At 39.9% G+C, this 69,471-nt stretch overlaps 2 protein-coding genes and 1 long non-coding RNA gene across 3 annotated transcripts; all 3 read left to right on the top strand.

Annotated features, from left to right (window-relative positions):
* Positions 1 to 24,263: 24,263 nt before the first annotated feature.
* On the top strand, positions 24,264 to 34,042 carry LOC104233724 (mitogen-activated protein kinase kinase SIPKK). Its single transcript, XM_009787162.2, has 9 exons — positions 24,264 to 24,594; positions 24,708 to 24,792; positions 29,865 to 29,999; positions 30,093 to 30,317; positions 30,396 to 30,578; positions 30,754 to 30,977; positions 32,398 to 32,443; positions 32,527 to 32,626; positions 33,602 to 34,042. The coding sequence occupies exons 1-8, from the start codon at positions 24,518 to 24,520 to the stop codon at positions 32,614 to 32,616; spliced, it is 1,065 nt and encodes a 354-aa protein (XP_009785464.1). The 5' UTR covers positions 24,264 to 24,517; the 3' UTR covers positions 32,617 to 32,626; positions 33,602 to 34,042.
* Positions 34,043 to 35,428: 1,386 nt separating this feature from the next.
* On the top strand, positions 35,429 to 50,901 carry LOC104233726 (uncharacterized). Its single transcript, XM_009787165.2, has 15 exons — positions 35,429 to 35,581; positions 35,817 to 35,889; positions 37,124 to 37,659; positions 37,753 to 38,017; positions 42,841 to 43,136; positions 44,434 to 44,616; positions 44,810 to 45,544; positions 45,641 to 45,735; positions 45,823 to 45,882; positions 46,015 to 46,103; positions 47,176 to 47,778; positions 47,883 to 47,957; positions 48,699 to 48,769; positions 48,858 to 48,915; positions 49,692 to 50,901. The coding sequence occupies exons 3-15, from the start codon at positions 37,244 to 37,246 to the stop codon at positions 50,562 to 50,564; spliced, it is 3,819 nt and encodes a 1,272-aa protein (XP_009785467.1). The 5' UTR covers positions 35,429 to 35,581; positions 35,817 to 35,889; positions 37,124 to 37,243; the 3' UTR covers positions 50,565 to 50,901.
* Positions 50,902 to 51,456: 555 nt separating this feature from the next.
* Positions 51,457 to 55,155, top strand: LOC138872611 (uncharacterized). Its single transcript, XR_011401068.1, has 4 exons — positions 51,457 to 51,527; positions 51,747 to 51,969; positions 53,950 to 54,370; positions 54,700 to 55,155. It is a non-coding gene; the product is annotated as an uncharacterized lncRNA (long non-coding RNA).
* Positions 55,156 to 69,471: the final 14,316 nt, after the last annotated feature.

Here is a 69,471-nt window from a genome sequence, read left to right as displayed (position 1 = left end):
GATGCTACTGCTCAACCGATCTCCCTATTACATTGCTCTAAAAGGAAAAACAAGAAGTTAAGCTAGAGTATGAGGTCTCATCTATCTCCCACTTGTTCTTGTTGTCTTGCTTTCTTGTCGGCTAATGCTTTCCTCTGACGCCTGTATTTTGTGAACTTGGAGATGATGCTGATCCTTCGCTGACGTTTGAATGCCAGTTTTCGTCACTTTGCTTGACCCGCTGGGGATACGACTTTCTTCTTTAAATCTTTCAATGGTTTCCTCAGTGGTATGGCTTTTCATCAGAATTGTTATGTTGGGCATGCCATAGCGTTCCCAAACTGCTCTTTTGAGACGCGTTCCTTCTTCCCTTTGAATGTGCGCTTGCTTTTGCAGTTGTCTGCTTCTTGGTGCTGAGGATTTTATTGTTTCCCGTTTGGGGATCTCTGTCGTAACCTTCCGTCTTCAGGTGGGGTGACTGATTCCAAAATCTAGAGCTGAATGTATTCCCGCATTATACTGGTGGGCGACCTAGAACTTAAATGTATTCCCGCATTATACTGGTGGGCGACCTAGAAAAAGTATTCCCGCATTATACTGGTGGGCGACCTAGAACTTAAATGTATTCCCGCATTATACTGGTGGGCGACCTAGAACTTAAATGTATTCCCGCATTATACTGGTGGGCGACCTAGAACTTAAATGTATTCCCGCATTATACTGGTGGGCGACCTAGAACTTAAAAGTATTCCCGCATTATACTGGTGGGCGACCTAGAACTTAAAAGTATTCCCGCATTATACTGGTGGGCGACCTAGAACTTAAATGTATTCCCGCATTATACTGGTGGGCGACCTAGAACTTAAAAGTATTCCCGCATTATACTGGTGGGCGACCTAGAACTTAAAAGTATTCCCGCATTATACTGGTGGGCGACCTAGAACTTAAATGTATTCCCGCATTATACTGGTGGGCGACCTAGAACTTAAAAGTATTCCCGCATTATACTGGTGGGCGACCTAGAACTTAAATGTATTCCCGCATTATACTGGTGGGCGACCTAGAACTTAAAAGTATTCCCGCATTATACTGGTGGGCGACCTAGAACTTAAAAGTATTCCCGCATTATACTGGTGGGCGACCTAGAACTTAAATGTATTCCCGCATTATACTGGTGGGCGACCTAGAACTTAAAAGTATTCCCGCATTATACTGGTGGGCGACCTAGAACTTAAAAGTATTCCCGCATTATACTGGTGGGCGACCTAGAACTTAAAAGTATTCCCGCATTATACTGGTGGGCGACCTAGAACTTAAATGTATTCCCGCATTATACTGGTGGGCGACCTAGAACTTAAAAGTATTCCCGCATTATACTGGTGGGCGACCTAGAACTTAAAAGTATTCCCGCATTATACTGGTGGGCGACCTAGAACTTAAATGTATTCCCGCATTATACTGGTGGGCGACCTAGAACTTAAATGTATTCCCGCATTATACTGGTGGGCGACCTAGAACTTAAAAGTATTCCCGCATTATACTGGTGGGCGACCTAGAACTTAAAAGTATTCCCGCATTATACTGGTGGGCGACCTAGAACTTAAATGTATTCCCGCATTATACTGGTGGGCGACCTAGAACTTAAATGTATTCCCGCATTATACTGGTGGGCGACCTAGAACTTAAAAGTATTCCCGCATTATACTGGTGGGCGACCTAGAACTTAAATGTATTCCCGCATTATACTGGTGGGCGACCTAGAACTTAAATGTATTCCCGCATTATACTGGTGGGCGACCTAGAACTTAAAAGTATTCCCGCATTATACTGGTGGGCGACCTAGAACTTAAAAGTATTCCCGCATTATACTGGTGGGCGACCTAGAACTTAAAAGTATTCCCGCATTATACTGGTGGGCGACCTAGAACTTAAATGTATTCCCGCATTATACTGGTGGGCGACCTAGAACTTAAAAGTATTCCCGCATTATACTGGTGGGCGACCTAGAACTTAAATGTATTCCCGCATTATACTGGTGGGCGACCTAGAACTTAAAAGTATTCCCGCATTATACTGGTGGGCGACCTAGAACTTAAAAGTATTCCCGCATTATACTGGTGGGCGACCTAGAACTTAAATGTATTCCCGCATTATACTGGTGGGCGACCTAGAACTTAAAAGTATTCCCGCATTATACTGGTGGGCGACCTAGAACTTAAAAGTATTCCCGCATTATACTGGTGGGCGACCTAGAACTTAAAAGTATTCCCGCATTATACTGGTGGGCGACCTAGAACTTAAATGTATTCCCGCATTATACTGGTGGGCGACCTAGAACTTAAAAGTATTCCCGCATTATACTGGTGGGCGACCTAGAACTTAAAAGTATTCCCGCATTATACTGGTGGGCGACCTAGAACTTAAATGTATTCCCGCATTATACTGGTGGGCGACCTAGAACTTAAAAGTATTCCCGCATTATACTGGTGGGCGACCTAGAACTTAAAAGTATTCCCGCATTATACTGGTGGGCGACCTAGAACTTAAATGTATTCCCGCATTATACTGGTGGGCGACCTAGAACTTAAAAGTATTCCCGCATTATACTGGTGGGCGACCTAGAACTTAAATGTATTCCCGCATTATACTGGTGGGCGACCTAGAAAAAGTATTCCCGCATTATACTGGTGGGCGACCTAGAACTTAAATGTATTCCCGCATTATACTGGTGGGCGACCTAGAACTTAAAAGTATTCCCGCATTATACTGGTGGGCGACCTAGAACTTAAAAGTATTCCAATTGTTTCCCCGTTCTTCCGAGAAAATTTTCGACAATCGGCAGAAAATTTTCTGCCCCGGTTTTTGGTAACTTCCATGGCATTGCATCTTGTTGCCGTCATCAATTCTTTGCTCTCCTGCAAAAGACAAAAGGTTTTAGTCAGTTTTAATCGTGGGGGTAGAGGGTGCCTTTCTGGCGAGCCATTTTTCTCTCTCCCCTTTTCTTGCTCTTTGTCCCCATAATGGGTTGGCAGGCAAAGTTGCCTGTTGGGGATCTCTAGCCTGCTGGGGATATGGTTTTCAATTTATCCCCTTTTCTGCTTTCTTTTAAAACACATGATGTGGGAGTCTGCTTCTAACTCCCGAAACCACTCCCTTTGGAGCTTACTTCTTCCAACATTTCCGAGCACAGTCCCTGCATCGCCTGGGGCCGGCCTTTTAAGACTGTTTGTATTACCCTGCATTGGGTGAATTTCCCTTCGGTTTCTGGTAGTAAGCTTTGAAAAATCCTTTAAAGAACACTTTTTTAGGAAAAGAAAATAAAGATATGGAAAAGAGAAAATCTTTCTGAACCAATCTTTTGTGGGAGGAGACAATCAAAAGAACTTATCTGGATGACACAACTGGTCCCCGTGATCATGACATGCACCATAGATTCCCGACCCAGTCTATTTGTATCAATTGATTTGTCCGACGGGCTGACTTGCTGGGGATGATAAATGGATGTTCATCTTGTTGCGAATGTGGTAGGTTTCGCTGCTCTATCTTGTCGCCTCATAGTGCCCTTCGAGGGGTTTTCACTAATGAGACTCTCTCTTTTCTCTCATCTCCCGGCGCCTTATGGTGCCTGTGAAGGTTTTCACCAATAAGACTCTCTCATTTCATTTCCCTCATCTTACATCGCCTCTCGGTGCCTGTGAAGGTTTTCACCGATGAGACTCTCTCATTTTATTTCTTTTCGAGGAATCGGGGTGTTGTAGATATGATCCTCTCTTCTGGAGATTCTTTTGACTATCAACTCATTCCCAGTCTTACGATCCTTTTCTTTGCTGGGGATCGGTGTATCATTCTCGGCCTTATTTGCCGGATTTGGCATCTCTCGAACATTGATCGGGAGGTCTTTTGGATGTCGATGTTGGTTTTGGTGTGGGATTGAAGGAAGGCTACAACTTTTGGAAACAAAAAAAAAATGAAAACAACTTGGAGGGTGATGTGCTACAACTTTTGGAATCAAACCTTTGTTGGAACTTAAAACATAACTTCTGCCCCAGTTTTCTTGCTTGGGGAATTTATTTATTTTTTACTTTTATGTTGTGCTACGTGCATTACGCACGCTGTGTCTATTATGCATACTATGTACATTATGCATCCTATATTTATTATGATGCATACTATGACCGAGCCGTGAGGCGCCTACGTATCCTCTTTGAGGAATCAGGTCAAACGTAGTTCCCACGGTTTTGTATTTCTTTATGATTTCATCTTCTTTTTCTTCTTCTTTTTCTTTTTTTTTTTTTTTTTTTTTTCATGTCCTTTCCATTAGTGATTCCAAAAGAGGGGTATGAAAGGATTACTTAAGGCTCAAAGGGGGAAGCAAGGGTTAAACAGTGTTTGGATAGAAGAAAGAATTGCCTCCGTCATCTCATTATCCATCAAATGCCAAATACAAACAAATAAACCAAAAATTGCCATAATTAAAGAAATTACGCATAATATCTCTTGACTGCATCTGAATTGATAGCCATGTCGACACATCTACCTTCGATATCTGTCAAACACAGAGCGCCGTTGGACAATACTCTGGTCACGATATAAGGCCCTTGCCAATTTGGGGCGAATTTGCCTTTTGCTTCGACCTGATGTGGGAGGATCTTCTTTAACACCTGCTGCCCTACCTCAAACTTCCTGGGGCGCACCTTCTTGTTATATGCTCTTGCCATTCTCTTCTGATACAGTTGACCATGGCACACTGCTGCCAATCTTTTCTCATCTATCAGGCTCAACTGTTCCAATCGAGCTTTTACCCATTCATCATCATCAATCCCGGCTTCAGCGACAATTCGGAGGGATGGAATTTCGACCTCCGTTGGTATCACGGCCTCAGTTCCATACACCAACAAATAAGGAGTTGTGCCTATGGAGGTCCGGACGGTAGTGCGGTACCCCAACAAAGCAAAGGGTAATTTCTCGTGCCATTGTCTGGACCCTTCCACCATTTTTCGTAGTATCTTCTTGATATTCTTATTGGCTGCTTCGACTGCTCCATTCGCCTTGGGACGATATGGGGTGGAATTGCGGTGTGTAATCTTGAATTGTTGGCACACCTCTCTCATCAGGCTGCTATTAAGATTCGCGCCGTTATCCGTAATGATCACTTTTGGGATCCCAAATCTGCAGATGATATGGGAGTGAACAAAGTCCACCACCGCCTTCTTGGTTACCGATTTGAAGGTTTTAGCCTCCACCCATTTGGTGAAGTAATCAATGGTCACTAGAATGAACCTATGACCGTTGGACGCTGCTGGCTCGATGGGCCCAATGACATCCATGCCCCATGCTACAAACGGCCAGGGTGCTGACATCGTATGTAACTCTGTTGGCGGAGAATGAATCAAATCTCCATGTATCTGGCACTTATGGCATTTCCTTACGAAAGTGATACAGTCGTGTTCCATGGTTAGCCAATAACACCCTGTTCGAAGGATCTTTCTTGCCAATACATATCCGCTCATGTGTGGCCCACAAACTCCGGCATGTACTTCCGCCATAACCGTCGTTGCCTGCCCGGCATCTATGCATCTCAACAACCCCAAATCCGGGGTTCTTTTGTACAATACTCCTCCACTGAGGAAGAAACCATTCGACAAACGCCGAAGGGCTCTTTTTTGGTCTCCAGAGGCATGTTCTGGATATATCCCCATTTTGAGATATTCCTTGATATCATGAAACCAGGGTTCGCCATCTGCTTCTTCTTCTATGGTATTGCAGTAGGCGTGCTGATCACGGACTTGGATATGCAGAGGATCAACATACATTTTGTCAGGGTGGTGCAGCATTGATGCTAAGGTGGCTAAAGCATCTGCAACCTCATTGTGAACTCTCGGGATGTGTTTGAACTTCACCGATCGAAATTGCTTGCTCAGATCATGCAAGCATTGTCGGTATGGTATGAGCTTCAGATCTCGTGTTTCCCATTCACCCTGAATTTGATGTACCAAGAGGTCCGAGTCTCCCAAGACCAAGACGTCTTGGACATCCATGTCAGCAGCCAAGCGCAGACCCAGAATGCAAGCCTCATATTCGGCCATATTGTTAGTGCAATAGAAGCGCAGTTGGGCCGTAACAGGATAATGCCGTCCTGTTTCAGAGATGAGTACTGCCCCTATTCCCACCCCTTTTGCATTTGCCGCTCCATCAAAGAAAAGCTTCCAACCCGGTTCCTCGGGTAATTCCAACTCATTTGTATGCATCACCTCTTCGTCAGGAAAATACGTTCTTAAAGGCTCGTATTTTTCGTCAACGGGATTCTCTGCCAAATGGTCTGCTAGTGCCTGGGCTTTCATGGCCGTCCTTGTTACGTAGATGATATCAAACTCTGTGAGCAGAATTTGCCACTTTGCCAACCTTCCCGTGGGCATAGGTTTCTGAAAGATATACTTCAATGGGTCCAAGCGGGATATGAGATAAGTAGTATATGAGGACAGGTAGTGCTTCAACTTCTGAGCTACCCAAGTCAGGGCGCAGCATGTTTTCTCGAGTTGAGTGTACTTGACCTCATGCACTGTGAATTTCTTGCTAAGATAGTAGATGGCCTGCTCCTTCCTTCCTGTGTCATCATGTTGCCCCAGTACACAACCAAATGAATTTTCCAAGACTGTCAGGTAAAGGATTAGGGGTTTCCCGGGCTTAGGCGGGACCAACACGGGTGGATTAGACAGATACCCTTTGATTTGGTCGAAAGCCTCTTGACACTCTGTCGTCCAACCTTCTGCAGCATCCTTTCTCAGTAGCCGAAATATGGGCTCACAAGTTGCTGTGAGTTGAGCGATGAACCTGCTGATGTAATTGAGTCTACCCAGCAAACTCATTACCTCTGTTTTGTTCCTTGGCGGTGGCAAATCTCGGATGGATTCAATTTTGGATGGGTCTAACTCAATCCCCCGTCGACTGACGATGAATCCTAGCAACTTTCCTGATGGAACCCCGAATGCGCATTTGGCCGGGTTAAGCTTGATATCATACCTCCGGAGTCTTTGGAAAAATCTCCTTAGGTCTGCCACATGGTCCTCCTGACGCCAAGATTTGATGATCACATCATCGACGTACACCTCTATTTCTTTGTGTATCATGTCATGAAACACAGCAGTCATTGCTCGCATGTACGTTGCCCCAGCGTTCTTTAAACCGAACGGCATTACCCGATAGCAGTAGGTTCCCCATGGCGTAATAAATGCTGTCTTCTCAGCATCCTCCTCATCCATTAGGATCTGATGATAACCCGCATAGCAATCCACAAAGGATCCGATCTCGCGCCCAGCGCAATTATCGATCAGGATATGAATGTTGGGTAACGGGAAATTGTCCTTGGGACTTGCTTTGTTGAGGTTGCGGTAGTCGACGCACACCCTGATTTTTCCATCCTTCTTTGGGACTGGTACCACATTGGCCAACCATTCGGGATACCGAGTGACCCGAATGACCTTCGATTGTAATTGCTTGATCACTTCTTCTTTGATCTTTACACTCATTTCTGTTTTAAATTTCCTTAGTTTTTGCTTGACCGGAGGGCATGCCGGGTCAGTGGGCAATTTGTGAACCACTAAATTGGTGCTCAATCCAGGCATATCATCATATGACCATGCAAAAACATCTTTGAATTCCCTGAGAGTTTCGATCAATTCTGCTTTGACATTTGGCTCAATGTGGATGCTAATTTTGGTCTCTTGGATGATATCAGCGTCTCCTAGGTTCACAGCCTCAGTGTCATTTAGGTTAGGCTTGGGTTTCTCTTCAAATTGGCACAGTTCTCGATTTATTTCTTCGAAGGCTTCTCCTTCGTCACATTCGGATTCATTATCACAAACGACCTCTTGCATTGTTGAGTCAGATTCAGATTGATTTATTAGACTAGGTCGAAGATCCGCTGTGCATGCCATGTCATTAGGACCAGTAAAAAGAGAACTGTTCAGAAAGAAAAAGAACAAAACCAGAAATTAAAATGGGACAAAAGAAAAGAACTTTATTAAATTTGCAGGATAAAAAGGGTTCACACTTTTACAAAACGAAAGTAAAATTGGGATTACACCCTTGAATAATCCGATCAAACAAACAAACAAACAAAACATTAATCAAAGCCTACTACCAAGACTCCCCTCGGACAGGAAGAGGAGTAACCGTCCAATTGTTGGTCTTGGCCTCAGGCCCCACAAATTGTATCTCTGCCCTGCTGGAACCCTCTCCAGCTTCCACCACACTGACATCCGCGAATAGTCTCTCAAAACTCTGATTCAGGTCTTCATTTATGCCGATCAAAGGTCCTTGAATCTTTGGGATCGCTGACCCCTTGGCACTAGCTTTAACAAAAGACCTCGAGAGTCGTGGTACTGGTTTAGGCAGAAACCAGACCCTCTTCTTCATTTTTCGCGCTTGCTTCCTGTCTGCTGGGGTTGGTTTGAACCCCAACCCGAAAGTTTCCAGATTCTTAGGAAGGGAGACAGGTTGGACTATCCCTTGAAGTTCAACTCCCAGGCCTTTTCCCGGCACAAACCCATTACCCAGCATCTCCGATACCATCATGACTGTCGCGGCAGCTACCCTAGGGTGCGGGATGATTTCTCCTTCAGAGATTTTGTTGGCCGACCCTGTATCGAGAATCTGGTAGACCCAAGGACCCTTGTCATCAGTGGTCTCTATGAAAGGCACAATGGTTCCGCCCATGGTGCATGTTGTATCCTCACCGTGCAACACGACCTCTTGTCTTTCCCACTCGAACTTCACTGCCTGATGTAGGGTGGAAGGCACCGCTTTAGCTGCATGAATCCAAGGTCGTCCTAACAGCAAATTGTAAGATACCGTGGCGTCCAATACCTGGAATTCCATGGTAAACAGGACCGGGCCAATGGTTAGTTCAAGTACAACATCCCCCACAGTGGCTGTTCCGTTTCCGTCAAACCCTCGGACACAGATGCTATTCTCCCGGATTCTTCCATGGTCAATCTTTAACTGGTCCAGGGTGGATAATGGACAAATATTGGCGCTTGAGCCGTTATCCACTAATACTCGGGTTACCACCGAGTCTTCACATTTGACAGCTAGGTATAGAGCTTTGTTGTGCTCTGTACCTTCCACCGGCAGGTCATCATCTGAGAATGTCACTCTGTTCACCTCGAAAATCTTGCTGGCAATGGTTTCCAGGTGGTTTACAGAAATCTCACTGGGTACATGGGCCTCGTTCAATATTTTTAACAGGGCTCGGCGATGTTCCTCGGAATGGAGGAGTAATGACAATAGTGAGATCTGGGCAGGTGTTTTTCTCAGCTGCTCAACCACAGAATAGTCTTGCACTTTCATCTTCCTCAGGAAGTCTTCGGCCTCTTCTTCTGACACTGGCTTCTTGGTTGCCACTGGGTTGGTTTTCCTTAACTCCATCGGAGCAAAACATCGACCTGATCGAGTCAGCCCTTGCGCTTCACAACTGACTTCTTCCACCTGTTTTCCTTGGTACGTTACCACTGCTTTTTCATATTTCCAGGGGACAGCCCTGCTGTCAAGCATTGGCAGTTGGACCACCGGCTTTATGGTTACCCGTTCTCTACATACCCCTATCAACACGACCGCCGGTGTGGGCAGGATCCCTGGTATTACCAACTTGCTTGGCTCGGGTTTGCTTGCTATGACGGACGGGTTCTTCCCCCATAATACTACCGGCTTGACACCTTCTCCCTGCGACTGTGCATTTGTTCCTCCCCTGGTTAAGACTTCTTTTGGGGCAGCTTGGATCATCATCACTGTTTGTGAGGGTTTTCTTAATTCACCTCCCTCACATACCAACTCAATCATGTGAGCTTCGTGGTGCGCTGGCAGTGGATTTTGGTTGATGTTAGGAGTCTCCGGTGTCTGGACCTCGATCTTATTGGTGTCAATAAGATCCTGTATGGCATGCCTTAACTTCCAACACTTCTCGGTATCGTGCCCGAGCATCCCTGAACAGTATTCACAACTGATTGAACGATCCAAATTCTGAGGCGGGGGATTTGGTTCCCGAGTATGGACGGGACTAACCAAACCCAATTGCCGCAGCTTGTGGAACACAGCGGTGTAGGTTTCTCCCAGTTCGGTGAAGGTTCTTTGCTTCCGCAACCTGTCATTTCTGGCATCTGGATTTCCCCGGAAACCTGCCCCTGAAGGATTTCTATATGCCCTTGGTGGAGGGTAAGTGTTTTGTGGTGGTGCATATATGTTCTGGGGAGCCGGTGCGCGCCATTGTGGGCGAACCGGAGGCTGAGTGTATACCTGGGCTTGGTGTACGGAACAATGTGGTTCTCGAGGTGGATAGAAATTTTGTGGTGGGTTGTATGGATAGTTTGACCTGTGAGGCCTGGGTTGGTTGTAGTGTGGCCTGCCAGCCCTGGACCAACTGCCTGCCTCGATCGTGGCAACCTCTTCTTTCTTTCTTCTTAGCGCACCTCCCGTGCCGCTTTGAATAGCCTGGGTCGTGGCCTTAAGTGCCGAATAGTTTAAGATCTTGTCCGACCTCAAACCTTCTTCTATCATGACCCCTATTTTGACTACCTCGTTGAAAGATTTTCCAACCGTTGTCACCAAGTGACCAAAGTAGGTTGGATCCAATGTCTGCAAAAAGTAGTCTACCATTTCTCCCTCTCTCATGGGAGGATCGACCCTAGCTGCTTGTTCTCTCCAACGGAACCCGAACTCGCGAAAACTTTCCCCGGGTTTCTTCCCAGTCCTCAATAACGTGAGACGGTCAGGGACTATCTCTAGATTGTACTGGAAATGACCTGCAAAAGCCTGTGCCAGATCATCCCACGTGTACCACCTGCTGAAATCCTGCCTGGTATACCATTCCAGCGCAGATCCGCTCAGACTTTGGCCGAAGTAAGCTATCAAAAGCTCATCCTTGCCTCCTGCCCCTCTCATTTTGCTACAGAACCCCCGCAAATGTGCCATGGGATCACCGTGCCCTTCATATAAATCAAACTTGGGCATCTTGAACCCAGCCGGGAGTTGGACATCTGGGAAAGGGCACAGATCTTTGTATGCCACGCTGACTTGATTGCCCAGCCCGTGCAAGTTTCTGAAGGATTGCTCCAGGCTTTTGAACTTTCTTAACACTTCATCCTGTTCTGGGGCCTTAACAGGCTTCTCAACCTCTGCCGGTACTTCCAAATGGGGATTGTAAACCTGTGGTTCCGGTGCGTGGAATGTAGGCTCAGGGGGATAGTACTGTGTATCGTGAGCCTGAAACAATGGCTCACTGGTCGTTCGCTGCAAAGGGGCTGATGCAGGTCCCACAAAAATGGGAATATTGGATGTTGGGAGAGGTTGGTGGGGTGGTGGAGCTTGGGAATCATGAGGGCTTCTCTCTTGATGATAGAGGGGGTTTGGGCGGCTTGTGGAAGGGCCAGAGTGAGGGTACTCCGGTACGTGTCCCAGTGTCTCAGGGCTCTTTTGCGTTTTGGCCAGGGCTAGCTGCATGGCATGCATCTCCAGTCCCATCCTCTCAATCTTTTCCATTGCCTCTTTTAGCAACTGGCTCATCGGCCTTTCTTCCTCATTACTATTCTCAGAAGTGGTCATGCTTGTTGCTACCGGTCCTTTGGATCTGGTTTGGTATGAATGTGTTGCCAGAATTCTTTAACAACTAACTGTCTGGTATCAGACAACAACAAACTTTGTTAGTGTTAGAGCTTAACAGATTTGATCATAACACATAGAGGATGCAATGCACCTAGGCAGTTGACCGTTTCTACATGCTTTGCTTCAAACCACATGCGTCATCCCGGTTTGTTCATTCGTCTCTTTTTTAGAGTATTATGCGAAACCCCGCGTTTTTATTTTATTTACATTTTCTTTTCTTTATTTAAAAAGCGGTCGAATCTTATGGGGATTGCCTACGTATCACGTCCCCGCGTGAATCAGACCAGGCGTAGTTCTGCCTTAAAGTAAAGACACATAGAAATTCTTCCGGAGTCACTTAATTTCATTATCAAAATTTGCTATTACACATTGCTTCAAAGATGACCTACAAACTTGAAAATCAAACAACCCGCCTATTTTAATCAAAAGTTTTACAAACTTCAAAAACAGAATGGCCAACTTCCTTCTTCCATTTGCTAATGCAACCAGACGGTTATTTTTTGCAAATGTGGCCCCTTCCAAATTTCATATAAATTTTGAGGCCGGGGAGGATTATTTTATGACACTTTACAAATTTGTCCATTCTTTTACGAAAATAACCTTTCGACAACTGAAAGATACTCTAAGGCTATTTCGGCAAGAACGGTTTAAGACGCGGCCGAAGCTGGCTCGGCTTATTATGACAAAAGACGGTATTCACATGACCGCTGACTCTTTGATTTTTTTTTCTTTTAAAAATTACAATAAAAGACTTGGCGTTGTAAACACGGCCCTTCAGCGCCTCGGGGACGAAGATTTATAAGGCTGTGTGGGTCCATATCTCAAAATGACCCAAAGGTGGCTGTTTATGCCAAGTCAGCCTTCCGGCGTCCCTTTCGGGAACATTCGGCTCTTTATGACAAAACAGCATCACCTGACTTATTTATGACTCTTTTGTCGTTTTTCAAATTAGAAAACTCAATATTGCAAGCACGACCTTTCAACATCTCGGGGACGAAGATTTTTAAGGCTGTGTGGGCCAATTGGACCAAATCCAAAACATGACCTAAAAGGTGGCTGTTTACGCAAAGTCCGCCTTCCGGCGTCCCTTTCGGGAACATTCGGCTATGTCTTGATAAAACAGCGTCACCTGACTTCTTTATGATAAAAACTAAAATTTGACATGTATTTTTTGTTATTATTATTATTATTTGTTTTTTTTGGCTTTTTAGCAAAACGGTGGGGTTGGACCCGATGAGGGTTGCCTACGTATCTCACATCCGGTGAGAATCAAACCCGCGTAGTTCGGGCAAATAAGAATAAGTAGGCAAATAATAATAAGCAGATGAACTAACTCTTTTTTTGAATTTCCGTTTAAAAGAACTACTTTAAAAGAAGCAAGGAAATATTATTTTTTGATTGATTTTCTTTTTAAAAGAAAGACTAATATTTTTGGATTTTCGTTTTTTTTTTTTATTCTAAAGAAAAGAAGAAAATATTTTTGAATTTTGAATTTTCTAAAGAAGAATCAAAATATTTTCGGATTTTTATTTATCTATTTTATCTTTTTGAATTTTGAACTTTCTTTTGAATTTTTTTTTGGATTATATATATACTTATTTTTGGAACAAATAATAAAATCACATTCAACGCCGGACTCTTTTTATTTTTATTTCTGGCATTTTCATAGACAAGCGAAATAAAATAAAAATAAAACATTTTTTTTTAAAAAAAAACCAAACTCTTTTTCATTTTCATTTAATGGCAAAACAAACTATTTTCTTTAATATTTTTTAAAAAAACCAGACAGAACAATGATGACCTCTTTTTTTTTTTTTTTATTTTTCCTTTGCTTTCAATATAACAAACTAACAAGACATTTTTTATTTTCAAAATTTCGTCAGAGTTTCGACTCTACTAGGACTTCTATGCTGTTATTTTCTCCTTTTTTTCACGATTTTCTTATATGTGGAAAATGATGACAACATACAAAATCCTTTTTTGAATTTTCATGCTTTGTTTTTATTTGTAATTTTATTTTTTATATTTATTATTTCTTTCAAAAATGTGGCATGGGAGACATAACGATTTCCAAGACTTCTTGGATTCCGCAAATGCTCCCCATGCGCTTTTCCCAACCTATGAAGCGTGGGGGACATATGGGAATTCCAAGACTTCTTGGATTCCACAAATGTTCCCCATGTGCTTTCCCAAAAAGCAAGCGTGGGGGACATAGGGAATTCCAAGGCTTCTTGGATTCCACAAATGTTCCCCATGCTTTGATTAATATAATAGCATGCTTAATAAAAAATCGTGCAACTTTCTTATTTAACGTGATCAGCATGATAAGAAGTGTCATTTGTCCGCAAATATCATTTGTCCGCCAAATGACTCATTCACCCTTGAATAAATATAACATGTAGCACATAGGATGCCAAAGATGGTCTATTATTTTCAGGTTGCTTGTCCTAGACGGACCCAACCCCTGTGTTGAGTCCCCTAAGTCAAATGCACATGATGCAAATAAACGTTCCTACTAGGGATCCGGCATGTGGCTTTGTTATACTAGGTTCAAAAACCTGGGTCAGTGTTCTAGACAGTGTACCCGAGCGGACAACTCGAGTTGAGGAGGGGCAACTTACCGGGAACCAAAAGGCCGTCCGGCTTCGTAACTTATCCGTCCTCTTTCTTATTTCGGGTATTGACACTAACAGAATAGGGAGTCTCGACCAGCGAGCTTCTCCCCGGAGGTAAGAAGAGAAGGGTTTCGGCACAGTTTATATACAGTCCAAATAATATCAAAGCGGTAAAAGCAGCATTTAGCACATTAGGCTCAAACATGTAAAAATCAGATAATAAATAAAGCCAAATAATAACAATTATTTTAAGCTCGAATTCTTAACCCTGAACCAGTGGTTCTGGGCACCAAATCCCCAGCAGAGTCGCCAGAGCTGTCACACCTCCTTTTTACGCGCCCGCGGGGGCGCAGGGGAGTTTTTTCCAATTAAAGGACAATCGAAACGGGATTGGTTTAATTATTCAGAGTCGCCACTTGGGAGATTTAGGGTGTCCCAAGTCACCAATTTTAATCCCGAATCGAGGAAAAGAATGACTCTATATTATGGTCTGCGTACCAGAAATCCGGATAAGGAATTCTGTTAACCCGGGAGAAGGTGTTAGGCATTCCCGAGTTCCGTGGTTCTAGCACGGTCGCTCAACTGTTATATTCGGCTTGATTATCTGATTTTATACAAGTGTGAACTTATGTGCAAAATTTAACTTTTAACCGCTTTTATCATTTACTGTTTTTATCAAGAATTGCAACGTTGTGAAAATGTATCTCGAACCGCGTTACAATCAATGTACCCGTGGTCGTCGACACACTTTGACTCCGTTGAGATTTGGATTTGGGTCACATCAATGTGCACCCGAGTTTAAGGAAATTAAATTATTAAAGGCGCGCCTAAAGCGACTAGCGTATTTATTTTGGGTAGGACCGTGGAATTTTACTAAACGGTCCATCCCGAAGCCTAAACAATTTTTAAAGCAATATTTATTGAGGGCCCCGCAATTTGTATTTTTATTTGGCGAGGCTCACCTCGTTCTTTATTTCTAATGAATTTGCAACGTCATGGACATGCATCTCGAACCACGTCACAGTCAATGTACCCGTGATTAGAGAGGCATTTCGAATCCGTCGAGATTTGGATTTGGGTCACATAAATGTGCACCCGAGTTTAAGAAGGTAAAGTTTATTAAAGCGTATCCTAAAGAGACTAACGTGTTGTCATTTTAGGAAGGTTGTGAGATTTGCTAAACAACCCGTCCGGGAAACTAAATGCTTCAATGATTTACATTTAACAAGGGCCCCGCATCTGCGTGTTTTGTTTATTTTCATCGAGGCTCATCTCGTTCTTATTTTAAAAGGATATCCTATAGCAACTACGTTTCTTGTCGTGTTCGTCTCTATCAATTGAAAACGGTAGACAGTCCTAATTAATTACATGATTGCGAGTTTACTTATAACAGGATTTAAAATGCTTTTACAGAATAATAAAATGTGACTGCGATTATGGATAACTAGCCGAAAATTATGGGCCCAAACCTAGCTCATGCGAGATGGCCAGACTTAGGCCCCCTTTTTCGATATGGGCCTAACTGATTTGTTTCGATTTGGGCTCGGCCTTCATGAGATTGAGGCCTAGGACTGATTCTTTGTTCTGTGAAATGAGTTTATCAATTTATATGGGACAATCTGGCAAAAGGAGAAAGAATTTTAACTAAAGTGGATAGTTTTCCTATTTGGCTTACATTAGAGAATATATTACACCCTCAGACTAAGTCTAAAGGTACAACTTATTACACTGGGAATGTTTTTTTCACCTAACAGCACACATACATGACTAGCATGCATTAACCTGCATTGATACACTAAGCATGTAGGCTACTTCTATTATCCAAACAAAAATGTAACTACTATATACTACATGACATTTAACACAACAGTCCACGTGTATATAAACAATCTGCAGGTCCTCTCTTTTGCATTTATGTTCAAACTCTCAGTTACATTAGTGGTATCGATTGTGTACCTGGTAAGGAGGACAAAGAAGAAAGGAATGATCAGCTAAGCAATATGCAGTGAATACAGCAACAGCAGATAACACCAACAACACAGCAACAACAACCAGCCACAATGATGAAGCTCACAAGTGGTCGAGCAACAAACAAGCAGTCCCAGAAACAGAATGATGAACCAACAGAAAACCAGAGTATTCAATATAACAGCACCAGCAGTTCAACAATCACAAACAGCTCGGCAAATAACCAACAACAATTAGCAAAGACAGCTTGGCTAACTTGAACTCCTAAGCAGTTTTCAGACAGTGTTTTGTTACAATATTCTGAAATTTTCTTTTTGTTTTTTTTTTTCTTTCTCTCCAGACTCAAAAATGTCCAGCCTAAGACCCTTAAACTTCAGCCCCTGTTTTAGTTATCAAATGGCCTATTTATAGGCCAAATGCACCATTACAGCTGAGCTGCCCTGCCTGCCAATTGGCAGAATGCCCATACTCTTTTAAGCCCATGCTCAGCATGCTTGGTGTCAGCTCCCTTTATTCCCCACGCCTGGTTTTGTTTAATCCAGAATTATGGGCTCATTTGTTTATTCATTTTGAGCCCCCATACCCTTGTGTCTTGTTCCCCCATTGGTATTAGTTTAATCCTAAGTTAGTACCCTTTTTGTCAGCTCACTTAAACTAATTACTTCTGTTCTTTTTAAACACCCCAGAATACCCCCGTTAACCTTGATTATTACTGCCCCTGCCTATTGCAGCATTAGGGCATTTTTGCACTGATGAAAACTCGAACTCAGGACTGCCTAGACTGAACCCTTTTAGTCATTTTTATAATGCCAACAGACCATTTCAAACATTACTAGGTCATCCAGCCAGTGTCCGAGTTTAATTAGTTATGTGAAACTCCTAGCTCCTTCGATCCATTAGTTATAGAAAACTAATCGACGACATTTATCGAGTCGACTATACTAATTATAGCAGGTAATAATCAGTCGCTCATATAAACAACACGTTCGGGGACCTAAAGGGTATCAGACAACTTTTATTAAATTACTGGGCCTATATGAATTAGTTCCTTTGACGATTAATCTAACTGACGATCATGTTTATCACAGAGTGTATTCAGAACAAACAGAAGACAATCGACCAAATAAAGGGTCTTTAACAGAGATGAAAGAAATCTGGAAGAAGTAACAAAATAACAAACAACACAAAGAGATATGCTGACAACTTATTTGGAAATAAAACAAAAGAACGGAAAACTTACCAAAATGTTTAAACCAAACAGACCCAAATCAAACTCGACTTCGAACCTTTGAGGCCGAACAAACCTTAATCAGGGTGTTCTCACATGAGAACACCTTGGTTAAGGTCTATTAGACCTCAAACCTATGTCAAAACTGGCCGGGTTCCCCAGGTGCATGTGCTTCAGAAGTCTGGATTTCCAGATCTGGATTTTTGGGAGTTGTGGGTGGATTCGGACCAAACCAAGCTTGGTTTGGTCACGAGGAAGGTCAGGAGAGTGTCTAGCATGAAGATGGGGTGGTTTGGCATAGGTCCAGGTTCGACTCAAATCTTCAAACGAAGATTCGAGACGAACGGAAGTGATTCGAGGCTTGTGGTTAGTGGATTCGTGTTCAGGATGGTCGGGTGCATCGGGGGTGTTATTTTGGTGGTCATCGGAACTGTGGTTGCCAGGCTTATGGTGGGAAACCTAGGCTGCTAGGGTTTGAGAGGAAAGGGAGCCTGGGGAAGATGGTGAATAGTGGCCGAGGGGGGGGTGTGGCTTGGGGCGTGGGGTAAGGGGGTTAGGTTTATATATGTATTGAGGGTTTAGATCCTGGCCATTGGATCAATTGAGATCAAGGGCCAGGATCTAACCATTGAGGAGGGACGACGTCGTTCGGGAGATGATAGTGGGTTATGACCGGGTAGGGGATTGGATCGGGTCATGTTGACGGGTTTAGAGGAAGGCCTGGATCCGTTGGATCAATGGGAATGAACGGCCCAGATTAACTTGCCTGAAACGACGTCGTTTCGACTTAGCAGGGGCTGTATTGGACCGTTTGATTGCCATGAATCAACGGCTCAGATTGAGGCGCTGATACGACGTCGTTTGGGACGTGTCCGGGCAGCCTGTGTTTGGACTGGATCTGTGTCCTGGTCTTGGGCCTATTTTGTTTCATTTCTTGGCCCAAACCGATTTTCCCTACTCTTTTGCTTTTGTTTTCTTTCTTATTATTTTTTCTTTTCTTTTAAACAAAATAAAAATAACAAATAATAAGGTAACGGAATTAAACAACAATGCAACATTTTAACACAATTATCACAAAAATATTTACGTAGGTTAGCTAAGAGCCTAGGGCGAACGGTGCACATATTTTTTGAATTTTCTTTTACTGACCGAATTATGGTTTAACCATCCTAATACATATATTTTGTATTTTGTTTGTTAATGATTAAATGCAAAAAAAAAAAAAAAGAATGGACAGATCCACAAGTGACTAACAACACATGAAAACTCGAACAATTGTACAACGAAGCCATTTGTCACTATTTTTATTTTCTTTTGGAGCGAATGTCCGTAAAGCAAAAATCACGTGCTTACAAGACTAAGGCAACAACTTTTCACTCGGCGTCATCACCGCCATTCCCCCCATCGTTATCTCTAAGAAATTCCTTCTCAACATCAGCATCCTCGCCGGCCTCCGGTGATCCCACACGAGCCTTTCGTGCCTTCGTCCGGGCTTCTTCATAAGCGGCCTCAGAAATATTGTCCGCCTCCCACAAACTCTTGTATATGTCACGTTGGGCCTCGGCATGAAACCAGAGCTCGTGCAAGTGGCGAGGAACAACAGTAAAGGCAAATTCAACTTAGGCCAATAATTGTACTTTTTCGGCCTTAAGTACGGCGACCCGATCTCCCAAGTTTGAAGCTTCCCGGTCAACTTCACCAATGCGCTCTTCAAGCCTCGCCTCCCTTAGCGTGGCCATTTCCCTCTCGGGTTCCTGCTCGGATTGAAAGACGCGGATAGTGTCCTCCAATGCCACCGCCCTTGATGAAGCCTACGCCCGATCACTCTCGGCGCTCTCCAACTCGGACTCTTTCCTCTCCAGCTCGGCTAATTTCCCCATCCACTCCGCACTCAAAGCCTCAACTCTGACAGTATTTTGATCTAGCTCGAACTGCAATGACAACTCCTTTGCCTAAAGATGCTCACACTCTACGGCGACCCTTTTTCCCAACTAGAGTTCCTCGTCCTTTACACGAAATAGCTCCTCAAGCTCACTGTTCCTGCGAATGGACTACATTAGCTCCTAATACTTTTTCTCCAGCTCCTCCCCAAGATATTAGTTACTGGCGCTCGCCCTGAGCCGCTCATGCATCTCGCGGCACTTGTTACAGTAACGCAGATAATTTTCCAACATAATCAGAAAAAATCTTTGCCCGAGTGTCGGCCCTGCGAGCACTTTCGATCTCTAGCATGTAAGACTGAAAGCAAAAAAGATAGAGACAAAAGAGTCGGTAAAGGCCAAGGCCGCCAAAGACAAAAGGAACACAAAAAAGAAACAAAGAGGAGAAACTTTCCCTCAGGCCCATAGCGGCCACTTCATGCATCAATTCAACGTCACTGTGTCCCGAAGAGTCTTACACTCTGCGGTAGAGAATAAAAGGTCAAACTGCGGTACCAAACTTTCCGTGTCCCACAGAAGGTTAAGCTCTGATGCAATATCAAGTATACGAGAGGGACCTCCCGCTCTTACCACAGTGCGAGCAAATCCCTCCTCGAACATCCTGACATCATCAGGATCGAGGTCGGAGTCAGATTCATAGTCGTCGACCACGACACCCTTTCCCCTCTCTACGGCCGAAGAAGAAGCTCGATTCGGTCCGGAAGACGAAGTCCTGCCCAAAGCAGCAACAGCGGCATCGGGACCCCAACTTCCCATCGCCGTAGCCTGTTGATGGATCACCACAGGCGAAGCCCATGCTGTCGAGTTGGCCACATCCACTTGGTTTGCCTCTTCGGCTGGGTTAGTATCACCGCCAATTTCAGACACTGTCAAGGGAATGTCGCCCCCGAAGGTATTGCGGCTGAAGGAGCCATTTTAGACTTCACACACCGCCTCTACGACGGACCCTCCCCATCATCAGTATGGGAAAATTCACCTATTGTGTGGGCAGTAGGAGCCGGAGTCTCAGCATGAGGAATAATTTCCATGCACATGGCCCCGCCCGTAAGAGTAGATCGAGCAGCTCTTGATGTAGGCCGGGCAGCAGACCTCGGCGTGGGCCATGAAGAAGGCGCCGGTTGACAGAAAACAAGTGGGGGAGCCCTCTCCCTTCGCACTCTCCCTGTTAAAGGAGAAAAAACAATCATATAAGCAACGAGATCAAATTACGAGACAAAAAACAAGAAAACTGCAACGGGCCGACTTACCAGTGAGAGCCTTACGCCCGTATATCTCATAGAAGTACGCCCATTAACGGACCCCCACCGTATGGGAAAGAATAACATTGACCCATTCATCGATATCATCAACGGGCGGGGGAGGCAATCTCTCAGTTGCGAACGCAAAAAACGAATTAACAACACCACCTAAAGAGAAACGGTTGGCCATCGCCTCGAGGAAAGTCATAGATCAAACAAAAGAAAACTTACGGGCGAAGTTCCACGTCTCGGGAAGCCCTGCTGGGTCCGCCATAAGATGCTCGGTCCGTACGAAGAAATAACTCTCCCAGAAATAACGATTAGCCTTATCGTCCATCTTTACCACCAAACTCTTTGTTCCTTGGTGACGCATGTGGATCATCGAGCCTTGAATAAGTTAGGGAGCAAAAATGTTAAGCATACGCCCCAAAGTAACCTCTTGACCGGCGAGCTCTGCGTACTTGAGCAGCATGAGGAAGAGTTTGTACACGTACGGTGAAATCTAAGTCGGGAACACCTCGTAGAAGCGGCAGAAGTCTATCAGGGAGGGGAGAGGAAGCCTATACCCAACAACAAAAGGGTGCGCGTAGAATGCGCAGTACCCTGGGCGATACAGTTGCACAGTGTCCGTTCCCGTCGTTGGTATCATTTCAACATGATTCGGAATCCCCCACTTGGTCTTGAGCGCCGCAATCACCGCTTCATTTATGGTAGATGATGCAGGTTCTGGCTCTTCTCCAGTGGGGTTGTTAAAATCATTCTATAATTTCCCCGGACGGGGCAGTATTTCAGCCATTGTTGGAACCCCCTCATCTTCAGCCGTCTCCGCTCTTTCTCCGAGAATAGATGCGTCATTTTCCGGCACCGGAGCTTCGACGGATTTGTCAGTGTGAGAAGAAGTACCAACCATTTGTCTCGATTAATCAGAATAAATGAGTAAGAGAAAGGGAGAGAAAGAAGATGGTGGCGTCAATTTCTGATTGACAGGAGAATGAACTGAGAAATTTGAAGTATTGAAGAAGGTAAAGGCTTGTAAAACTCCTTTGATAAGTCGAAAAGTGTGACAATAAAGTGGTATTTTCTCTCTATTTATAGGAACATAAATGTCCTGAGCGGGAAACCCAAGAGCCACAAATCAAAACTGATAGGGCACAAGAAATGATACAATTTCTGGGAAACGTGCACCATAATGACAGTGGCTATTCATGATGCATCAAATCGATACAACGGTTCGACTCCGAACAGACGTAACAGTTTAATTGGTATCATTGAAGTGTCACGCCATCACCTTGACCTGAAGGCCTCGCTCAAGGCATAAACATTCAGATTTCTCTCAACCTTCGAATCGACAGAATCCGCAAGTTGAGCTCGCCAAGAGGCAACCTCGACGGACGGAAGGACTAACTGTATGGGTCAAAATCTGACCGTAGTGGTTGTCCCTAAGAGGAACGATAAGGGGTCAACCAAACTGTAATCATGCCCGGGGACGAGATAACAAAGAGCACCTCGACCATCGTCGGGGTCAAATCGTCGAAATTATATATCATAGAACAAGCACTGTGTTCAATGAACGACGAAAGGTACAATCATAAGAAAGTACGCTGATCAAAGACCATTGGATAAAAGAGAAATTACTAATATATATGTGTGTGTGTGGGAAGCTGAGTCCAGTTAGGGAGGGGGGGGGGGATTCTGGCTAGCCATGAGGAAGGAATTAACAAGGGAAATCTCTCTCTCATCAATAGCTCCTTCTCTTCCCCTCCATTGCTTCCATGATTGTGGTGCAAGTCTGTCTTATATGTAAGCTTATTACTCGCATCTAATGTATGGTCATTATATCAAGAAATATTATACATTCACATTTTTGTTCGATTTTCGTATTTTATATATTCAGATCTAGATTTAATTATGTTTGGCTAAGATTTACCCTCTATTTCTCTAGTGATTAGTTCGACAAAAGAGTTTTATACTTTTTTTGGTCAAACATATACATGTATATGTATTTAGAGAATAGTGATATATTAGGAAAAACAAATAAAAATAGACACTATATACAAAAGCATATTTTAGTTGAATTCAAAATGCACCCTACCTTCAAATTCTGGGTCTGATTGCGGCAATGATTGTTGGTATACTACATTATTTTGTCGAAGAACGTGGACATAATACTCCACTATGTCACTATAAATAAACATGTCCATTTTGAAACAAAACACATAGGTTTTTGCTCTTGCTACTTGTAATAATAGAATTGTACGCACGATACAATCTCCTTTAAATTCGGCCAAATACATAGATGGTCCCCTAAACTTGTCGTAATTTTTCACTTGGACACCTTATCTAAAGACTTCACCTATTGAATACTTCAACCAAGTTAAAAGTGTTTCAATTAAACACAGAATTGACAATATCCCACAATATAAAGGGCGTGACCCTTACACGCCAAAAGCAGCAGATTATTAAATCAACGTGGAAAATAACTTTTCAAAAATAACTAATATTTTTCTTGCCTCCCGCCCACCTCCCCCACCCCCAAACAACAGTCGTCTTCTTGGTTTCATCGGCACCACCACAATTCACGACCATCCTTCATCGTTTCAGTTTGTCTTCTTCATTTTACCCCCACGATAACCACCACCATCTCCATCCATCCTCTTCATCACAACCAATACAACCACCACCATATGTCCTCTACTATTTCCGGCGACACACCATATTTTCATGGACCACACTATTATTGTGACTTAGTTGTCCCGATCGAAATAAAGTCCTCAATATTGGTTTCCAAAAATCAAACTGTACCATTTGTTTGAGCTAATTTCTGAGCAGTTCCCAAAACCAATTTTGTATCCCAAAAAAATGATTTTGAAATTGCCGAAACATTTCTCAATTTGTCATATCCATCTAAGAAATGCTCATTGGCTACCAAAAGATGATGAAAAAGTTATCCTAGAAGTCCACGGTGAATGCACTTTTGCACGGATTAAAGCAAAAGAAGAAATCCAGAGCCATTTACAATATTTTTTTTTGTAATTTTTAATGAACTTCTTATGGTTTAAGTTTCCTGGGAACCTTACTCATGAAGTTTATACTTCAATCATGAAATTGAGAAATATAATTAAACAAAAAAACAAGAGACTTTCAGTGAGTATCACTCCTGCAAGCTAGTAACAGGCCCTTTTGGATGGTGTATATCAATTTGCTGACAAATGCATCTATAAAACGTTGTTGCAGAGGTTTTTGGAAGATGAGATAATCTTTTAAGAATCTAATTAATACTATAAAATGTTTTTCCCTTTTTTGTATGTTGACACGTGTCTTTTAGACATATCAGTTATTAATACGGAGCATATTCACGCTCATCGAGAATGTGTAACGCACGCGCTGTGCCATTTCAGCAGAATGTGTTTAATTGGCACACTTTCAACTATGCTTAAGTGTTCAATAGGTAAAGCCTTTAGATAAGGTGTCTAAGTGGAAAACTGGGACAAGTTTAGGGGGCCATCTATGTATTTGTCCTTTAAATTCTCTTCAGAAAATGAAAAAAATAATTGAAGTAAGAAGATGTTTTTTCTTATTTAATCTTTTTAATTTTGAATATTTTTTTTAACTTTTTTCAACTTTAAATACCCATAGAGAGGAAAAGTCGACGACTGTCTCACCATCTTGTTCTGAGTCTTTTCTTTTTACTTCCCTCCTTTTTCAGTTTCTCTTGGTTGGTGAGATCAAACTTACATAAGTTGCCTCTCATTTCATCGAAGGTTTCTTTCAGTAGAGTGTAGACCCAGCTAAATCCCAAGATTTGCATAAAAAAGACGAACTTTAACAACAACAGGAAATACCCAATTTCTCAGAAAAGAGTTTTACACAGTTTAGTTCAAGGATTCACTGCAAATGAAGAAAGGAATTTTACCCCCTAATCTCAAGCTTTCTCTTCCTCCTCCTGATGAAGCTATTCTCTCTAAATTCCTGTACCACTCTCTCTTTCTCTCTCTCTTTCTCTCTCTCTCTCTCAATATATGTGTATGTGTGTGTATTTGTTCTTTGTTTGCATTTGTTAATTGGTGAGGACTTTTGGGTGTAGGACTGAATCAGGGACTTTTAAAGATGGGGATCTTCTTGTGAATAGAGATGGAGTTCGAATTGTCTCTCAGAATGAAGTTGAAACTGTATGCTTTCTCAAGGACTGGTTTTAAAGATTTGAAATTTTACCTTGTAAACTATTTATTAGTTTGCTTTCTCATTGCACGTGGAATTGAAACTGTTGACAATCTTTCAATATTATTACTATTATTAGAATCTCATCTTAAACCAGGCCGATTATATTATCGCAACAAATTTAGGCTTATAAGTCCACGGATTTCAAATCCTACTTTAGGGCCAGTAAGTGGGCCAGGCCCGGTCCTAAACGGGCCTAAGTGGGCTGGTCCTAAGTGGTCCCGGGCCTAACTAGGCCCAACGGATAATTTTTTTTTTTTTTTTTAATTTTATAGAAATTAGAAAAAAAAGATGGTAATAAATATGTAATAATACAATTTACCTTATCAACAAATAAATAAATAAATATGTAAGGCAATGCGTAATAATTTTGATGAGACACGAGGCGGCGTCAACGAGAGACTGGAAATTTGGAGACATGCCCTTGAGTCTAAGGGTTTCAAGTTGAGCAGGACAAAGACGGAATACCTCGAGTGCAAATTTGGGGTCGAGCCGACGGAAGCGGGAGTGGACGTGAGGCTTGACTCTCAAGTCATTCCCAAGAGGGGTAGTTTCAAGTACCTTGGATCAGTTATTCAGGGGATCGGGGAGATCGACGAGGATGTCACACACCGTATAGGGGTGGGCTGGATGAAGTGGAGGTTAGCATTGGGAGTCCTGTGTGAGAAGAAAGTGCCACCGTTACTAAAAGGTAAGTTTTATAGAGCAGTGGTTAGACCTGCCATACTGTACGGGACGGAGTGTTGGCCGGTTAAGAACTCACACATCCAGAAGATGAAATTAGCAGAGATGAGGATGCTGAGGTGGATGTGCGAGCACACTAGGATGGATATGATTAGGAATGAAGATATTCGAGAGAAGGTAGGCGTGGCCCCCATGGAGGACAAGATGTGGGAAGCAAGACTCAGATAATTTAGGCACATTCAGAGGAGGAGCACTGATGCACCGGTGAGGAGGTGTGAGCGACTGGCTGTGGTGGGTACGAGGAGAGGTAGAGGGCGACCTAAGAAGTATTGGGGCGAGGTGATCAGACATGAAATGACGCGACTTAGGATTACTGAGGATATGGCCATTGACAAGGAATTGTGGAGGTCGAGCATTAAGGTTGTAGGTTAGGGGGAAGTTGCGAATATTTCTACGGTGCACCAGAGTGAGACTAGCCAGTTAGGATTTAGTTTTAGGATGCTAGTGGTTATCTAGTGATGTAGGGCTTTATCTGCTAGTTATTATTGTACTTTGCATTTATTTCGTATTTCTTATATTGATGTTATTTTATTATGATTCTATTGATGGTACTAATATAACGTCTCTTGTTGCCTTCTTGAGCCGAGGGTCTCTTGGAAACAGCCTCTCTGCCCCTCGGGGTAGGGGTAAGGTCTGCATACATATTACCCTCCCCAGACCCCACTTGTGGGATTACACTGGGTCGTTGTTGTTGTTGTTGACAATATCTTTCTTAGTCTTCCTCCCCCTATGGAATGAGCACAACAAGGTGCTAATACCACCATTGAGAAGAAAAAGAAACTTATCAAGATGTGCCAAAACACAAGTTACATATTAATTTACATGGTATCTCTTACAAACTTCATAAATCCATTAAGGTCCGGAGGAATTTCCATTGGTGGTGGCGGAAAAAAAGTTTGTTCGTCACCGCTTCAGGGCGAAGCAGCATCCTCCGCAAGTTCAGCTAGCATTTCTTCGTAAGCTTCATCTACCTCTGGTTGTGATTCAACAAGTCCAAACTTTCTTCTTTCCGAACGGATCCAATCTCTTAAAAGTACTGATTTTTCCAAGCTCTCCCTCATAGATGCTTTATAATCACCAAGTTGAAGTCTTGCTTGACTGAAAGCGCTCTCCAATGCCACTGTTGAAGCTTGAATAGTTAAAATGTCTCGAGCCATCCTTGAAAAAATCGGAAAGCGTTTTTCTTTGTCCTTCCACCATTCCAAAATATTAAAGGAGCCGTCGGGATTCACTACTCAATTCCCTGTGACAACTAAATTTCAAGCTCATTTAGTTGTGAAAAATCACTAGTACTAGAACCTTGAGAACCCCTGAACCCGGCCCAAGCACTAAGTGCTCTTACTCCCGCAGTTCTTTTAGATGATTGAAAATCAGAAGAAGAAAGAGTTGGAACATTTGTCTAGCCTGATCTAATGCAACTTGATAAGCATTATAAATAGTTTGAGCATTTATTTTAATTGATGCTATTACTTCCGAAAGTTTAGACAACTCCTCTTCTTCAAGTGCTAAACCATTATAAACAGTTTCATACCAAAATTGAGGACCTCCTAATTTCATAGTAGGATTTAACAAGACAACAACACCATAAATAGGGGGAATAGGGAAAAAATATTTTTTAAACTTTTTTCTCATAGGATCAATAGCTTGTTCATAAATTTCCCCACCCTCTAAAAAATAAGCAAACAAATTTGCAAGTTCTGCAATATAAACTAAACAGTTAGAAATAGTCGGATAATATTACCCCGAAAATTCATTTGTAGCAATATGAAATTTTTTTTAAAAATCTACAAGCATTTTAACATTAACCCATTCCGCATTTGTAAGGTGCTCATCATTAGCACTTGAATGAGCATTAAACGTTGAGTTTATGGGGTTTCTAATTCATATGCAACAACTAAGCTTTCACACATGTAATTCCATCTAATTGGACAAGGTTTATGAACCTTTCTTTCTCTTAGGCCAAATTCATCGCATCTTTTAAAATATTCTCCAAGTCTACTTCTACAGTTTGAATAAAAAGCCCAGTTAAGAGCCATTTTAACCTTTTCAATTTCAACATTTAAAATTATCATACCATCACCCACAATTAAATGGTAAATATGACAAATACATCTAACATGAAAAATGTTACTAAATGCAGGACTTAATGTAGTGGTAAGCAAAACTACTTCATTTGTGTTACTAGTAGCATTATCCATTGAAACTGACATGATTTTATCAATAATGCAAAAATATCTACAAATATCCGTAACTGTGCCAGCAATAAATTGCCCTGTGTGACGTGAATTAATTATTCTATAAGTAATAATGCGCTTTTGCATTATCCACTCCTCATCAATCCAATGACTGGTAACAGTAAGGTAATCATAGTCATTACCACTTCTACCGATATGAGTTGTAATAGCAACATAACAATTTATATGAGTAAATAAATAGCGCAACTATTGTTCTTATTCATTTTTATATTTATAAATATCGCTCTTTATGGTTGTGCGAGGAAAACCTTTATAAGTAGGATTTCAAAATTTTCTAATATAATGCAAAAAGTGAGGGTTAGAAGGAAAACTATAGGGTAAGCACATAACAGTAACCATTTTGGCCAATTCTTCCCGATCTTTTTTTGGATCATAATATGAAATACCACCGCTAATAGTGTTAGTTCCTGGTTGAAATTGATTAGACGCGGTGCTAGGGTCAACCTGACTAGGAGTAGGTAAACTTGACCTCTCGGCCAAGGCTTTCATACGAAGATATTTGGCTTTATCTTGAGGGTGTATCAATATGTGTCTTTTCAAAGTCCCCCTGACCGTCAAAATATTTAAAAGCTAACTCTTTGCCACAAGTTTACACTTAGCCTTATTTTGTGAAATTAGTTGAGTAAAAAAAGGCCAAACAATAGATGTTTCTGTCCGTTTGGGACGTTGTCTAGAAAAAGTAGGGGTAGTAATAGGAGGGTCAGACGGGGCTTCATTTAGATTATCATTAGTTGGGTTAACTTCAGGAGCAGGACTAGTGGGTGTATCGTCATCCGGTTGCGTTTCATCAAAATCTATTTCTTCATCATCATTTTCATCAATAGTTGAATTACCATAAATAGCATTCATATATTCATGGTTTACTTGTTCACCAGCTCCAACATTATGCAAATATTGACTCTCAGTAAATTGTAATAAAGTATTATCACTATCAAGAATAACAACATGTGTAGGACGAGTATGGGGTTTGGATCGGGGAGCCCGGGGAAGTGGAAGAGGAATAGATTGGCCACTGAATTCACCACTCTTGGATTTACCCTTATTTTTACTAAACATTTTTTTAACGAAAAATCCATCTTAATTAATCAAACAATACAAAGTAAATAAAACAAACAAAACTATAGTATTAAAACTTAAGAGTTGGAACGAGTTTGCCGAATTGACGAACAACTTGTTGAAAATTAATTATCGTTGAAGACTTGAAAACTTCAATTCACCAACTTCACAATTTTTCACAAATTGCAACAATAAAGTAAGCAATTATAGAAGAAAATTAGAGAGAGATTGATGATTTGGTGAGAAAAATGAAAGAGTGAGTGGGTTTTTATATTTGAAAATAGGGAAAAAGTGTAATTATAAATAATTTGGGGTTAAAACAAAGTTGGGGGGTTAAATGGCTATTTTGGCAGCCCAAACGGCTACTTTTTAAATGCCCTAATGGGCAGATTTTTTTTATTTTAATTTGGAGCCATTGGGCCCGTTTAGGACCGGTTAGGACCGCTTGAACCGGCCCACTTTCCAGCCGGTCCCGGTCTCGCGGGCCTCATGCACAAGACCGGGCCACTTCCCAGCCCACCTCCCCCCGTCCCAGTCTTATACGGTCCTGGACCCAGAGCCCATGTGGGCCGTGGTCTTGGACCGGTCCCGGTCCTGGACCGGCCCACTTGCCGGGCCTATCCTACTTGGAGCCTTATTTTATTCTCATCTTGGGATTGGTATGCAGGAGGGGAGCCTTGGCAGTTAAAGTTGCTGCCATGTGACCAGGAGGGCACGGGTTCGAGCCATGAAACAACCTCTTGTAGAAATATGCAGGGTAAAGTTGCGTACAATAGACCCTTGTGCTCAGGTCCTTCCCCAGACCCCACCCATAACGGGAGCTTAGCGCATCAGGCTGCCCTTTTTCTTCGGATTGGTCTGCAAATTTATTTACTGGTCCTTTATGTTTTAGATCTCTCTTCCAGATACATTTTGCTCCATTGCAATCATGGTAGGATATTTATTATTACATTTGCAACTTTGTTCAGTCTTCAGTTATACAGCCATCAGACAGTCAGTTATGTTTAGCTGATTTTGAAGCGATTAAGGTTATTGGGAAGGGAAATGGTGGTCTAGTGCGGCTAGTTCAACATAAATGGACAGGCCAATTCTTCGCTCTCAAGGTATATGTACTCTTCAGTCTTCACCGTCTACTGCTTCCTTTTTTTTTTCCCGTTGTGAGGAACTGTTTTTACACACTAGTTGTCACAATTCAGGTTATTCAAATGAATATTGAAGAGTCTGTTCGCAAGCTTATTGCTCAGGAGCTGAGAATTAATCAGTCATCCCAATGTCCTTATGTTGTTATATGCTATCAATCATTCTTTGATAATGGAGCTATCTCCATAATCTTGGAGTATATGGATGGCGGCTCCCTAGCAGACTTTATGAAAAAAGTCAAAACGATTCCTGAACCATATTTTGCTGCCATCTGTAAGCAGGTAAAAAGTTAAATAATTGGATCTCAGCGAGAAGAAACTCCGACATGCTAAGTCGACCTTGTTTTATCGTGCAATTAGGTGCTCAAAGGCTTGTGTTATCTTCATCACGAGAAGCACATCATTCATAGAGACTTGAAACCTTCGAATTTGCTAATCAATCACAGAGGTGATGTCAAGATCACTGACTTTGGTGTGAGTGCAGTACTGGCAAGCACATCCGGACACGCCAATACCTTTGTTGGCACGTACAATTATATGTCTGTGAGTATCTTGCAGCCTGATAGTTAATAAAAAGTGAGTACAATATATTAGACTCCTAGGTAAATGTCATTCATAAATAACCTCAAAGAAACTGTTTTCTTTGCATATTTTGCTGCAATTATGTACAATCTTTCGGTATACCTGCAAGTTGCTGATATACTGCTATGTACTACAGCCAGAGAGAATTTCAGGAGGATCCTATGGGTATAGAAGCGATATTTGGAGCTTGGGTTTAGTTTTTCTAGAGTGTGCAACAGGTCAATTCCCGTATTCACCACCCCAGGGAGAGGAAGGATGGGTTAATGTTTATGAGCTTATGGAAACAATTGTTGACCAACCAGCTCCTTGTGCTCCTTCTGACCAATTTTCTCCTCAGTTCTGCTCATTCATATCTGCATGGTAAGTGTTAGAGTAACTTCCTGCCCTCTCTTTGTGTCAATGCATTAGTGTAGGCATAATACATGTATCTCTATATATGGTTCGTAACATTCTTGTGTATATAGAATATACATCTCAGCCATATTACTCAGGTTGGTAATAATGCACATTGTATAAGGCCAACTGCATAACTGCCCAAACACAAACCATAACTGTAAAATTCGTACGAGCTCCTCTATTGCAGGTAGCCCAAGTGCTGCCAGTGGCACTTTCTTGGTAGCCATGTCTGCACCAACCAAAGCACCACCTGCTGCCACTCATGCCAACCTCCTAGTCACACATCCTCCCTCAGCCAATACAACCGCTCACTATGTTCCCCCTTTACTAGTCGTCTCTGTAGCAATCGCCTTTAGTGTGCTCAAATACCAGTGCACCAGTCCATGCTTCCAACCTATACATCACTCACTGAGCAACAAGCACTACTTTTTTCAGGACTTCAGTGCACCAAATTTTTTTGCCCAATCCTCTCTCTTGTCTCACCTTTCTCAAAGCTTCATATGATAAGATTTTACTATAAATTACTTTTCTTTCACTCCCTTTTAAACCATCTTATCCTCCCTTTTTATCTCTACTGAGTATTCATATTCTTTATGAAAGAATTCTTCGACCTCCTCTTGTTCCAAGTCGTGAATAAGCATGCTAGAACTTATATATCGCATGACCCCTTGAATATCTCTTTTCAAGTAATCGGCTACCTGAATATTCTCTCATTAACTAGTCAATACTTTTGTGGAAATGATTTCTCCATGATTACCTCCTGCATCATACATCGAAATATATTTTTAAGAGCCATTTCCCACCTTTTACTTAGAAAAAAAGGAGCCATTTCCCTTCTTGTATTCAACACATCTGGCGGATCTCTTGCTCTTTGATAATCCCCTTTGACAAGCTGACTCCATAAGAAACTAACTCTTTTCACAAGCTTACTCTATAAGGAAAATCGCAGATTTTGTGCAAACTGGACCTATAATCATGTCAACGGGGAGTTTTTGGAATTTGTAATATGGAAGATGGGATTGGGGGATAGGTGAAGGAAGTGGATCAAGTTCTGCATTTCTGGGGGACATCCTTCCTTTTCTTTGTGTTAATACACTTGTTAAGGCATGCTACATCTATTTCAATGTACAGCTTGTAATATTCGTGTGTATAAATAATATACATCTCAGCCATACTACTCAATATGGCAAAATATTGCAAAGTACTATAGTTTCAGATCTAACTATTTTTGAATCTCAATATGCTTCTCATTGATGTTGAGCTGGCTGTATGGTAATGCGATACCTGGAGTTCCTGTGCACATTTCTCTGTGTATGTTTGTTAAATTTTGCTTATCTTATGGGGTTTCGAAAATTTCTTATGGAGTAACATTAACATATGTCAGTGTCCAGAAGGATCCAAAGGACAGACTGTCAGCAAACGAACTCATGGTATTGATATTACCTTTCATTTTTGTCGAAGTTATTATTGATCAATTACACGTGGTGACTGTATGTAATTCTATGAAATGCAGAGGCATCCTTTCATCACTATGTACAATGACCAGGATGTTGATCTGAGGTCTTACTTCGCAGCTGCTGGACCTCCACTGGCAACACTTTGAGCTATAATTAGTATGTATACATACATCTTTGTCTGTTTATATTTTGACCCCATGCCTTTACTCCTTTTATAGCTTTTACAGAAGACATTATTTAAGATACTATTTCCTGGTATGTCTCTTGTTGCTGTCTTGAGCCGAGGGTTTCCTGGAAACAGCCTCCCTGCCCCTCGGGGTAGGGGTAAGGTCTACATACATATTACCCTCCCCAGACCCCACTTGTGGGATCATACTGGGTTGTTGTTGTTGTTGTTGTTGTTGTTGTTGTTCCTGGTATGTCTATGGTAGTATGTCGAAGGAGGACCAAGGAGCAGATTGTTCTTCTCTTTTTCCATTTTTTACTATCTTGACTCGTACAGTTTCAGGTTTCTGTGATTTGGTGTGTGCCTTTTTTTTTTTGGTCTGGAGGGCCCTAGAATATGTTCATCCGTTTCCTCTCTCTAGCAGTCGCCCAGCTCTCATGCTAATCCTTTCCCTCCTATATGTCAGTTCTCTTATTTATCTACCCACATTATGTAGAGTGAAGGTTGAAGGAATAACAAGTCGGCCTTTTTCATCTTTCAAAATCATGCCATTGATTGTGCCGGGTAGTTTTGAATTGAGCTGACATATTATCTATCTTCTCATTTGCTTGAGAACTTTGAGATCATCTCATTTAGTTCAACTAAGTGTGCGTCGTCTAATCATTATTAGGTATTCATCAATACTTTAGCAAATCTTTCTTTGGTAACTTCATTAATCTATAATTTATACTTTCCACGTGAATATATAGCATATAGCAATTAGGGACTATATAGTTATAACTTATAAGCTTCGTAATGTACGTGCAGTTATTTTATTTCCCCTAACTTTTGTTGCCAGGTAAAAAGAGGAAGTTTTAATGTATTATTCCTATTTTCTACAGTGGAACAATATGTGAATTGTATATCATCTGTGGCCTATTCTGTTGTGCCATTCCTGAAATCTCATCAACTTCTCATTCTCGCAGATTTTGTACCTTGTATTGCAATTCGCAAGTGGTTGCCTGCATCCACAATCGTGGCGAAGTAGTTTAACGAGTGCTCCAAAAATGTAAAAGACAACCTCCAGATATCCTGTCAAATTGCTGGCTTTGTAATTACAACAGGAACTACAACTCCAGATATGCTATAACAGGAAGTTCTTTTTTGACAGTTTTCGCGACACCAAGTTGTGGTATATGATTTTATACCTGTTTGGAGCATAATTTTTCATCAATGTTAAGTTGGAAGTAGAAAATGCACTGGGTTCTCATTTTTTACTTTGGAATCAACTGAGTCATTGCTTGTAATAGTATGGTGGTGAACTTTTCTAGGAATATTACATAGCATTGATGTTTTGTATATCCTGCCCCGGGTTAATTTATGTTCAAACACAGTTTCGACTTTCAAATACTCTTTTTCAGCTTCAAGTTCAAGTACTCCTTTTCTCAGCTTAACCAAATATTGTCCTTAACCAAATATCGTGGCTCATGTGATATAATTGACTTAGTTAATACCTGTTGTAAAAAGGGTCAATGATTTAACTTGTCCTTGTGTCTTTATGAAAATAGTGAATTATCTAATTTGTTCTTGTGTCTTTATGAAAAGGTTCGGATTTGAATTTGACATAATTTATGCATTACAATCAGCCTAACAAGACCATAATCAAACTGACTACTTCACACTTCAAATCACGACTCGTGATTAGCCAAGTTATTAGAAATAAAATGAGCTGGTAAATTAAGATGGACCAAAATGTACAAAGCCGCTTGTAAGATTGTAGAAGTGATACTAGGTAGCCGCTTTTAGCATCCTTGTTTAATGTAAAAATAGCACGGTATAACCAGTTTTCGGACTGGTCATTCAAAAATAGCCAGCATTTACAAAGTCAATGAAAAATAACCACTATTTTGCTGAAACAGAGACCGATCCAGCATAATATACTGGAGTTCGGTGCACCTGTGTATGAGCTCCAACATATTATACTGGACTGATATACTTTGCTGACTCCAGTATAATATACTGGAGACTGGAGCACCGGTGCTCCAAACTCCAGTATATTATACTGGACAATTATACTTGCTGAAACTTCAGTATATTATGCTGGAGTTCTAGTGTACTTATGCTGGAACTCCATCATATTATGCTGGAGTTCCAGCATACTTATCCTGGAACTCCAGTATAATATGCTGGAGTTCAAGCATACTTATGCTGGAACTCCAGTATAATATACTGGCGTATTTTTTGGGTTTGAACAGTATTTTCGCTCAAATTTATCTTTACATGCAAAGTGGCTAAATTTCGATTACTTTTGAAACTGGGATATTTTTGAAAGACCAATTGTAAATCTGGCTATTTTTGAATTTCTCCCTTGTTTAATACCTGCATATCTAACTTTTAAAAGTTATTTAGAGTTTAGTTAATTTTGACAAATTTCAAACTTCAGACCTTCGTGCCTGGTGTCTTGAACTGCTAGTGCCAAACTTCATACGTGAATGTGAAGTTTGAACTGCCAAAACTACCTTTGATTTTTTGAGACGGCTAGACTTTATTTTTTTAAATAAATTTCAAGTATTCTAACTTTCTTAAAAAATAAAAAATTATATAAATATGATATTTTTGATGTGGTCTTTAACTTTTGATCCCGCCTTTTCCCACGAGGCATAAGCTTATTTAAGGTCAAAATTAAAAGTGTTACTTACGGAATAAGGGAGGGACAACATAAGTTAAATTTGAAGTTATGCCCCTAGGACAAGAATTCAAGACCATCCCACACTATTTGTACACCTCACCCCCCTAAAAATGGCTATTTGTACAATTCGTCCCGTAAAATTAATTAAATTAGGCAGAAATTTGGTTCGGGCTCAAATCAAAAGCGGGCTAAAATCCGGTGACGAAACAACAAAAACGATCCGCGTTATTTCTCGACCGACCCTCCCCGACTCCGATCAACGACGACGTTCATCTATGTAAACTGTTCTTCTCTTTCGTCTCCTCTTGAAATATATTCGTTTCAAGCATTTATGTAAATAACAAAATTTATGACACACAAAATTGTATTTGGATATTTATTTTCTTATTGACTGTGTATCAGATTTTTTTGATATAAATTATTTGGGTAACTATCTTAGAATTCGAAACTTTCAAAACCCTAATTGAACCCGAGCTAAGGCAAATTCTGATGTGTTTTATTGTTCATTTCAGAATTTTGGTATACAAGGTTGTTCAGATCAGACGTTTTTTCGGGTTTTTGTATGTGTATAGTGCAAGCTACGAGGTAAAAAGAATTAATTTTTTTATCTGATGATCTTTTAGTAAATTTGTAGAAGTTATTGGTTTGTTGATGTTGCTGGAGATTATTATTTTTGACATTCTGCTCGAGCTAAGTAGTAAGAGTATCAAAAATCGTGGGTGTCAAAGCTGAGCATTTGATTTGAAGGTTGATGATTTGTTTTGATCATAGAAGATTTATTAGTAGAGCTTTTGATTTTCAATTGGTGGAATGGTCCAAAGTAGAAAGCTAAAGTAGTGGCAAGATTGTCTGAAATGTCTCCCCTACTTGATGAATAAGGAGAGAGGGAGGGAGGGAGAGAGAGAGAGAGACTGAATACAATGTTTATTGCACTGATGCACGTGCTGGTCGAACGAAAAGGATCAAAATTATTAGCAATAGATTATTGATAGGCGTAAATTCATCAACTAATTTAGCTCGTCTACTCAAAGGTGCAGTCTTGCAACATCTTCTTACTATTCAATATTTAGATGTGAACCCCTTCTTTTTTTCTCTCTCCATTGATGGGCGTTTTAGCTCTTTCTCTCTCTCCATTGATGGGCATTTTAGCTCTTTGTCGGCTTGAAATACTTGAAAAAGGAGTACTTTATTGAAGGGGTGTGAAGAGAGTAGCATAAAAAATATTTTCTACTCTCTAACCAAACACTAGAAAATATTTTCCAGAAAAATTTTTGTACTCACCAACCAAACAAGGGAAAATAAGTGATAAAACCACTCTTTTTTTATGAAAACATTTTCTAGAAAAATATTTTCCTTCATACCAAACACACCCTAAATCCTTATTTTATTGAGCTTATAACTGATGGTTTCTACATTTATGAGTGTTTATCTTCTTGCTTGTATCTTTCTGGAAATCCATGGTTACACATATTGAACCTGATTACATCGTAGTGTAGTTTGTCATCTGATGACTTAAATACCACTTTAAATGGTTATTATGCAATTGAGATGATTCTTCATTATGGTTGATCTCTTTTGGCTTCTTTGCCACTTGTGTTTCAGTATGGATACATGTTCAAACTTTGTTATATACATTTAAACTCCTTCATCTTAACAAATTGTTCTATTACTTTGCACCTAATGTTAGTCTGGAACTAGTTATTTATGTTCGGTTTTATTAATGGTCTTTTTATGGGAATACACTGGGTTCGTTGTTGTTGTTTTGGTCTTATTAATGGTCTTTGTGGACTCTTCTGATGCCATTACGGTATCCTTGCAGGTTGTAACCATCATTATTAGGAGATTGAGCTGGGTTTCATGCATTCTGGTTGTAGATTATTGCCATGCACCTCTGTGTCAGTTGGGTGGGTAACACGAAGAGCGTGTTCAAGCTGATGCCATGTCAGCATCTAGCAAATTTAATCTATCTTCTAGTAGCCCAGATAGGCCATTGTATGCCTCGGGGCAGCGTGGGTCATATGCATCTGCTTCATTGGATAGGTCGGGTAGCTTCCGTGAGAACATGGAGAATCCAATCTTATCTACTCTACCTAATATGACAAGAAGTACTTCAACGATAACACAAACAGATGTCACTAACTTTTTTCAGTGCTTACGTTTTGATCCAAAAGCAATGGTGACAGAGCACAAGCTTAATAGGCACATTGATTTCAAGCGACTCGCAAGTTTAGCTTTAGGCATGCCAGTAGAGGATTCTCCTCTGGTGTCTTCTAAAGGCAAACTGTCCTCTTCGCCCTTCCCAGAGGAAGCCAGGCGGCTGAAGGCTGGTCTTCGGGAAAGCTGCACTAAAGCTAGGTAGTTATTACGATAATTTGCTCTATTGGTTTATTTTTTATCTGGTCAACTTGGATAAAGATTTGCACTCATACATTTTTCATGAAATATCAGGGAACGTGTAAAGATATTCACTGAATCTTTATCTGTGATCAACAAATGCTTTCCAAGCATTCCATCAAGGAAGCGATCTCGATCAGACGTCTTATCGAATGAACGACCCAATGTGTTATATCCAAGTGACCGCTCAGTTTCTGGTGCAGGCATTGCTAAATTAGGGACCCAGAGTGGTTATGAGTTAGAGCTACAGAAGTCCGAAGAAAGGACTAAGAATTCTGTTCCAAATAAGCGCACTCGAACTTCTATGGTGGATTTGAGGGTTTGTGTCTTTCATTGCATCCTTTTATAACTTTATACAGTATTTCTGAATTTATATTTTCCGTTAAATTCATACTTCCTAGTTAAGATTCTCTTTTTGATGCATCTCCTATTATTGCGTAAGGAGTTATGAATAACGTAGAGAAGTGACATTAACCTTTCCTGATTTGTTTGTGATTACACCATGAGATCTGGTTGAGGATATCAAAAAAGCGAATGGATTTGGATGTTGTTGAGTGTTAGGATTGAGTCTGCCTTGTTTAACTTGCTTATGTAATGTTGAGCTCATTGTGAAGTGTTTTTCAGATACTTTCCTGGTCTATGCATGTAAGATTTCATACATTTGAGGAAGTACAGAAATACGAGCTTTTGAAGGGATATGTAATCTTTTTATGTCACGACCCAAACTAGGGGTCATGACCATCACCTAACAAGCTTGGAGTCCGTCGAGCAAACCCTTAACCTCGTAGTAACATCCATCAATGTAACATGCATTGGGTCCCAAACGACCCGTTGCTATCGATCAATGCTTTAATAAAATATAGTATGCTCATAAAAAGGCCTTGAAGGCATAACATATCTACAATAAGCCTCAACGTGGGACATCATTCAGTTATATTGCCAACCCACAGTGTCAAGGCAGCTTCTATGGAATACATAACATATATAGAGAAATGAGACATAGTCTGACATGTAATAATAATGGAAGAAAATGACAAAAGAAGGCTCCACAACTCTAGTGCGGGGCTCGCAACCCAAAGTATGTAGTTGGTGCTCAACTAGTGACCTCTGTTGCGATACCTGAACTTGTAGAGCACAAAGATAAGTGACTACATACGTCCCTAGTAAGTCTCACAGACCTCCCAAAAAAAGGTGGGATTAGTATTTTAAGAAAACATGCTCTTTAATATCGAAGTCACATTTCTCATTTCCATCAATAAAATCTCAAAACAATAAACACCTGGTAAATCATTTAATAGACTTTTTTTAAAATCCATTGCTGTTTGTAGGCCATAAAGATATTTTTTTCTCATTTTTGGGAAGGTTCCTACTAGACACTGACATTTGCCACATGTATATCATGATGTACGATCAGTCATCCTATCTGCTAGGACTACACCGACCCATAAACCGTATGAGTAGGCTAAGGTTTGGTAGCAAGACCCAGAAACACGCATGCACCATTGGTATTCCAGGTGGATAAACTTGATCATAGCCATGTCCCGATACCGGCACGTGTCATTTCTAGATAAATGTCACCACGTACTACTCATTAGACGAATATCCTCTCAGTCACCTTGCCAATACAACCCCTTGGGCTTAAGCATTTTCCTTTCAAAAAAAATACAGCCCTCGGGCTTAATCGTGAACATACCCGTCATAGGTGGACATCAAATTATTCAAATCTCATTTCTTTCATTCATATTTCGTGAGTCGTCATAGAACGTATAAACATCAACATAAGTATCATATGTCAGAATGGTAGTCATAAAATTCATAAAGGGACACTCATACTCATTCGTTTCCATAAGCACAAGTTCACAAAAGAACATTTAAATTTTGTGTTTATGCGCTTTGAACACTTGAAACATGCATTATTGGGTGGGGGGGGGGTTTACTTTTAAAAGGTTAGGGGTCCACTTAGTTCAGATCCGAGCTTAAACATTCGATGCAGTGATTTCAATACTCAATACTGTGATCAATCTATACAAATATTAGATATCGAGAGTAAGTCGCTCCTAAAGACGAGAGTTTTTCGTGCAAATGCTCCACTAGTAAATAGTATAATTCCTTATACTTTTGCTATTTATACATGTCAAAGTATAATTAGGTATATCGTATTGAAATATAAAATTTATTTTGTGTTTTCTAAAGGAAACTCCACATATCTATATAAAGGTAAAGAAAGAAAACTTAAGATAGAATGGGCTTGCAAAACCCTCTCCAACGTAGTGTTTTTGGGAGCGCGAAGCGCAAAAAAGCGACAGGGGCTCGCCTCGCTTCAAAAGCGAAGCACACGCTTCATTAAAGTGAAGCGCAATTCTTAAAATACATATAATATATATAATAATTAGTTTATAAACTGAATTACACTTTGAAAAAATCAAATAAACTAAAATGTAACATATATATATATATATATAATAATTAATTTATATATATATATATATATAATAATAATTAATTTTCTAAACTGAAATACATATAAAATTAATCAAATAAACTGAAAATATAACATATATAAAATAATTCATTTTATAAACTGAAATACACATTAAAAAATCAAATAAACCGAAAAATATAACACACACACACACACATATATATATATATATAATAAGTAATTTTATAAACTAAAATACATATTAAAACTAAGAAGAATAAAAGGGAAAAAAGAAAAAGAAAATAGCGCCTGCCCTAGCTGTGCAGACGCTGAACGAGAAAAAGTGAAAAAGAGAAGAGAAGAAGAAGAAGGAAGAAAGAAGGAAAAAGAAAGAAAAAAAGAGCAGACGCTGGACGGGAACAAGAAGAAGAAAGAAAGAAGAAAGAAAAAAATGAGAAGAAGAAAAATTACCTGGACTGGATGGAGGAAGTTGAAACCCTAGCAGCAGCAATGTCGATCAAAGAAGAGAGAAATGGTCAATTTTGGTCTTAGGGGTCTCTTTTGTATAATAAAAAATAGACCCAAACTTTTTTTTTTATTTAAAAAAGGCCCCTCTTAACAGAAGCCAGTGTCGCTTTTTCAATTGAAGCGCACGCTTCACATGGTCGAGTCGCCTCAGGTTGGGAAAAGCGATGGCTGGTCGCTTCGCGCTTAAAGCGACGAAGTGATCGCTTTTTCAAACACTGCTCCAATGTGAGGCTCCTTTAACAACAACAACAAAAAAACCCATTATAATCCTACAAGTGGGGTGGGGGAGGGTAATGTGTATGCAGACCTTACCAATACCTTGTGGAGGTGGAGAGGCTATTTCCGATAGACCCTCGGCTCGAGGAACAATGAAAGGAAAGCAACCAACAATAGCAACAAGAAGTTAATAAGATAATGGAAACAAACGACACAACGAGTAATGATAATACAAGACTAGTACTAATAATACTGGTAAGATGAGGAGAAACTTTCGACTACCAGTTAACCTTCAACCTTAATTCTTGACCTCCACACCTTCCTATCGAGAGTCATGTCCTCGGTAAGCTGAAGCAATGCCATGTCCTTTCTAATCACCTCTCCCCAGTACTTCTTTGGCCTACCTTTACCCTTCCTCGCCTCTTCACATGCACGAACAATCTCAACCTCGACTCCCGACTTGTCCTCCACATGTGCTACTCCCATCTTGTCCCTGATAACTTCATTCCTAATCTTATCTTTTTGGGTATGACCACACATTCATTTCAACATCCTCATTTCTACTACTCTCATCTTTTGGAGATGGGATTTCTTAATTGGCCTGCACTCAGTCCCATATGGTCTTACCACCACTATGTAGAACTTTCCCTTTAGTCTTGGTGGCACATTCTTATCACCCACAATACCAGAAGTGAGCCTCCGTTTCATCTACCCCTCTCCAATACGATGTGTAACATCCTCGTCAATCTCCTCGTCACTTTGGATTACAGACCCAAGATATTTGGAACTCTCTTGAGGATGACTTGTGTATCGAGCTTCACATCCATTTCGGCTACATGCTCCCATCACTGAACTTTTTTTTATGAAGAACATGCTCCCATCACTGAACTTGGCACTCCAAGTATTCTGTTTTCGTCATACTCACCATGGAATCCTCCTTTGTAGGGTTTAAATGGTAAGGACTTTGGAGGTCTGATGGCTAGAGCTTAACTCCTATTGGACCACAATTATTGAGGTGGCAACAACTTCTTATTTGAACTGGTATGCGAGCCAACAAGTGTTCTAACATAATTAATGGTATAAAATGTAGTCTAGTTATATTATAGTGGCAGTTCGGATGTTAAAATTGGCTCAGTCGGCTAAGGTTCATAAAATTTTAGAACTTTCAGTAGTTACCCAGTAAGTACTTTTAACACTCTTATTTTCTTACTCCCGCCGTTCCAATTTATGTGAACCTGTTTGACTGGGCACGGAGTTTAAGAAAAAATAAAGACTTTTAGAATTTGTGGTCCTAAACAAGTCAAAAAGGAGCCCAGAGTATTTGTGTGGTTATAAAAGCTTCTCATTAAGGGTAGAATTGTAAGTTTAAGCTAAATTGTTACCAAATTTAGAAAGGGGTCATTCTTTTTGGAACGGACCAAAAAGGAAATAGGTTCACGTAAACTGGAACAGAGGGAGTATTAAATAACGAGACTCATTATTCTATGTTGTTTTTTTGTTATCAATAAATTTGAATACTCTTTAACATTGATACTTACTCCCTACTTCTTTTCTGGTACTGCTTAAGGAAATAAAAAATTCATGAACGTATTATTCAAATCCTTACAATCAATTTAATCTCAAAAAGTGCACACATATACCGCTTCCTTATATTCCCAATTAGGAAAAGAACATAACATGATTTCCTTCTTTCTCGTGGGAGAAACAAAATGTTGTCCCCACATTACATAAGTTCTTGTTAGTTCAACAAGTTACTTCGATAACTTTTAAAGCATGCTTGGGCTGGGGCTATTACATTTTATACTTGATGGGTAGTTCTTTTATTTTCGTCTAACTTAGGTGTCTTTTGTAGGGAATCATATTTTTTTAGTAGAACATGTTCCTTCTACTCAATTTATCCATTTTCATTCATCAACCGTGTGCATGTAATCAGTTCTTACATCCTCAAGACTGATGGATATGTTTTGTTAATTTAGCCGGAGGTACGAGCGAGCACTCCATCAAGGCCATCTGGGAATATGGATAGAGATAGGGAGATATTGAGACTTCCAAATGGTAGCACAGTTCAGGGAGAGGAACATACATCATCCATTGCTGTAGAGGGCTGGGAGAAGTCTAAGATGAAAAAGAAACGTTCTGGAATAAAACCAGATACTACTGGAGGCTCCTCAACATCAAAACCTATTGATGGCCACAGGGAACCAAAGCAAGGACTGCAGTCACGTCTTATAGCTGATGGCAATTTGAGGTTTAATGATACCCATGGCTTCAGGTGTTGTACCAAGTATCAATGTCAAATTTTACCTCCAACTTTGATGTGTTTAGATTATGATATGTCTCTACCTACCCTTTTGCTGTGAAAACTTATAGACGTATATGAATCGTTAAGGTTCTATTGGTATATTACCTTTTTTTGCTATGGTTGAGGTATTGTTTGGAAGCACTTTTTATCTGAGAAACTACCTTGTTACACAATTATATTAGGAGCACTGATCCAAAGAGCATCAAATCCTATAGTAGAAGTAGAAATTGGAGCTTCCTAGCCCCCCAAGGAGTGGTTTGCCAGAGAAAACAATTATTTGCATATTTGGGCAGTGTCTCCTTGTAATTTGCAGCAGAGCGTCCTTGTGGGTTCATATGCAGAAGGGGGGACTGAATCAGACCAAAGGAGGAAAGATAGTCCTTTCACCATATTGGGGTTAAACTGAACTCTCAATTTGCTTGTTTATTAATTTGTTTGTCTGCTTCAACCATGATTTGTATCCCATGTTGCTATATATTTTTTCTTCAGATATAGATATCAATTTAAGAGAGTGGTAAGTTTTACCACTCAGTGTGCCTATTGTGCTGGAAACATCAAGTAGGTCTACTTTGAATTTGGACAAGCTTTTTTCTTTCTAAATTAAGTATTGAGAACCGAAGTCAAGATGGAATACTTGTTTAGCAACTTGCTTTCTCTATCTCACAGGTAGATTATTGGGATATAATAAGTTGTAGTTGAGATTAAAAGAGAGGTGGTAGCCTTTCGGGACACAAAGAGAGATGGAAGCTTTTCCCAGCTTGCATCTGGCGGACAATTTGGAAAGAGAGAAATCAGAGATGTTTTGAAGATAATAGAAGTTCCATTCGGAAACTGAAGATGAACTGTCTAGTTCTCTTTTATTTCTGGTGTGAACAGGAGTACTTACAAGAAGCCAAGTCCATTTATGAGATTTTAGATTACTTATGATAGTTTAAGCGCTAGGAACTCAGGCTTCAATTCTCCTTGTAATTATATAGAACTACACTGCTTTGTGTAATCCCTGTTTAATATATATATATACTACTATGTTACCTTCTCAATTTTTTTTTTAAAAGAGGTAGTATCATAATTTTCTATAGGAAGTGTAAAAGAATAAAAGTTATAATCATTTGGTTAGTGAGAGAAAATACCAAATGCCAATAATCAATTGCGCCCACTTGTAATCTTTCTTTCCTTTGTTGTTCAAGATCATTCTTGTGATTGCGTAACTCATAAGAAGTAGACTTGTTTTTCACTCTGAACTGACTTTTTTTTTTCCGGCAAGTAGACATGGAGTTGCTCCAGGAGGTGTTGGAATTGGAAAAGCTGATGGTGTATTGCAGAAAGCGCCTTTAGAAGTGCGTTCTTCCATGTCTAAGGTTGACCAAGATAGCAGTCTCCATCTTATCGATAGAAGAGATCGCCCTATTGGTTCAGAAAAAGAAAGGGTGAAAATTAGAGCTATCAAAAAGTATGGGATGCAACCTTTTTTATACTTCCTTTCTTGTTCATTTTTGTTGACTGTACGATGTAGCTTTTGCAATTTCATCTTCGCTCTTATGCTTTTGAAATCCTTGTTATGAGTGATATCCTTTTTAGGTTTTATTTTCCTCTCGTAATTTTATGTTCTTCAGATGTTCATTTTATTCTATTTATATATGTAGTAAAACGAAGGCAGCTGCCCGAGAATTTACGTCTACTAGTCCTACTTCAAGTACGAAAATGAATTCTGCTGCTCGTGCTCCGCGATCTGTTTCAGGCGTTTCACCGAAATTGTCTCCACTAGTTCAGCAGGCATCTGCTGCTAATGATTGGGAAGTCTCTCACTGCACAAGCAGATACCCATCTGCGGTCGGGACAGGCAATCGTAAACGCAACCCTTCTATGAGGTCGTCATCACCACCTGTTGCTCAGTGGGCCAGCCAAAGGCCGCAGAAGATCTCTCGACCAGCAAGAAGGGCTAATTTTCCTATCGTTCCCAATAATGATGAAATCCCTTCTCTTGATAGCACAAGTGATGTTCTCAGTAATGGAAAGCGTCTTTCTGGTTCTTCCCCTCAACAAGTCAAATTAAAAAGCGATCACTTCTCTTCAGCTGCTTCTGAAAGTGAGGAGTCCGGAACTGCTGAGATTAAGTCCAAGGACAGGAGCAACAAGTCTGATGAGGTGGATGAAAAAGCTGGGGTCCATGTTCAGAAGATGTCTTTGCTGCTCCCACCAAAGAAAAGTAAGAGGGGTAGTGGGGAAGACCATGGAGATGGTATTCGTAGGCAAGGGAGGACTGGAAGGGGGTTTACCTCCACTAGGACACCAATGCCCTTGATGGTTGGGAAGCTTGGAATTGTTGGAACCGCAAAACAACTCAGAAGCTCTAGACATGGTCTTGATAAGACTGAAAGGTTGAACCTTATCTCCTTATTTTGATGGTTGGGTCTTTTCTGCCATTTTAATGCCAGTGGAATAACTATTCTTCATTTATGTGACTATTTATGCAGCAAAGCAGGCCGACCTCCTACCAGAAAGCTCGCTGATCGCAAGGCTTACAAACGACAGAAACAAGCCACAATGAATGGCTCAGCTGATTTTCTAGGTAGTTATAGCAGCAAGGTAGCTGAATTGTGTAGGTGTTGAGTCATTCTCCTCTTTGGTTATTCACTTCTCTTTTTATTTCTCTTAGTTGGTTCAGATGATGGGCATGAAGAGCTTCTGGCTGCTGCAAGTGCTGTTACCAACACTGGTACATTTACACTCTCGACCCCCTTCTGCTTTTGTTTTCCTGCTAAAAAATCTATCTTTGCAGCACTAATCGGTCATGTTCAATTTATGTTTGTTTGAGAAGATTTTTTTGATGGACCTATATTTAATGCAGCTCAAGCCCTCTCTAGCTTATTCTGGAAGCAGATGGAGCCACTTTTTCGATTTATATCAGAAATAGATATAGCCTTTTTAAGGCAGCAGGTAATAGCCCGTTTTGTCTTGTAAATGTGTATAATATTTGCCTATTATACATGGTTGACTTCTGGGATTTGCTAGCAATCTACAAAAATATCTAGCTATGACTATAATTGCAAAGGTTCCTGTCCGTATCCACTTCTTAACTGACAGATATTAGCCTTGTGCTTTCTGGTGGCATGTAAATTGGAAAATTTTGGCCTGAGTATTTGCATTTCTTAGGTTTCCGGGGGGGGGGGAGAGTAACTTGGGAAGTCCCTTACTTGCCTATTATCATTTCTATAATTTGGTTAGTCATAATACGTCCTTTTATTCCCTTCAACAGACCGTATTTCTTTTCTTTATGGAGTGGAATGGTGGTTGTCTTTGCCTCCATCTTGTAGTTATTATAATTGATTTTGCTAAGGTTATATTATAAATTCTCTCTTGAAGTAACAAACCAGGAAAGCATTGCTATTTCATTTTTCTAGTTTGTCATTTGTTTGGTTATAGAAAATCAAATAGAAGTGGAGCAGCAAATCATGTTGAGATCGTTTAATATCTTTTATTATGAGTACCAAGTGCATGTGAAGTTGAACTAGAGCTGAGCTGGTCCACAGTGTTTACTGCTATCATAGTTTGTCCTTAAACTTATCGAGCTTATTTTCTTATTTAACACATGTAAGATGGCCACTTTTTTATTCTTTCTGTTTGGAAGGGGGATGGGTGGGTGGGAGGTACTTAGGTTGGCCATGCTACCAGTCTTTTACGAGCAATCAATTCTTTTCTTTTCATTTCTTTATGATACTTTCACGCCTGGAGGCTTCTATTTTTGTATTCTTAAGAATTCTTTGAAGAGAGAATATTTTATTATAAAAATTCTTATGCTCCAGTTTCGCATGCTTTTTGACTTTCCCCTACCAGGTCCTTATGGGCCATCTTGTCCCATTAGTGCATTTTTTCTCGGCTTATGGGAGGGGGCGTACATGCTTTTTTTTTTTGAAAGATGTTGGAGTTGCTTAAATATCATCAGACTGGCCATTCCTCTGGTTATAATTTTTGAGAGATGCACTAATATTCAGTGTTCTGCTCTTAACAGGTAAATCATGAGACCAATCTGGCAGGACCAGTCTCTGACCCTTTTGATGCTGATGGTTCCAGTTTAGTCCCAAATGGTTTTGGGTTGAATGAGTTTGGGGGAAATATAAATAAAACACAGTGTCTTGAAAGTACCCTAGACCGTATGGTCTCTGAAAAGAATAAACCTAAGGATATTTCCTTGTACCAAAGAGTGATGGCAGCTCTAATACCTGAAGATCTTTATTGCAGTGGAAATGAAGATCTTAGTTCCGATAGTTATCAATCTGGATTTGAAATGGAAATGAATTCCGAATCAGATACTTCTTGTGTACAAATATTATATGACAGTGAAACTTCCAAATACCCTGCCTCTAATAGATACATGATAACTGCCAGTGGGGGTCCCTTTGATAATCTGGAGCAAGTCATGGCATATAATAACATTACATCCCCCTCAGACAATGGGGATTTTTTAAACTATGACCATTCACAAAAATGTTTACTTCCACAGCAGCAAACCACACCTGACTTTGTCTGTTCTGAGTATCAGTATAGTGAGATGTCTATTGATGAGAAACTTCTTCTTGAGATTCACTGTATTGGAATATATCCGCAAATGGAGGTAGGTTTCAAGGATCCTCAATATGTTGTATGGTGATAGTTCTGTTTGTGCCCTCACCTTGATTTACTGTTCCTTGGTATGCTAATTGCTTATGGTCGATGCAGTCTGATTTAGCACATACAGGGGATGGAGAAATCAGCGGGGACATGAGTAGATTGGATGAGAAGCACCAGGAAATGGTAAATCTTATTCCGAATTAGTACATTCTTAAGTAATGTCTCTTCTCTGTCCTCTGTCCTTGTCTCTTGCTCAGTGTTCCTCTCGCTTTTCTTGATTTGTTGAGCCAACTGCTGCTAGACCAAACGTGAATCGGCTTTGAACCTATGTCTATGCACATTCTTTCATCACTTACTGAGAGAGTATTGGATATTTAACATGGGGGTTGATACCTCTTCAAGGAGTGCTCTTTGAATGAGCGTTCTCAATGAGCTGGGGAAGTTTCTTGAATGCTCTCAATTTTGATTTGAGTATCTAAATATGGGTCAGTGCAACAAAAGCATCTCTGAACAAGGTTCTAGCACCATGCCAAATGTGTCTGAAGTAGAAGAGCAAAGGTGTTTTAGGAAAAAGGATATGAACTTCTCACTCAGAAGGAGGGAAGCTACATATTCTAGAGTGGAAGCTTTTCCTTTAACTTTATTAGAGCCTATTGCTTCCTCCTCTTGAGAGTCGTATAGACCTGAAATTTAAGTTGTTTCCTTCTCCTATTGTCCCTATGTATGTTGGTTAGTGCAGTTGGGGTGTGAGAACCACTGTAGTACCTGTGCTTATCACCCTGCTGTCTTATATTATTTTATTGGTGTTTTGTCCTTGTTTGGAATAAGAGTTTTTGCTCTTTTTGTGTATCATGATATAGTTTGTGCAACCTATTTACATTGTTTCTGCGTGCAGCTTTTCTTATGTGATTGCTTGTTGCATAGGTTTCTAAGAAGAAAGAGATGCTGGAAAAGCTGTTGAATTCAGCTGCAGAGACGAGAGAGTTTCAAGAAAAGTATTATGCTTCTTTCAGATGCATAACCTTGATCCTTGCTCAACCCCATTTATTGAGATAATAACTCAAGCATTTAATTGTCTTATAGGGAGTTCGAACAGCATGCTCTTGACAAACTTGTGGAAATGGCATACAAGAAATATATGGTAGGTTGAAAATTTTAACCAGTTCCTTTCCTGGTCAGAGTTCAGAGATATCTGTTTATTTTATATCAAGGGATCATATGCACTTCTCTTTCCATCTTTGTGGGTGAGTGTTTATCTCCCCTCTTAGAAGACCTTGAACTCTGAGTATCTAATGGTTGATTTAGGTGCCTTATTACTGTGGAAAAATATCCCCCTGGGTTTATATGTATATTTCTTTCCTTTCAATTCTGCTGAGCAGTTTTCTCGGAATCAATCTCCGGCTTCTTCTTCTTTCCATATATGTTATAACCAAAAACAATATGTCTTGATATCAATCTAATTTCTGGCTTCAAGGCAAAAGCAGGAAACGAAAGTCACGCTGGTGCCTTTATTTTCTTATATATGACAGTGGATGGGTCTGCAGTGTTCTACATATAATTTCATTGCACATAAATGTTGGACAAAGTGAAATCTCCCTGTGTCTCCCTGTCAGTCTGTCTGTATCTTTGTGACATCATAGAGCCCTCGATTGATTTCATAAAGGCTATTCTGCTTTGTGTATGCTTTTTGTTCTCTCTTGTTCTGCAATCATTTAGGTTATCATTGGTTTATCATTTATCTTAGTTGCTAATAGCATCGTTTATATTATCTTCTTTTCATTGTAGTTCGTATACAGATTGTGTTGAGTCTTGCATACTGCCTCTAGTAGTTGATAGCAAAATTGTCTGTAGTGTCTCAGTGTGAAGTTGTCCTTAAACTCATAAAAATCATTCATTGACATTGTCTTGTCTTGACAGAGTTGTCGTCGGGGTCCAAATTCACACGGGGCGAAGGGTGCTATTGGGAAAATGGCCAAGCAAGCTGCCTTAACATTGGTGAAGCGAACTCTGGATCGGTGCCAAGAATTTGAGGTCACAGGAAAGAGCTGCTTCAGTGAGCCATTGTACAAGGATATGTTCCTTTCTGCGATATCCCGCCATAGTGACGGACAAACAGATTCCAACACTGACGGTGAAGCTGCAAAATCTTATTTTAGCCCACAGCAGAGCCCATCTCTAAGCCAGGACATACTTTGTGAAGCCAATTTATCTTCTGAAGCAAGTAGAGTCAAGCGTAGGGAGTTGGAAGATGTCCTTGGTACTAGCATTGGTGCATCTTCTGGTGCTTTTTCAGGTGTTGGGAGTTCACTTTCAAGCAGTGCAAAAGGGAAGAGAAGTGAGAGGGATCGAGAAGGAAAAGGAAATGGCAGAGAGGCATCATCGCGTGGTGGATCAATAAAGATTGGCCGACCTTCCTCTTCCAATGTTAAGGGAGAAAGAAAGCCTAAAACGAAAACTAAGCTGAAAACTACTCAATTATCCACTTCTGTCAATGGCCTTCTAGGCAAGATGTCAGAGCAACCTAAAGTACCAGGATCTTCAATAGTGAAATCAAGTAATATCAAAGATAAGAATGATTATGACTTCGATGAATTAGAGGATCCCATTGATTTATCTGGTCTGCAACTCCCTGGAATGGATGTTTTAGGTGTCCCTGATGACCTTGACGGTCAGGGACAGGACATAGGCTCATGGTTGAACTTTGATGATGATGGATTACAAGATCATAATGACTTGATGGGCCTTGAGATTCCAATGGACGATCTGTCGGATTTGAATATGATGGTCTGAAGTCATTTTTGCTGTAATTCCTGTTGATTGCCGTTGTCTGGGAGAAACATCAATATTGAGTAACTATCAGACAGCTTCTGTGCCCGTCAGTCCATAATTAGGGCTATATATTCTTTCAGATACTCATACGCTGCTTCATTCTTGTGTGAACCCTCCGACCCCTTTGGTTTTGTCCCTTTCAACTTGTCGACTTTGACTGTAGATTTTGTATAACGCTTAAGATAGTACTATAGTTATAGTACCATAGAAATACTGTATTTTAGCAGTACTGGTAAGGGAAATGATGTCCTTTGTACATAAATTGTAAGTGTTCAATAAAACCACTTTATTTAAGTCATCCCATCCTTCTATTACGAGTTTCAATGTTGCCTAATTATATATGTTTAGTTGTTCATTTTGTCTTATTTGGTGTGTTGCTTCTACTATCTAGCCTATTATGCATTTGCTATCATGGTCACATTTTTTTGGCGTTTATATGATTCAGGAACTCTGCAAATTATGGTTTGTGGCTCTATGCTGGGCTCTCATGGATTATGGATGACCTATTGGTGGTTTCTGTTGCTATCTTTTACTATAAGAAGCTAACCTGTAATGCTAAAATGGACCTGCTAGTTCCATGCTGTCTATTACGTGCTCCTGCTGTCTGCAGGATATCAATTTGCGAGGAATTTTTAACATCGAAGCAAGCAAAATGCACCTCAAGTATATCATGGCCAATCTTTGTGCTGAAGATTGATTAATACAATCATACCTGTTACATTGTCAAAAAAAAAAAAGTATATCATGGGCAATGCAAAATTTACTTTCTTTCACGGTATTACTGTATGGTCGTTGTGTTTAAACTGGATGGTTTTGTATTAGCTCTAATTTGGAGTATGATGACAGATTCCCTCTTCACTTGAATTTTATGCAAAACTGTCATCTTAACTCGACTAGCATTTAGGGATACATCGTCCTGTGGAGGTAACATTCTATTCTATTGCTTTTATATCAGTCAGTCTGGCTGTATTTTGGATCTTCTCTTTTAGAATTCTGTCTTGCATGCTCTGAAGGTTCTGCATTTATGCTCTTTTTTTATATGGTAACATGGTGACTTGAACCTACAACCGTAGATCACAACCATGTTTTTTTGAGTGCAAATGTTCTTTTCCATTTTAATGATTATATTTTCTATATTTCTAGAGCCGAAATAGCCGTAAGATTGATGAACTGCAACACTTGTTGCCTTTGGTTCTACTTAGACACTCTGTGATACAGAGGATAACCAGAAAAGATTGCGTGGGAGGGTAGAAAGAGAGCCACTGCAGATGCTGCTGGAAGACAGGGTCAGAGTCTACCAGCTTCAGCAATAGTTGCTGCTGGCTATCTATTTGCCAGACTACAGGAGTCTTCTCTGCCATGCAAGGTAAAAGTGTTTTATATATTAGGCAAACACACTACATTTTCCATGCTACTGGACAATTTGAAAAGAGTCTAAATTCATCCTTCATCCTTCTGATAATTCATTCCCATTCCTGTAGTTTTAGTATTATTCTTGTATTTCCTTATTCTTAGATTGTCTATTACTACCTGATATTGCTTTTGCTTCGGTTCTATTATTATCTTGTTGTTGTCATTGCTTCTTTTTCCTTGACTTCTTTACTATTGTATTTTTCTAAACTGCTGTGTTTATGCTTGCCTTGAGCAGAGGGTTTATCGGAAACAACCTTTCTACCTGCACAAGGTAGGGGTATGGTCAGTGTATAAACTACCCTCTTAGACCCCACTTGTGGGATTACATTGGGATGTTGTATCCTTCTGATAAGTGGTACCAAAGAAGGAAAGTGAAGTTACTTCAACGTTGGACCTACAAGTGAAATGGGTAGCATGTGCACAAATTTTTCCTAAGGTGCTATTCTTAGACTTAGTTTTGCCAGGAGATTGATGGAAGTTTATCATGAGATGAAGAAGGATCTGCACAAGGTGTTCATCGACCTAAATAAGGCATATGATAGATTACCAAGAAAGGTCCGTTGGTAGGTGTTGGAGAAGGAAAGAATTCATAAGAGCCATCGCTAACTTGAGAACAACATTAGGAGATACAATGGAGTTGCACGTAACCCTGGGTTTATACCAGGGATCGGCATTGAGCCTGTACTTGTTTACCCAAGTTATGGATGAGCTAACCAACACAATACAAAATGAGATCCCTTGGTGCATGTTATCTACTGACTGATATGTAGTGCTAATTGATGAAAACATCGAGGGTGTCAACCAAAAATTTGAACTATGGAGAAGCACTATAGAGAGAAGGGTTTTAGGTGATGGAACAAAGTAGAAAGCAATGTAAGGCAGAAGAAATGGCGGAAAACAATCCTAGCATGCATATGGTGGGCTGTTTAGAAGGAAAGAAATATTAGGTGCCTTGAAGATACAACTTGCACAATTCATAGAATCAAGGTGAATTGTATTTTGTTATTTGATTTTCGTTGTAAAGGAAACTATATAGATGAAGCCGAAACATTACAAGAGTTTCTAGAGTCCTTGTAAGAGGAACAAGGACATACTTTTGCCTTTTGGAATTGTAAATTGGCTCGCAGCACATCCTTTGTGCTGATGATTAATACAATGTTACCTTTCTTAAAAAAGAGTAAGGGTTTTAGGATAAAAGAAGTATGACTGTATATTTACTGCAATTTATTCGACATACGAAAAGTGAAATTAAGGTAAAATTAGATGGGTATTTGTATTTGCAATAATATTAGCACGAGTTGATTTAAATGGAGTAACCTAGTCAGTGAGGATTCATACAGCCGACCCCAACTTGTTTGAGACTGAGTCGTATTTGTTGTTGTTGTTGTGCTATCCTTAGGCTCAAGAAGGTGCTAATGAATGCTTTTCTAGAACGCTGATAAACATAGATACGGCTTTGATTGCAAATGAGTTGTGTTGACTCCAAGTTAGAGTCAGGTAGTTGGACCTATTATGCAAGTTTTATCAGGAAAAGGCTAATGACCATGTGAATTTGGGTTTTCTGGACTTCGTTTATGGGTAGTTGCAGAGAAAATTAGAGACAGTAGAACCATTTTATATATCTGTTATGAGATTTTCAATTATGGTCGACGGGAATCATATAGGCTTTTTGGGGGAACAGTGGGCTTGAGCAATAGAATCCTATATTATCCATGTTATTCATTTTTGTGATGGAGGCACTCAACAAAAACTTATAGAGCAGTGATGGAAGGGTATTTGGCTGGTGGGTATTTGAGGCGATCCACAAATAGGAGGGGAGGACATGATACAGTACAAGTGTTCATTTGTTAATTGCAGTTGACGCGTTGGTGTTTGTGTGATGTAGAGATGGACTAGCTGAACTCATGTGCAAACTAACTCATTCCTTCCTTAGTGCATGTACTTCTTTTGTGCGGGACCTTGAAGGAAAATTCAAACGTAAGGAGGTGATCAACCCCAAAAGACGAAGAATTCCACGGATGAAGAAGAAAGTATTGATAGTGAGGCCATTGTGTTGAGAAGTTTCCAAGGAGAAGGATGCGAGATTTGGGACAATCAGTTGTGGAATGACTTTGAGGATGAATAGCAAGGTAGCTGCCAAGGAGATTGAAAGAACTAAAGATGCGGATGTTGAGGATCTTGAACCAAGTGTAGGGCTTGAAGATACAACATGGGAGGAGAAACCAACTTGTGAAATGAAGGGAGTTGGCCCGAGAACTCTATTAACCACCTTGCTATCTTTTATTCTGTCGTTGATATTCTTTTTTGGCAGTTCCTGATAAATCAAGCTGCAATTGTGTAATCCATAATATGAGGTAAGGTAGGAGATGGGTTTAAATTGGTAAAAGGACCAAGTATGGTATGTGTATCGTCTATCAATATGGCATGTATGTTTTGGTTTACTTATGCACTTGGTCTTCCTTAAGGCACCAAAGATATTTTAGAAGGTAATGAACTTTATACTTGTACGTTTATGAACATCGATTTACAATGATGGATGTTATATAGCAAATGCTTAATTAGGAAACAAAGGTTAGAATCTGAAGGAAATTAGTATTGACATTATTTAGTGTTATTCTTGCGTTGTACTTGTTGTTTGGTTAAGTTTCTCTATTCTTAAGTTTGTTCTTATTTGCTTTTGTAGGTGTTTACAACTTCCTGATTCGAGGTCGAATCGTTCCAAGGAGGAGAGAGTGATACCAATCCAGGGAGGTCGAGCCCTTCCAAGGAAAGGAGGTATAATGCCAGAGGAGGTTGAAGATAAACAAGTCAAATTTAGACCATGCCATTGGTGGAAAAAGCTTGGAAGAGGCTTGTAAAGAAGTTTAAGAACTCCAACTTGTTCCAGAATTAAACTATGAAGAAATTCTCAAGAAAGGATAAGAACATCCAAGCTAGTGCTGTACTGCTGTTGCATTCCAAGCTCTAAAACCCAACCTGGAAGGACATCTTTGAGATGCTAATGCAGGTAATGCAAGAAGAATTAACCCAAATAGCCGCCCACTCAATCGCTTAAATTAAAAATAGCCGGTGGAGGTATAATATATGCATAATTTATTTATTATATGTGTATTATTATGTATAATGAATGTATAATCTATATATATGGCTGGAAAAAATAAATAATGAATATGGCCGGCTATTTGTGTAAAAATCCTGGTACGCAACCAGCTAATATGCATTTGCATCTGGCCATATTTTGAGCAGGAAAAAAATATGTTCTAATTCTTCTCAATACACAACTAATAATATTATAAATAGGGAAACTTACACAAATGTCCCAAATAAATCTCAACTTACCAACCTCTAGCCATTAGTCATAGACTTACTAAAACTAGCCAACAACAATTGAAAAAACAAATAATAGGGTTCTTTCCCTCAAAGAATCACATGCAAAAATTACCTTCCATATTTTTAAGCGTGATTAGCATCACTAGATACAAGACGGAAAGAAAATTTCATGGATGAGGTAGCAAATAAGGTGATGAAATATAAAAATATATACAATATTCCAAAAATCTAAACAAAAAAGGAACTTTTTCAATGAGTATTGTTGAAATTCATTGAAAATATATAGATAAGTCAATATACAAAATTTGAGGAAGATTGGAGGTGATTTGGACTGGTTTTGTATCATAATTTATAATTAAATCGAGTTCAAAAAGTTTTTTGCGACACATGTATCACACATGTATCTCACACATAGGTATATATGGGTATACATGTGATACATATGTGATACATCAATGATACATAGTGTGATACACGTATTATTTTTTTCATGTTCAGTTTTTACTTCGAATTTTCAATTCAAACCACCTCAAATTCATCCCAAAATTGAGATTCAAGCTCTTTAAGTTGTGCCCAATCTATTCTAATAGCACCCACTCAAAAAAAGCAAAAATTTGATATTTTTTTGCTACATATAGCTAGTTGGCTAATATTAGTAATATTTTATCAATTGATCAATTTTTATAATGAACTACTTATAAATGGACATAGCTGGTAATTTCCCTTATAAATATCCTAGTTTGCATTGTAAATAGTAGTTATGAAACGAAATCATTTCAATCATTTTTGTTTTTACCATTTTATATTTTCTAGTTATCCTTGTATCTTTCTTAATTAGATAAAACTTAAATAAGCTTCATTGGTAATATATACTCAAAAATAACTCAAATGTATGAATTAGAATATGAATTGACTCAAATGCCTAGAAAAGTATTTAAATTCATTATTGTAGATCACTTATCATTTAGTAAATACACTAATGTCTTAGAGTATCGCGCAAAATGGTGTCCAAATTTTGCTAGCTTGTTTTTATAAGAAGAAGAATACGAAAACTCAGATTGGAGAAAATTGGATGCTTCTCCTTTGAGTCGATTGTTTGCCAAGTGGTTGGGGGTATAAAATAAAATAATATAATTGAGATATTTTCTCAATTCATTCACGCATTTATTAAATGCCCTTGTTGTTTTATTGACCAATACGTGGCTAATTTGCAGTCTGTGTAGTAGGCCCGCCGTTGAATACGATAAGAAAAGGTTTTGGAAAGATTTCAACTTCCAATATATAGTGCCACGTTGAAAGGCTGTTCAGCGATCTTACTCTACTTTGTCATTATTGCTCGCAAAGATATTAAAAAAAGATTAATTTGAAAACGCTTTGACAAGTAAATTAGTCCTCTTTTACTCAAAGATTTAAGTTATATGTACTATACAATTAGATTAGTTAAGGTAACTACACGTAAATTTATATGGGGCATCGTATTAATAACTTGATAAAATATTATTTAATCTGCCATTACAAAATTAAACTACATTGATACACTATTTGGTGTAACAAAAACAACAATATATCAGTAAAATTTTACAAGTGAGATCTAGAGAGGTTATTATGGACGTAGACCTTACCCTTATCGTTGTGAAGGTAGAAAGATTGTTCCCAATAGATCTTAGACTCAAGAAAAGCATAATCCTAACAATCATTAAAAGAAAAAATGATAATGGAGAAGTCGAAAAAAGTAACAACAAGAAAAACAAGATAGTCGAAATAAAGAACTAATAGATAATAATAGAAAACTTAAAACTAAGAAAGTACGAGGTTAATACTAATACTACCGGTATGCGGAAGAGAAACTCGTGACTACTTACCAACCTACTACCTTAATCCTCGACCTCCACACCGTCATATTAAGGGTCATGTCCTTAGTAAGCTAAAGATGTGCCATGTCCTGACTAATTACCTCTCCCCAATACTTCTTTGATTACCTTTGCCTCTCCTTAAACCCACCACAAGAACCTCTCACACCTCCACTGGTGCATTTGTGCATCTCCTCTTTACATGACAAACTGGCTCATAGATGCCACTCTCACCTTATCCCCAATATCCACATTCCTATTTGTATCTCTCCTAATATACCTACACATTAGGGTTGTGCATGGATCAGATCAGATCAGATCGGATTTAGCACATTTCGGATTTCGGATTCTACAAAATGCAATCTGAATCTGATCCGCATTAATATCGGATTGGATCGAATTTTAAAGTTTGGATCAGATAAATATTTCGAATTTCGGATCGGATTATATGTATTATTAAGGCTATTGCTAATCTAATCGCCTAATGCATCTGCCTTATCTGCTTATTCGGTGTTATGTGCTAATACAAACACCTCTTTGCTTTTTATCCCTTTTATCAGCATTGCATCCCTAAGAAAATATTTCTCTGGAGGTTCGAGTGTTATACCGTTAAGTTGCAAAACTCATACTTATATTTTCTTTGTAGAAGAGGCAATACAACAAGAAAAATTCATGTTTCTGCAATTATGAGGGTATTATGGTGCCAATGTAGCTAAATTCAGTAATTGTAAAGGTAATAACTTGGAGGAAGATGTAGATGAAGTAGTAGCTGTCCGAAATTAAAGTTTAGTATTTATACATTTCCTAATAATTTCGGATATCTGATCCAAATGCACAACCCTACTATACATCCATCTCAACATCCTCATTTTCGTTATTTTTATCTTCTAGACATGAGCGTTCTTAACTGGCTAATGCTCCGTCAAGAACGGTCCACTCTATATAACATAGACGGACAAAGCATACACATTATTGATGTATATAACTTAAATTATTGTTTTGAAAGTAGATTAGTATATTTTTTTACAGAGCTCGCTAAGATTCACCAAGTATCTTAAAGTCAGCCATAATTAACGAAAGGCAGAATAGCCTCATAAACGCTTGTACTTGTTCGCGTTTGACATCCCGGTCCCTATACTTCATAAAGTTTCATCCAGCCACCTCTACTCATTCAAAACAACTCTTTTAAATCCTTCCGACATCGCGTGTTCTTCAACGATCCAATGAGGATGACACATCCATGTCCACCTCAGATTTTTTATGCCATATCATTATTTTTACTTCATTTCAATATTTTCTACTATGTTTTTAATTTTATTTTCACTTCACTTCACTCCTCCCCTCTACTCTCTATCTCCTGTTATTTCCACCTCTATGCCGCCACCTTCACCACCCCAAACAACCCCCTCTCCCCTCCCATTAATTCACCTTCACAACCCCAATAATTCTCTAGCTTTATTACCCCAAATACACCCAGTAATCATTCTTCAAAATGCTCATTAACAAATGAAAACAGAAACAAAGAAAGAAAAAGAAGAAAATTAAATTGTTAATAGAATTAACACTTCCTAAATCCTTATAAATCACAACCACCCCATCCAAAATATAACACTGGAATCATGCAATTCCCACTCTTTTGTGGAGATCTCAATCCTACTTATGATAATTTTAAGATATTGTTTCAACAAGAAGACTCATATGATCTTAATCATTTTTATGAACAGAAATTGTTTAAGAAAAGAAAAAAGAAAACCCATGTTCATTTGGGTCTCCAGCTTCTATTCTCTCAATGAAATCTCACCTGATGGCTTATATTGTTAGCAAATTAACTGTTGTTTATTGATTTACCTTTAGATTTGATTTTCTTCTTTCACAAACAAAATGGAAGCAAAAATCGAAGGTGAAAGATATTTTTTTTGCGATATTGAAGAGGTAAATCTTGGGACTGAATAGTATATGAAAGCAAGTATAAAGGGGGAAGAAGAAGAGTATAAAGGTGGGGAGAGGTTAGCGAAAAAGGGTTGCTGGATTGGGGAAAGCAGAAACATGAAGGGGAGGGGAACTTTTTAATAATAAAGTAACAATTTCTTAACTTTTTTTTCTTTTTATTTTCATTTTCTTTTATTTAATCTTTTTTAAATCAAATTTGTTGTTTACACTCGCTTTATACGTGTGCATTTCACATATTTCATCCAACTCAGCAGATTCAATACCACATAAGCTTGGTCAATAGTCAGAAGCGTTTAAAATATTAGTTTTGATCGAGTAGAGGTGTCTAGATGAAACTTTGTGGAGTTCAAGGACCGGGATGTCAAACCGGAACAAGTAGAGGTGTCTCCTAGGCTATTCTGCCTTAAATGAAAAGATAAAGTTTCCTTTTTCATTTGGCAGAATAGCCTAGGAGACACTTGTACTTGTTCCGGTTTGTCATCCCCGTCCCTACACTCCATAAAGTTTCATCCAGACACTTCAACTTAATCAAAACAAGACTTTTAAACACCGACGAAATTGTGTGATGCTCATTTTCTTGACGTGGATGACCAACATCCACATTGTCATACCTCCTTTTTCACCTGCGCCACAACATAAGGGCGTAAAGGGAGTTTTTCCAATTAAAGGACAATCAAAACGGGATTTATTATTTAATTCAGAGTCGCCACTTGGGAGATTTATGGTATCCCAAGTCACCGGCTGAATCCCGAATCGAGAAAAAGATTGACTCTGTATTACAGTCCGCGATCCAGAAATCCGAGTAAGGAATTCTGTTAACCCGGGAGAAGGTGTTAGGCATTCCCGAGTTTCGTGGTTCTAGCACGGTCGCTCAACTGTCATATTTGGCTTGTTTATCTGGTTTTAATACCTGTTGAACCTATGTGCAAATTTTAACTGTTTACCGCTTTTATTATTATTATTTTTAACGAGAATTGCAACGTCGTGAAAATATACCTCGAACCACGTCACATCAATGCACCCGTGGTTATTGACACATTTCAACTCTGTTGAGGTTTGGATTTGGGTCACATAAATGTGCACCCGAGTTTAAGAAATTAAATTATTAAAGTCGCGCCTAAAGCGACTAACGTATCATTATTTTGGGTAAGGCCGTGAAATTTTTCTAAACGGCCCATCCCGAAGTCTAAGTAATTTTACCAACACGTATAGAGGGCCCCGCAGCTTGTGTATTTTCGTTTGTCGAGGCTCGTCTCATTCAGTATTTTTAAAAGGAATTTGCAACGTCGTGGAAATGGATCTCGAACCACGTCACAATCAATGTACCCGTGATTAGCGACACATTTCGACTTTGTTGAGATTTGGATTTGGGTCACATAAATGTGCACCCAGGTTTAAGAAGGTAATATTATTTAAAGTACGCGCCTAAAGAGACTAACACGGGGTTATTTTGGGAAATGGTCGTGAAGTTCGCTAAGCGTCCGATCCCGAGTTCTAAGTAATTAATACATACATTTGTGAGGGCCCCGCAATCTATGCGTTTTACTAGGCGAGGCTCATCTCGTTTTATTTTAAAAAAGGCCGATCCTAAAGTGACTACATTTTTTCTATTAAGTTCGTCTCTGAAATAAAAGAGAAGAAGTCTTAATTAGTTACATGTTTATAAAAGCGGGCTTCGAGTTCAAGTTCGAGTCCAAACAAAAGGACGGACCTTTTAGTTTGAACCCGCTACCTAACTCAAAGCCCCAAACTTATATTGTGTTAACTATATATTGAAACCTTTAAATCAGGCCCAAATTAAATGGGACAACTAATTCTACTTGTGAACGAACAACAACAGGTGGGCCTTGAGGCAAGCCCAAAACCGAATGGGGCGTGCCAAGCTGCGTAGGAGAGATCGAGGGATCGAGCCCCTGAAGTCAAGCATTTACTTATTCATTTGCATGTCATTAGGTAAACATCCTAATTTTATAGTGAAAGCAGTACGTCGTTCTACTTGGAACAACTTGAACAAAATAACCACAACACTCTTTATGGGACAATTTTAACATGCCATGATGTAGCAAATAAACAGTCCTATTTTAGTACAAAACACATGACGACCATTACTAAAGGTTTATTGCAATGTGAATCGCTTACAAATGACTTCACGAAACAAATTACCAAAATTGAAATTAATCTAACTATCCTATTAACCTAACATAAAACTAAATACAACCACTGCTCGAGATCACAAGCTTATATACATTCAAGACATATCGAGTGAAAATCTAGCTAATAAAGAAACAGTTTCAGTTTATTTATACAGTCATGTCAAATAGAACTAACAACTGCATTTCCATTTCATCTCAACTTCAACTTCAAATTCGAGCTTACATCAACACAGGTTTTTTAGAATGTGGACCTGGAAATGGAATATAATGGAGAAGAAGGAGTGATCAGCACAACAGATAGCACAGCACAACAACAACATTAACAGATATCCAGCAGCAACTCAGGAAAACCAGTTAAAAATTCCCCAGCTATACCAAACAACATCACAAACAAACCAACACAGCAATAACAACACCCAAAATAAACCTAACTTGAAACCAACTTCAAACCAAAAGAGTAGCAGAAAGCAGTCCAAGAGTCAACTTTAACTAGACAACACACTAGTTTCAACTTCAGGAAGGAAACCAAACAGCTACAACAAACCCAGCTTACTCAAAATCAAATCAGCAACAACTCTGGACCCCAATGGCACAGTAACAAACTCCATGAATGCCTAACCTTTTTTCCTTTTAAACTGATTCTCCCAAGCTAAAGAAGAAACAAGAACTGACTTAACATCTATCCTAGACTGATTTTAGGACCCTTTTCCATTGATTTTCAAACATGTGACTTCTTGAAAGAGTGGTGTTTTCAAAAGCCAACCCTTTTTAAACTCTCAAACAGTGATCTTTTTTCAGATTCCAAAAGCCCCCCTTAAGATTTCTAGAATGTTTTCTTCTCAAGGTCTGCCCAAAAGAAAAGCCAACCCAGACTCCCCAGAAAAAGTCCTCCCTAATTCTGTCCAGACCCCTATTTATACCCAAACCTCAACCCCTTTCCAGCTCTAAAGAGCACTTAGCTAATTAGGAAAGTATTTCTGCCCACTACTACATGTTTTGTTCTCCTTTTAATTCACTTGTTCCCCACTAGAGTATGTTTTTCCCATTATCCCTTGTCCTTCCCTTTATTTAAATTCAAATAGGTATGGGCACCTATTTCTTAATCCATTTCCTTTAAACCTTTCCCTACCATTATGTTTTGTTCCCCATTAGCACTTAAACAATTCATTAGTTTAATGTTACTTTAGTACCCTACTGTCAGAACATTCAACTTAAACCAATTTCAAACCTTTCAATCCCAAAATACCCTCCTAAAGTCCCTAAAATTACTGCCCTTCCCTAAACTTCATTGATCTGTTATTAAAACTCTATAAGTTGTCACCTTAACAACTGACTTCTAATTGATCGCTAAATTACTATAGCTATAATCCAATTCCCACTATCAAACAATGACTCAATCAAAATTTAAGCAGTATGAATCAAATTATTATCAGGTTATTCTAACATTCAAGACTGTAAAAATAATCGACGACACTTATCGAATCGACTACACGAATTACAACACATACAATCAATAGCAAATAATCAGAATCGAACAGGCACAGAGGTGATTCGAGTCATATTGATAGAAACAGGGATTTATAATGAAACTTAACTAGTCGACGGAGCTCATTCGAATCGATTATATAGTTTATTATATACTCGACCATGACCAGAAAAAGTTCGACCAAATGAAAGGTCTTTGAAGAAGGACAAAATCAATCGACAAAAAATTGAAAAATCAATAAAACTACACTAAACAAATAAACAGATATAAACAAACACAAAAAATGGAACAAACAGGAAAGGAAAAATACCTCAAGAACTCGGAAACTGGACGACCCTGATTCGAACTCAGACTCGAACTTTTTGAGGTCGAACGAACCTTAATCGAGTGTTCTCAACTGAGAACACTTCGACTAAGGTCGATTAGACCCCAAATCATCCTTTAATTTGGACAGATTTCAACCTTTGGTTTTCTAGGGTTCTTGGGGGTTCGATTTGGGGTCCGAACGGTTCTGGTCTGATTTGAACCAAACCAACGGTGGTTTGGTGACGAGGGAGGTCAGAGAGATGTCCGGTATGAGTTTGGGACTGGTTGGGGTATGTTTAGGTTCTGCTCGAATCTTCGATTGAAGATTCGAGAAGCTAGAGGTTGATTCGAGGCAAATGGTTAGCGGATCCATAACGAGGGTGGTCAGATGGCTTAGGGGTGTTAATTTGGTGACCGGCGGCGTTGTTGCCGTCGGGTTTCAGGCGGAGGTGTAACAATGGCGGCTGGGGTTTGGGTCTGGTTCATCTCTAAGCTTGAGAGAGACGATGGGTGAGGGGGCGGGTTTGGTTTGGGGCGTGGGGTAAGGGATTAGGGTTATATACGGGAGGGGGCGTTTGATCTTGGCCGTTAGATCAATCACGATCAACGGCCTGGATCATTTTACTAATAGGGAACGACATCGTTTGGCCTGCTACGAGACTGGGTCGGCCCGGGGTGAAATGTACCGGGTTATGGGGAAAGCCTGGGATCGTTAGATCAAAAGGGACGGATGGTTCAGATTTAATCACCTGAAACGGTGTCGTTGAACCAATGTTGGGGCTGAACTGGACCGTTTGATTTGTTTGATCAACAGTTCAGATTTGATACGCCTAAACGGCATCATTTGAGTTATCTGAGAGATCAAGCATATTGGACCGGGTAAATGGGGTGTTTTGGGCTTGATTTTGGGTCCAAAAAATGGCCTAGTTCCGAATGTGTTTCTTATTTCACTTGTTTTTCTTTTCTATTATTTTCCCTTTTAATTCCTAATTACCAAAAATTCTAAAATAAGTTGTAAAACCAAAATTAAATTAAAAATATTAATTAAACCTTAATAACAATTGACACCTAGGATTAAATATTAATAATAAAAAAAATCACACAATTGGACAATAAAACGACAAAAATGCAACAAATACATATTTTGTGATTTTCTTTCTCTTAAAAACAAAACATGGTTCAATTAATTCCTAAGTGCACAATTAAATCTTAAGTATGCATGCAACATATATTTCTGTATTTTTAATTAATTAAAACAAGATAAATATTCACAGACAAAAATACAAACAATTATCCAAAGATGCCACGCAAATTCTTAAAATTGTACCTTAAGGACATTTGTTTTATTTTTTCTTTCGGAGTAATTTTCATGAATCAAAAATCACGTGCTCACAACTGCCCCTCTTTGCCCGAAAACACGAAGGGTTTTCGTGCAAAGATAAGGTGAGCGGATACGAGAGATTTTTGCCCGTTGGACTACTCCGTGTGAAGCATTTTTTGAAATTTTTTAAATCAAACCTCTGCTTCGAAGGTTTCCTATATATCCCTGGCTAAAAGGGAATCAGGTTAATGTAGTTAAGGAAGTTTTGGTAGCTGGAACTACCATGAGACTGTAATTTCGCTGTTACTACTGCTGCATGCTGTTACTACTGCTTTCCGGCCTCCTTATTACACCGTGCTAAAAGAAAAACAAGAAGCTTGACTAAACTAGGGATTACAACATCCTATCTATCCCCAAACTTGCTCTTGTAGTCTTCCTTCTGATTTCTGAAATGGGATTCATGCTGGGGGTATTTTTGTTGTAACCCTCCGCATTACTGACTTTTGACTTGATCTTGAAATATATTCCTCTGTTCTGCAGGCGGGCTCCTGACTTCAACTTGAATGTGTACTCCTTTGTTCTACAGGTGGGCTCCTGACTCCAATAGCGACTTTGCAAATAAATAAGCCTCTATTCTCCAGGCGGGCTCCTGACTTCAACAACAACTTTAAAATAAACACCTCCATTCTACATGCGGGCTCCTGACTCCTTCAACTTAAAATATGACAACCTCCGTACTACAGGTGGGCTCCTGACTTCATCAACTTCAAATATAACAACCTCCGTTCTAACAGGCGGGCTCCTGACTTCTTCAACTTAAAATATAACAACCTCCGTTCTACAGGCGGGCTCCCGACTCCTTTAACTTAAAATATAACAACCTCCATTCTACAGGCGGGCTCCTGACTTCATCAACTTCAAATATAACAACCTCTGTTCTAACAGGCGGGCTCCTGACTTCTTCAACTTAAAATATAACAACCTCCGTTCTACAGGCGGGCTCCTGACTTCTTCAACTTAAAACATAACAACCTCCGTTCTACAGGCGGGCTCCTGATTCATCAACTTCAAATATAACAACCTCTGTTCTAACAAGCGGGCTCCTGACTTCATCAACTTCAAATATAACAACCTCCGTTCTAACAGGCGGGCTCCTAACTTCTTCAACATAAAATATAACAACCTCCGTTCTACAGGCGGGCTCCTGACTTCTTCAACTTAAAACATAACAACCTCCGTCTATAGGCGGGCTCCTGACTCCTTCAACTTAAAATATGACAACCTCCGTTCTACAGGCGGGCACCTGACTCCTTTAACTTAAAATATAATATGACAACCTCCGTTCTACAGGCGGGCTCCTGACTCCTTTAACTTAAAATATAACAACCTCCGTTCTACAGGCGGGCTCCTGACTTCTTCAACTTCAAATATAACAACCTCCGTTCTAACAGGCGGACTCCTCACTTCATCAACTTCAAATATAACAACCTCCGTTCTAACAGGCGGGCTCCTGACTTTTTCAACTTAAAATATAACAACATCCATCCTACAGGCGGGCTCCGACTCCTTTAACTTAAAACATAACAACCTCCGTTCTACAGACGGGCTCCTGACTTCTTCAACTTCAAATATAACAACCTCCGTTCTAACAGGCGGGCTCCTGACTTCTTCAACTTAAAATATAACAATCTCTGTTCTACAGGCGGGTTCCAGACTCCAATAGCGACTTTGCAAATAAATCAGCCTCTATTCTCCAGGAGGGCTCCTGACTTCAACAATAACTTTAAAATAAACATCTCCATTCTACAGGCGGGCTCCTGACTCCTTCAACTTAAAATATGACAACCTCCATTCTACAGGCGGGCTCCTGACTCCTTTAACTTAAAATATAATAACCTCCGTTCTACAGGAGGGCTCCTGACTTCTTCAACTTAAAACATAACAACCTCCGTCCTACAGGCGTGCTCCTGACTCCTTCAACTTAAAATATGACAATCTCCGTTCTACAGGCGGGCTCCTAACTCCTTTAACTTCAAATATAACAACCTCCGTTCTAACAGGTGGGCTCCTGACTTCTTCAACTTAAAATATAACAACCTCTGTTCTACAGGCGGGCTCCTGACTTCTTCAACTTAAAACATCACAACCTCCGTTCTACAGGCGGGCTCCTGACTACTTCAACTTAAAATATGACAACCTCCGTTCTACAGGCGGGCTCCTGACTCCTTTAACTTAAAATATAACAACCTCCGTTCTACAGGCGAGCTCCTGACTTTATCAACTTAAAATATAACAACCTCCGTTCTAACAGGCGGGCTCCTGACTTCATCAACTTCAAATATAACAACCTCCGTTCTAACAGGCGAGCTCCTGACTTCTTCAACTTAAAATATAACAACCTCCGTTCTACAGGCGGGCTCCTGACTTCTTCAACTTAAAACATAACAACCTCCGTTCTACAGGCGGGCTCCTGACTCCTTCAACTTAAAATATGACAACCTCCGTTCTACAGGCGGGCTCCTGACTCCTTTAACTTAAAATATAACAACCTCCGTTCTACAGGCGGGCTCCTGACTTCTTCTACTTCAAATATAACAACCTCCGTTCTAACAGGCGGGATCCTGACTTCTTTAACTTAAAATATAACAACCTCCATTCTATAGGCGGGCTCCTGACTCCAATAGCGACTTTGCAAATAAATCAGCCTCTATTCTCCAGGCGGGCTCCTGACTTCAACAACAACTTTAAAATAAACACCTCCATTTTACAGACGGGCTCCTGACTCCTTCAACTTAAAATATGACAACCTCTGTTCTATAGGTGGGCTCCTGACTCCTTTAACTTAAAATATAACAACCTCCGTTCTACAGGCGGGCTACTGACTTCTTCAACTTAAAACATAACAACCTCCGTTCTACAGGCGGGCTCCTGACTCCTTCAACTTAAAATATGACAACCTTCGTTCTACAGGCGGGCTCCTGACTCCTTTAACTTAAAATATAACAACCTCCATTTTTCAGGCGGGCTCCTGACTTCGACTACAACTCAAAAATATAACACCTCCATTCTCCAGGCGGGCTCCTGACTTCAACTACTTCTTAAAAATACGTTTTATTGCTGTTGCTCCTTCCTACCTCCTGAACCATTGTCCTTCTAACTTGAAATTATCTTCTTTCGGAACTGCTTCCCTCAAAACCGGTGTTTCATTCCTTTGAAAACCACTGGGGATAACACCGGTGTTTTATTCAAAAATATGTTATTTTCCTCCTTCAAAGACTACTTCCCTTAAAGCTGGTGGTTTCCTTCCTCTGAAAGCTACTTCCCTTAAGACTTATGTTATCTTCCTCCCGGAATTGCTTCCTTTAAAACTTGTTTGGCCTTCTTCCGAAAACTGCTGGGGATACTATTTTTCCCCAAACTTGTGTTATCTTGCTTCTTCCCCAAGTGGGTACCGGACTTCCAGAAAATTTTTCAAAATGAAAGAAAATTTTCTGCCCCAGTTTGACAATCTTTCTTGTATCATGATGTCTTTTCATCATCTATAACATTTCCTGTCCCTGCTTTAAATCAAAGAAAAAATTTGTTAGTTTAAAACGTGGTGAATGGTCGTGCCACTCCTGCCGGGGATGGTTTTCTCTTTCTCCTTTCCCAACTTTGTGTTCCATTACATCACCAAAGCTTGCTGGGGATGAGATCATTTGTTGGGGATGATATTCCTGTTGGCGATCATATTCCTGCTGGGGATAGTTTTCCCCTTCTTCTTTCCCTGCTCCGTGTTGTCCGACCCTCTTGAAACTTGGTCGATGATCTGCCAGGGATGCTCTTATTTCTTGACGATTCTTTATTCACCAATTGTTGCTTCCCACTTTTCTCCATACTCTCCCCGAAATTCTAGACCAATCCATCATTTGGTCTTGCAACGAACGTCTTTCTCGTTCCTTTGCATTATCTTTGGCCCGTCCTATCCACATTGTGTTTTTGCACCATCTTGGCAATTGGTAATAAGCTCTGAAAATCCTTTTCAAAAACAAATTGTCGGGGAGATAAAGTCTTTTTAAAAATAAAAAATAAAAATGATAAATTCAAGAAAATAAAAGAAGAGTAGTTTTCTGAAAAATGTTGGGGAGGAGAAAAAGAAAAGAGCTTATCTGAATGGCACAACCGATCCCAATGATCACGTCGTGCATTTTGGATTAACCAACCCAGTCTATTTTTATCAATCAATCTTTCTGATGGCCTTACTTTGTTGGGGATATATAAGCGCCCAATTCTTTTGTCGACTCAACATCTTTGCACTGCTTGATGCCTCGACGGATCCTTTCCGTCAATCTTATCTTGTTTGCCTCTTTTGACCCCTTGTCGCCTCATAGTGCCCTTCGGGGAGTTTTCACTAATAAGACTCTCTCATTTCCCTCAACTCCCGTCGCCTTATGGTGCCTGTGAAGGTTTTCACCGATAAGACTCTCTCGTTTTATTTCTCTCAACTTCCGTCACCTTATGGTGCCTATGGAGGTTTTCACCGATAAGACTCTCTCATTTTATTTCTCTCAACTTCCATCGCCTTATGGTGCCTGTGGAGGTTTTCACCGATAAGACTCTCTCATTTTATTTTATTTTTTCAGTTGGGGATTGGAGTGTTACCGATGTGACTCTCTCTGCTGGGAATTCTTTAGACTATCAATTCATTTCCAGCTTATAATCCTCTTCCCTGCTGGGGATCAGAGTGTTATTCCCGACTTCTATTTGCATGACTTGGCACTTCTCAGATACTGATCGAGAGGTCTTTTTGGACATCAATATGAGTTTTTGTGTATGGGTAAAAGAAAAGGGGTATCAAAAGGTTCAAAATAATTTTGATGGGTAAAACATTACAACTCTTGAAATCAAACTTCCTTCCCAAAATTACAAACACAACTTTTGCCCCAGTTTCTTGCTTGGGGGATTTTTATTTTTGTTACACTATGATCGAGCCGTGAGGCGCCTACGTATCCTTTTTGAGGAATCAGGTCAAACGTAGTTCCCAATTCCTTTGTTCTTCTTGTGAATTTTGTTTTGTCTT

This window comes from Nicotiana sylvestris, chromosome 7, assembly GCF_000393655.2.
Source record: "Nicotiana sylvestris chromosome 7, ASM39365v2, whole genome shotgun sequence".
NCBI classification, from domain to species: Eukaryota; Viridiplantae; Streptophyta; class Magnoliopsida; order Solanales; family Solanaceae; genus Nicotiana; species Nicotiana sylvestris.
Note: the sequence above shows the minus strand (reverse complement) of the source record. Positions and strands in the feature narration are given on the sequence as shown.

Bases quoted from the DNA above. Each gene is read 5' to 3' on its own strand.
- LOC104233724 (XM_009787162.2), top strand. From the start codon at position 24,518: ATGAAGAAAGGAATTTTACCCCCTAATCTCAAGCTTTCTCTTCCTCCT. The intron at 30,978-32,397 runs GTAAGTGTTAGA...AACATATGTCAG, and splicing joins TGCTCATTCATATCTGCATG to TGTCCAGAAGGATCCAAAGG. The intron at 32,444-32,526 runs GTATTGATATTA...TATGAAATGCAG, and splicing joins TGTCAGCAAACGAACTCATG to AGGCATCCTTTCATCACTAT.
- LOC104233726 (XM_009787165.2), top strand. From the start codon at position 37,244: ATGTCAGCATCTAGCAAATTTAATCTATCTTCTAGTAGCCCAGATAGG. The intron at 45,545-45,640 runs GTTGAACCTTAT...CTATTTATGCAG, and splicing joins GGTCTTGATAAGACTGAAAG to CAAAGCAGGCCGACCTCCTA. The intron at 46,104-47,175 runs GTAATAGCCCGT...TGCTCTTAACAG, and splicing joins TAGCCTTTTTAAGGCAGCAG to GTAAATCATGAGACCAATCT.